Consider the following 52,665-nt stretch of genomic DNA (forward strand, 5'->3'; position numbering starts at 1 on the left):
GATCGGCAGCTGCCGCTGACCGCAGAGGGAACAGGAGGAACGGGGGTGTGTATGGCTTAGCGTTGTACTTCTGCTTTTAGCCAGGTATCTGAGCTGCTTTAGCTACTGCTCTTTATCCTGGGCAGGGGGAAAGCGGGCACGAGTGGGATCAGAAATCCAGAATCGGATGCGGTATGGCCCATGCTGGCCCGGTGCAGGAATCTGAATCAAACGTCCCACGGATCGGTAGCCAACCCTTCTGGACACCTCCAGTGAAGGGGAAAGTACCAATCGCTCCCAGGTCATTGGTTTTGCCCTTGAAGCGCTCTGAACTATGAGCAAGTATCGGGGCGAACAACCATCTAAAAATCAAGCCGACTACTTTATCGTTCTCTGCCTATGGTACAGGAATCTTCCGCAGACTGGCAGCGTTCGCATGGGAATGACCCGATAACGCACTACGGCTGGGGCCTCAAACTCGAGGCCCAGGAGCCAGATCCGGCCCAATGGGTTGCAGAAGGCCGTCACAGCCCAAAATAGAGCCCAGGAGGGCCATCGTGGCCCCGATGAGTGGCAGCGAGTTGGCCACGCCCACCCGGCCCGCCAAGGTCAAACGCAACCCTGATGCGGCCCTCAATGATATCGAGTTTGACACCCCTGCTCTTAAGGTGAAGGGTGTCCAACCTTGGCCACTTTTTCAATAGACGGTAGGTATGCAGTAAGCGTAATATATCTTCACTTCTTCAAAGTGAGAAGAAAACAGAGCTGGCTGGGGAATTTTGGGAGTTGAAGTCCACAGGTCTTAAATCAGGGATCTCCAACTTTGGCCACTTTAAGACTTGTGGACTTCAACTCCCAGAATTCCCCAGCCAGGAGGGTTTACCCAGAATTCAGCATGGCTAGGACAAGAAGAAATGTACCTTTTTCCCCTTCTTTTTAGATTGGGAAACTTTCTTAGTAGATAGTGGGAATGCGGCAGATGTAATATACCTTGATTTCAGCAAAGTGCAATATATATATATATATATATATATATATATATATATATATATATATATATATATATATATATATATATATATCCCGCAACAAAAGAGTTATATTAGAGGTGACTTAGATGACGTGACAATTACATGGGAGAGTAATCTGCTGGTTGAGGAATTCTGGGAGTTGGAAGTCCACAGGTGTTAAAAGTTGCCGGAAGTTGGACACCACCACTCCCGCCCCTGCTCTAAGGCATTCAGGGGAGCTGAGACCTAACCCTCTTGTGTTTACGTAGTCAGTCCAGGCTTCTTCCCCACCTGACTCTCATCTGGGATTCTAGCTTTCCAACAGAACATTTTTTTCTAACATCGGGGTGAGATCTGCCGTTCCCCTAATTTTAATTCACAATTCTGGGTCCTGCGCAGGGATTGAAAAATGTTAGCAACCAGTTCTCTGCCCGATGGCTGGGTGGGCATGGGCATAGTGGACGTGGCCTGGTGTGTTTGCCCTCCCCAAGCTTTGGAGGTTTTTCTTGAGCCTCCGGGAGAGCAAAAAAATGGCCTCTCCCTGGCTCCGGAAGCCGGAAATAGGCCCATTTCTGGATTTTCGGGTGGCGCATTTTCCGCCCTCCCAGAGCCTCCACGTGGGCCCTGCACTTACCTGGAATGATGAACAGGCTGCTTGGAGACTCCTGGGAGGGGTGGGCGAGGCCAGCCTGTGCTTGCAACAACCGCTTCGGCGAACCGTTGCGAACCGGCTAAATCCCACCCCTAGTCCTGCACCCCATTCAAGACCGATATCTATGCAGGAAGGTTTTTTCCCACAAGACAAGGAGCACGATGAGACCAAAGGGCGTTGCCCCGTGGTGCTTGGCAGGGGAAAGGTTAACCTTGTCGGTCTCGAGGACTTTCTCAGCCCCGCTGGGGCCTCCCTGCGGTCTCTGAAGCCTGAAGCTGTTTTCTGGTCCCACTGCTGTGCCGTAAAGCTTCGCTAACCAGAGCAGCACAATGTTCTCTTGGGTTGAATTGCCTTCATCTGCATAAACTTGGTGCAATGTGGGGCCAGAGCAGGACGAGTCGCCCGGAGAAACCCCTGGCCTGGCGCCCCTTCCGAGACTGAGCATTTCTCAAGTTAGAATTTAGCCTAGAATTAAGGAGGAGAATCCCCGTCAGCCAGAAGGATGGCAGGACGGAAACCCCCCACAGCGGCCCTCCAACATTTTCCCGTTGCTGAGCAAGATCCTTTTTGCTTGCCCCCATTTTTACGGCTCGTCGTTAAGCGAATCGCCTCGGCTGTTCATTTAGTCACGCGGGTGTTAAGTAGACTTTCCCTTCTTGATGGGGATCGATGACCCCGTCACAAGCCTGAGTCAGTTGCTGTTTTGAATATGTGACCGCGGGGAGGCTGCAATGGCCATAAGTGTGAAAAACGGTCATAAGTCACTTTTTTTCAGTGCCGTCGTAGCTTCACCAACCAGAAGGTTGTAAGTTGAGTCAATGTAATCGGTGGAACTACTTGCCCCCAGACGTTGTGGCTGCTCCCTCACCGGAGGCTTTGATGAAGAGATTGGATGTTTGTCTGGAATGCTCTAGGGTCTCCTGCTCGAGCAGGGGGTTGGACTAGATGACCTCCAGGGTCCCTTCCGAGTCTTTTACAGGTTGTCCTCGACTTACGACCACAACCGAGCCCGACCTTTCTGTTGTTAAGCGAGACATTTGTTAAGCGAGTTTTGCCCCATTATACAACCATTCTTGCCTCCGTTGTTAAGTGAATCCCTGCGGCTGATAACAGCCACTCAGTTGTTAAGTGACTCTGGCTCCCCCCCCCCCTTGACTTTGCTGGTCAGAAGGTCTCAACAGCGGATCACATGACCTTGGGTCACTGCGACCGTCATAAGCATGAACCAATGACCAGGCACCTGGATTTTGATCGCTGGACCCCTGGGGAGGCCTCAATGGTCGCAACTCTGAAATATGGCCCCAAGTCACATTTTTCAATGCGGTTGTAGCTTTGAACCGTCACTAAACGAACTGTTGTAAGCCAGGGACTACCTATATTAAGACTTAGAACTTTTAAAATAACTTTATTGTTGCTTTGAATGTCCACTAATCAACATATATTAAAATGTAATTTCCTTGCATGCAGCTGTCGAAGGGTCACTCCCTCGAATATGCACTACATAACTTATGACGGAAGGAAGGAAAGAGAGAGGAGGGAGGGAGAGAGAAAGAAGGGAGGGAGAGAGAGAGAGAGAAGAAAGAAAGGGAGGAATGAAGGAAGAAAAAGGAGGGAGGGAGGAAGAGAAAGAGAAGGAAAGAAAAGAGAAAGAGAGAGAGATAGAAGGGAGGGAGGGAGAGAAGGGAGGAAGGGCAGAAGAAAGAAAGAAAAAGAAAAGAGGGAGGGGAGAGAGGGAGGAGGAAAAAAGATGGATAGAAAAGGGAAAGAGGGAGGGAGAGAAAGAAAGGATGTGAGGTAGAAAGAGAAAGGGAGGGAGAGAGAGAAGGAAGAAAGGGAGGAAGGAAGGAAGAAAAAGAAAGGCGGGAGGGAGGAAGAGAAAGAGAAGGAAAGAAAAAAAGGGGGAGAGAGAGAAAGAAATGGAGGGAGGGAGAAAGAAGGGAGGGAGAGAAGGAAGGAAGAAAAAGAAGGAAAGAAAGAAAGAAAGAAAGAAAGAAAGAGAAAGAATACAAAGTTATGCATATGCCCACCTGTGTCATATGACCCAAAACAACCTGTAAGGGCCTCTCTTCTCTCTCTCTCCCTCTCTCTCTCTCTCCCTCCCTCCCTCCCTCTCTCCCTGCTCCCCATTCCAGGAATTCAAGCTGATGTACGGGATGCTCTTCTCCATCCGCTCCTTCGTTAGCAAAATGAGCCCTGTGGATATGTATCCTTTCCCCCCCCCCCACACTGCGCAATCTCGGGGTGGGGATGGGAGTGGGGGCAGAGAAGGACCCCACGGGGGGGGGGTCCTTCCTAGTACACCCAGAGTCCCATTTGCAAGACCTGACAGCTAGCGGGACGGCGAAGCGGGTGTGTTTCCCTTAACGTCCCCGCTCCGCAGGAAGGACGGCTTCCTCTCCTTCCAGACCAGCAAGTACAAACTGCACTACTACGAGACGCCCAGCGGACTCAAGGTGGTCATGAACACCGACCTGGGAGTGGGCAACATCCAGGACATCCTGCACCAGATCTACGGCTATGTGAGGATTGATGTGTGTTGTGTCCCCCTTTTATGGTACCAAGAGTCCTCGTCTTACGACTAGAGCCGGGGCCCGAATTGTCTACCGCTAAGCAAGCCAGCCGCTGGTTAAAATAGAGTCGCGCCCAACGTAACGGCCGCGCGATTTAAAGCTTGAAGGAATCAAAAAGAAAAGTCAGTTTGCAGTGGGAAATTTTGGCCGCTGGTTGGTTCCGGTTTTCCGACGGAAATTAGAAAAGGCCTCTTTTGTTAAAAAAAAAAAAAAAAAGAAATTGAAGTCTCAGCAAGTTTAGGAAATCTATTTTTGCACTGTCATCTAAAACGACCGGGGAATTTTAATAAGAGGAATGAAAAAGTTTCCGGCGATAGGAGAAAAATATTTGTAGCTCAGAGTTCAACGGGGCGACTTGGTGGTCTCTGAGCTTTGGTAGTTTCCTTGCAGACGTTTCATGATCCATCTAGGTAACGTCATCAGTGCTGGAAGGGAGAGGGGCTTGCAGAGAGAAGGAAAAAGAAGAGCAGGGTGAAGAAGAGGAGGAACGGAGGAGGACTGTGGGCTCCTTGATTGTCTCTGAGCTTGGTGGTTTTCTTGCAGACGTTTCGTGACCCAACTAGGGAACCTCATCAATGCTAGAAGAGAGAGGGGGGTTGTGGATGGAGGAGGAAAGGAGGAGGACAGTGGGGTCCTTGGTGCTCTCTGGGCTGGGTTGTTTTCTTGCAGACGTTTCATGACCCACCTAGGTAGCGACATCAGTGCTAGAAGGGAGAGGGGCTTGCAGAGTAGAGGAGGGAGAAGACTGTGGGCTCCTTGGTGCTTTCTGAGCTTGCTGATTTTCTTGCCGACAATTCACTACCATAGCCAGTAACAACATCAGTGCTGGAAGGAAGCGGTTATTTGCTCCCTGTACAGCAAACTGATGAGGTTATCTAGTCAGGTGATGAAATGTCCACAAGTTAAAAGGTTCCTTTTTATTCCCGCCGGGGTGGTCCTATAAAGCATCTTCATACGTACGTACGTGTGTGTATGTGTGTGTGGGTTCCAGCATAACTCTGGAGCGCCTGGAGCAATTTCGGCCAAACTTGGTACACAGATGATTTACTCTCTGGAAACAAATACTGTGGGGGTAAGACACCCCTAACAACTCCTCGGGTGTGTGTTCTGTTAAGAGACAGCCTGTTGTGATTTAAAACGGCTTCTACTGTACTGCCGTAAAATGGCTTCTACTGTACAGTGCAGAGGAGTTGCCATGGTAAGGGCTTCATGATACTCCGCAAGGGGGCTCCCTCTGGTAAGGGGGAAAATCCAACATTGGAATTATGTTTGGTCCGGATATTTCCCCTGCATAAATAAATACCCGGACAACGGTGGGATATCAGCTAGTGCACTATAAAAGACAAATTGGACCCTGTGAAGGCCATAACTCCGCTCCATTTTTCCTCTCGGGGGGCGGGGAGGGGGGCTTGGGGAGAAGGAATCCCTGCTTACCACCACACCTCTCTTTCTCCCCTCTCCCTTAGATTTACGTGGAGTATGTCGTCAAAAACCCCCTCTGCAGCTTAAACGAGAGCATCCAGAGCGAGCTTTTCCGGAACAAGCTGGACAGCTTCGTCCGGGCGTTGCCCTTCTTCTCGGCTCGTGCCGGCTAGCTCTCTCTTTTTTTCCTGACACCCCCTCAAGGACTCCTCGGAGTACGAATGGTCCAGAAACAGCAAGCCGCTTCATTTCCCATGAGGCTGGGCATTTGCATACCTTTCGCCAGGAACTGCGCCTCCGTTTCCCATCCGAAGAACTACATCGGGCTGTCGCACCGTCGCTGGGTGCCGTTCTATTTATAGTGGAATATTCTGATATTATTTTTCTTTTTTTTAATAAACCGGGTCTCAAGTTATTTTGTCCGAGTAGAAATCGCCTCGGGAAAGCTCACCCAGATAACCGATTCAGCAGGATTCGTTCACTTCTTTATGTGCACAATAACACAGGAAGTAAATTTACAATACCCACAGCAGATTCTTCCAACGGGGTAGCAAGGAGAGACTCAACAGGCTCAAACCGGTGTGGGGTTTCTACCGGTATTTTGCGCGCGCATGAGCAGTTGCCGGCAAATAAGTCTGCACATGTGCAGAACATAAAAATGTCAAAAAGAAAACATGCCGCAGCAACCAGGGAACCAGTTCAGGTGCGTGGCCAGCCTGCCGTCACTACCAGTACGGCAACCGAGTTACAATTTCCACAACCGGTTCAGTCGAACCGGTGCGAACCGGTAGCAATTCATCTCCGCTTCAAACACAGTCAGGCTATACAGCGAATGAGTTTCAGTTTCAGTTCAGAGCTAACAAAACATAGACGCTTGGCCACTGACTCGTATTTACCAGGGACACAGCGATATGTGTGTATGTGTGTCACTATCTCCTCTTTGCGACCTTCCATCCAAGGATAAGTCTCATTCGTTTAACTAACTGAATTAAGTGCAGCGAATGACTTCCCAACTGTGGCAAGGAAGGTCGTAAAACCGGGGCACAAGTCGCTTCGCCGCTGTCTCACTTCACCACAAAAAAAACACGGGTTTCCATCGTCGTTCTAAATCAAGAACTCCCCGATGATTTTGAAAAGAGCAGCCGGGAAAATCCGGCGAGATTTTCCCACCTGGGACACGGCTGCTTTCAAAAGCCGACTGTGGAAATTCGACGCACACACACACACACACACGTGCACATTTTAAGACGTGTGCGAAAGCCGGCCCGTTTCCTCACTTTCCCATTAAAAAGAAACGGGACGCTCCAATCGTGTCATCAGACCCCTTATGTGCAAAAGGACCGCGATAAAGTCCGAGATAAATTAATCATACACGCCCCCCCCCCCTAATCAAAAAGGATTAGGCACCAGCCGGCGATCAAAAGGCTGCGAGGGGAGGGAACGGCGAGGACCCAATGGAAAACACCAGCATCGAGACCACACTCAACAGCTGCTAGCCCTACAAATCCCCCACGTGTCCCCCCCACCTCACCCTGCAGGTTGGGAAGGGGGGGGGGCACAGCCCAGAAAAGTCACTCTGTGGTTGTTCGGCGCAGGGACTCCTGCCGTCTTCCGCTGTGCCAGTTTCCCCCCTTCCCCACTCTGTCTCCGGCTCATGTTTGCGAGTTCTTCCCGAGGGGGCTCGGCCCCCATGGGTCGGGGGGCCACGTCAGGCGGGGGCAAATTCAGCCTGGAGGAACTCTACGGCCTGAACAAGAAGAACAAGGTGCGAGGGGGGGACACCGCACAGCGACGGAGCCCCAAGAGACAAGGGGTCCCTCTGGGCTCGGATGGGGAGGCCCCGAATGCTCCTCAGGGAGCGGAGGCCACCAGGTGTTGCATGGAGAAGCGGCGGATGGAGAGCTACCTCATGGAGGTCGGGATGACGCTGGACGAAGCTGAGAGAAGCCAGAGCAGCATGAGATACAGGTAGGATATTGGGGGGGGGGGCATTTAGAATCGGGGGTCTAGTTGTCCAAACCCCCCCCCCAACGGATCAGGCCCACATGAGAGGGGTCAAGGAGAAAGGAAGCAAGGCTAAGGGTCTTTCTTTTGGATAAGGGTCCCAGGTAGCCTAGACCTGGCTGGCTGGGAGTGATGGGAACTGCAGTCCAGCTCACTGGCAGACGCTTAGTGAGACAGAGAGACGGACAGAGGCAGGCAGGCAGAGAGAGAGATCATAGAATCGTGTTGCTGGAGAGGACCTTGGAGGTCTTCTAGTCCAACCCTTACAAGGCCCAAAACTGGAGTCCTTACATACCATCCAGGACAAATGGTTGTCCAATCATTGAGAGAGAGAGAGAGAGACAGACAGGTAGAGAGACAGATGCAGGGGTGGGTTCCTACCGGTTCGCACCGGTTCTTGCGATCCGGTTCGTCAGTGAACCCGGAAGTAATTAACTTCCGGGTTCCTAGCTCCTAGCCCCTGTCGCTGGGTGCCTGCAGGGTTTTTCTTTTTAAAAAACGCCTCTCCGGAGAGGAAGCCCTGTCAAAGCGCACCTTTCCCGCCTCGGCGGCTGCAGGGACCACCCCACCGCTTTACCTTCCTCCTCCTCCTCCTCTCCTTCCGCCCGCAGCAGCAGCAATGGCAGCCGAGCCGGGAAAGGAGCGCTTTGGCAGGGCTGTCAAAGCGCACCTTTCCCGCGTCGGCGGCTGCAGGGACCATCCTGCCGCTTTATTTTCTTCCTCCTCCTCCTCTCCTTCCGCCCGCAGCAGCAGCAATGGCAGCCGAGCCGGGAAAGGAGCACTTTTGCAGGGCTTCCGCCGCGCCCCCAAGGACCGCTGACCTCGCGCTGCCGTTTCTTCTTCTTCCCCGGCCTTCCCAGTTAGCTTGCTTGAAGCTCCGAGGAGGCGGGAGGAGGGTCGCAGGAGTGGAAGTGGGGGGAGGTCTTCCCGGCCGGGAAGAGCTGAGAGGCTGCCGGCCCCTTTCGCAGGAAAGTTAACTTTTCTTGGCGAAATCCTGCCCCCCCCCCCCCGCGTGGGTGAGCTGTCCTCTTCCCGTAAGCCGCCCGGAGTTACCTGTGTGTGAGGTGGGCTGCCCTATGCATTTGCGTGTATGCGCTGGAAAGAGAGTGAAAAAGAGAGGGAGAAATAATTATATTAATTAGATAGATCAGTCTTTCTCCACCTTGGAGACTTGAAAGTGTGTGGACTTCAACTCCCAGAAAGGGAGTTGGGAGAAAGGGAGAAAGGAGGAGAGAATGAAAGGAAGATGGGGGAAAGAAGAAAGAGGTAAGGAGAGGAGGATGGAAAGGAGAGAAAGAGGGGGAGAGAGGGTAGAAAGGGGAAGAGGAAGAGCAGGAGTAGGAGAAAGGGAAGGGAAGAAGGAAGGGGAAGGAGAGGAAGAAGGAGGAAAGTAGAGAAGGGAGGGAGAAAAGAAAGGGAAAATAAGGTGGTGTTATAACAGGAGGAAGGGATGGTAAACAAAGCAACCCAAACTGTATATTATAACCTATTAAATGAAATAAATGTATAAGAATGATAAATGTTAAAACACTTGTAACCAAACGACATGCTATATGTGATGATGGGTTTTTTTCTTTTTGTTTTGTTTTGTTTTTATTGTTGTGGGCATGTGTCGTCTGTAACAAAAAAAATTAAAAAAAATATTTTTATAAAAAGGTGGAGAAACACTGAGATAGATGATAATGAGGGAGGGAGAGGGAGAGAGAGAGAGAGAGACCATAACTAGATAGACAGATAGGCAGGCAGATAGACGGATGGATAGAGAGAAAGAGAGAGAGATAGGTAGGCAAGCAGATAGATGGATGGAGAAAGAGAGGGGGAAAGAGGGAGAGGGATACCATAACTAGATAGGCAGGCAGTTAGACAGACGGATGGATGGATAGAGAGAGAGAGGATGTATATAATTAAGGTGACCAGACGTCCCTAGCGAGGTCGCGGGCTGGCAGTAACTGCCGCGGCCTAGCTCCCCCCCCCTCCGGTCAATGGTGTCCCTCTTTATCAATCTGAAAATCTGGTCACCTTACTTGTTTAGGTAATTCTGAGGTGGTTGATGGTTCTGTGAGTGCCTGTCCTTTATAATTTTCCACATTGCCTTGATGGTTTTTATTCCAGTGACTTTGTCTTTCCTGTTCTTAGGCTTAGGAAAAAAAAAACTGGTTTCATTGGCAGTCTTTTTTTGGGGGGGGGGGGGGATTTTTATTTTTTTGGTGTTTTCCTAGCACTGTCATAGTTTGTGGGTGTGGGTGGGTGTGTAATGTCCCACAGTTATCTATGCATTAATAATGATCTAGTAATATTAATAATATCTAGTAATTAGTAATATCTAGTAATAACATCGTCTTGGACACTCCCATCCGGTCACATGGGCGGCAAGCCACTCCCATCCGGTCACATGGGCGGCAAGCCACTCCCATCCGGTCACATGGGCGGCAAGCCACTCCCATCCGGTCACATGGGCGGCAAGCCACTCCCACAAAGGAGGCCACGCCCACAGAGGTGGTTCGAACAATTTTTGAAACCCACCCCTGGACAGATGAGAGGGGGCAGATAAGTGGATAGATATAGATTATGGGGGGAGAGAGAGAATGATAGATGAGATATCTATGTATTCGATAGATAGGTAAATAGATGATGGATGGATGGATAGAGACAGACAGACAGACGAGAGGAGAGATAAGTGGATAGATTATACAGAGAGAATGTATTAGATAGATAGATAGATAGATAGATAGATAGATAGATAGATAGATAGATAGATAGATAGATAGAGATAGAGATAGATAGATAGATTAGATAGATAGATAGATAGATAGATAGATAGATAGATAGATAGATAGATAGATAGATAGATAGATAGATAGATAGATAGACGGACAGACGGACAGATGGACGAGAGGGGGAAGATGTGGATAGATATAGATTATAGGTGGGGGAGAATGATAGATATCTATCAATGTATGTGATAGATAGATAGGGCCTTTTCAGTAGTAGCTCCGACCCTTTGGAACGAGCTCCCCGTGGAGATTCGTACTCTCACCACCGTCCAGGCCTTCCGCACAGCCCTTAAGACCTGGCTAGCCCGTCAGGCCTGGGGACAAAGATAGCCGCCCCTCCCGAATGATGAATGAATGTTGCTTATTATTTTTATTTATATGTGTCTACGTCATTGTTTGTATTCCCCTTCCTGATTTTATGTGAGCCGCCCTGAGTCCCCTCAGGGAAAAGGGCGGCCTATAAATGTTAATAAACTAACTAAACTAAAAACTAAACTAGATAGAGAGACAGACAGACGGACGAGAGGGGGAAGATGTGGATAGATATAGATTATAGGGGAGAGAATGATAGATGAGATATCTATGTATTCTATAGATGGATGGATGGATGGATGGATGGATGGATGGATGGATGGATGGATAGTAGAGATAGATGAGGCGGGGAGATAAGTGAATATAGATTATAGGGAGAGAGAATGATAGATGAGATATTTATGTATTCTATAGATGATAGATAGATAGATAGATAGATAGATAGATAGATAGATAGATAGATAGATAGATGATTGATAGATGAGAGAGAGAGAGGATGGATGGATGGATGGATGGATGGATGGATGGATGGATAGAGAAATGAGAGAAAAAGGATGGATCGATGAATAGAGAGAGACAGATTAGAGAGAGACAGATTAGAGATATGAGATATACAGTATATAGAGAGAGAAAGAGAGAGGATGAATGGATGGATAGAGAGAGATGAGAAAGAGGATGGACCGAGACAGAGACAAATAGATCAGACAGACAGATGAGGGGGGGGTAAGTGGATAGATATGGAGTATAAGGAAAGAGAGAGTTATATATACTATATACTATATATATATATATATATAGTATATATACTATATATACTATATATACACATATATATATATATACTTAAAGTCACAACCCCTGGTATGCCCAAGTATGGGAGGAAGGTCACACTTCCACTCTCTGTCATTAGGCTCGTCACAAGAGACCATCCAGACAGAAACCCAATATTTTTTACTGTTGCCTTTTTGTTACATTTGTTATATTTATGCTGATAAATAAATAAAGGGAGACTAGTATAGATCTATTTCAAGCTATTTAGCTCTCATCAGCTAGCCATACCCAAGTTTTTTTTGTGACAGAGAGTGGAAGTGTGACCTTCCTCCCATACTTGGGCATACCAGGGGTTGTGACTTTAAGTATATACCTCCCACCCTGGCTGGCTGATAAGGAGTCGTTCTCTGTAGCTCAAATGGTTAACTCCCTGCCTGGGAGGCAATGGAGCACAGGTTCGATTCCCAAAAAAAACTTGGGTATGGCTAGCTGATGAGAGCTAAATAGCTTGAAATAGATCTATACTAGTCTCCCTTTATTTATTTATCAGCATAAATATAACACACACATATATATATATATACACATATACATACATACAGTATAGAGGGAGGGGGAGGGAGAGAGAGAGAAGGAGGGAGGGAGGGTGAGAAATGAGAGCCTTTTCTCTCCAAGCAACGGGCTGAGTCAGCCAAGGCCAAAGGTTCCCTCTGTCTTTGACTGCTGGGAGTTGAAGTCCCTGTCCCTCCATCTTCAAGTTGCTAAGCGAAGGTTTCACTCCTTCCTGGGCCACCGAAGCTCCTCCTGGCATTCCTTTCCTCTCAACGTTAGGCCACTTGAATGACGATGGATGGACTTCAACTCCCAGAAGTTGAAGCATCTTTGGGAGAACCTCCATAGACCTTGCCCAATGGAAGTCTACACTTAGAGGGACTCGGATCTAAAATTGAAAATGGGGAAGGGTGGTATGCACTTACTTTCCCTACCGGTTCACAAAATGTGAGCGCTCGCTTCGTTCACACGTGCCGGGTCCGCACATGCCCTCAGTCTTCCGTGCATGCCCTTTGATCGCATATGCGGCTTGCACGCATGTCCACGGCTCGAAAATGCGCCTAAATAGGACGGCATCGATCTGGGACCAGGCATGAAATCCTCTTACCTTTGTGTTGTGGCCCAGCAGGAGCTGCCACCAGACTCCGGCAGTGAGGGGCCCTCTGAGTCGGCTCTGGAGGATGTGGAGGACCCTGGACAGGGTTCCGACTCCGAGCAGGGCGCGGAGAGGCTGGTTGGCCACCAGGAGGCGCCTTAGCCTTGGACCAGTGGGGAGGAGACAAGGGAGAGTGATCCAGACACCAGTGAGTTGTTCCTGGATGCACGCTATCGAAGAGCTACTAGGCGTCAGGAACAATTACGCAATTACAGGAGGCGAGTGCACTCAGCTGGTGGTCATTAGGCTCCTCTCCAGACTATAAAAAGTCTGCACACGCCCCTCCTTGCAGAAGTCAACACAGAATCGAATGTCGGAGAACTTTGTATGAGCTTGGCAGGCTGGATTGCTGCCAAGCCTGATCTGTGTTTATTGCTGCCCAAGCTTGTCTGTGCTGGATTGTTGCCAAGGACCTGTCTGTTCATTAAATGCCGTAATTTATCTCTGGCTCGAAGTGTGCTTTGGTGCGGAACGAGGGGGGCCAGAACACCTTTGCTACCAATTCGGAACCGGGAGCACTCACACATGGTACTTCTGCACATGTACAGAGCGTCCGTGGTGACGTCTGCGCAGGTGGGCGGAGCCTCCCAGGGCCGCCACTACCGGCTCACTCAAACCGGGGCGAACTGGCACAATAACACCTCTGGCCGGGGGGTTGGGGGGCAATTTCTACTACTGGTTCGGGTGAACCGCTCCGAACCGTCTCAATACCACTTCTGGAAGGGGGGGAATTTGAAGATGGGAAGAGAAACAAGGAGAGGAATCAACAAGTAATATACGTTGAGAAGGCAAATAAGAGAAATCTCAGCCTTCGCCTGCAAACTATTAATTTGGACGACGACATTTCCAACCGAATGAAGGGGCAGGCTTTTTTCTCCCTGAATTCTACTCCCTTCTATTCTAATTCTGTATTCTCTTCTCTTCTAATTTCTGTATGATTGAAATAAATGGAGGCCATTATTTGGGTAACCTTGGAGAGTTATAGGTCTGAAGATACAAGAGGAGAAATTGCAAGGGTTAAAAAACCGTTCAGCAGTTGTCACAAAAAAAAAGGAGCTCGCAAGAAATAAGTAACGACAATGGCGCAACGAATCAGACGACCTTGTGAATTCAGTAGCAACAGAAAGGCAGAAGAACAGCGGGAGCCTATTCCCAGGGGGCGCATGGGCAGAGCTGCCAGGAGAAGGGAACAGCTAAGAAACAAGGGTCGACTCGGGAGTAAAGCCACAGGTGGACGGTCAATGGCCCCTCCTATAGGGAATAAAGAGGAGCGACAGGGGAGTGGAGTTTGCAGGAGACCATTAGTTCAACTCGTTAGGGTGAAGATCTGTTCCTGACTTCTTGCCAAGGAATTGCTGCTACAGCGTGGAGTTTAGAGGATATCGTCCTGGCAGCTCTCCAAGCCTGCCTGTACGCCGTCGTGCCCTGGGTCATCACAGAGAGGTCCATGCTACATACGCTGGCTGGGGAATTCTGGGAATTGAAGTCCGCCCATCTCCAACTTGCCATGGTTGACAAACACAGGCCGTGTGTGTAAACAGCCTGTGTGATTCACACATGTGTCTGACAGCTGGGTCTGCTCCCAATAGAAAGGTTGGCAGCCAATGGGCTTCGCGACACCCAAACGGTCCGTCCGGCTGATAATCCGGATTTGTCCTCTGCCGTGGGACTCTGTCAACCTGTGATCCGAGGACTGAAAAAGGCAGGCAAACTCTTGTGGCGGGCCGGGGTGTGTGTGTGGAAATTGACACGTCCTTCTCCGGCTTCCGTTGCATCCCAAAAGCCAGGAAAAGAGGCTTAACTGGACAGATTAAAATCCCGGAAGGCCGGCTCCGATTCGGAAAGGCCACGTGAATTAATCTCCCACGGCTTGGCCTAAATATTCATTCATTCCCGTTCAGGAAAGGAAGCTTTGGGGAAGTGAGGAGGGGGCTTGGGGCGTGGTTTAGGGGAGGGGGACATACACTGGGGAGAGGCGGGGTCGAACGGATTCCCAAAGAGGGGAGCGTTGCGTGAAATTCGGGGTCTGCGCTGCAGGGCGCAAGCAGCCATCGGTGGCCATTTCGCTTGGCCATCTATGGGGAATCGAGTTTCCTCCTTCCCCTCCAGTCAGGGGTCACGCTGTCCAATCCAGGTGCTGACTGGTTGCTGAGTTACCGGCTCCTCCTCTGGCCAGCCACCTGTGAGAATGACCTTGGTTCCCACAGGAAAACTTTCTTGTTTTGGCTACAAAACTCCATCTAACGATTTCCCCCCTCCCACTGCTATGTGGCAACCCTGAACCCTCCCAAGAGGTCCAGGGCAGGAGGAGTCACCTGTAGGCACAGTGTGTGTGTGTGTGTGTGTGTGTGTGTGTGTGTGTGTGTGTGTTTTGGACATGTGTGGATCACAGGCTTCACCCAGCCTTTAGCTGTCGAGTCCGCCTCCACGCCAATAGAGCCAAAACGTTTTGAAATGTCTTGGACCAATTAACCAGGGGAACAGCTTGCCACCAGGAGTTGTGGGTGCTCCATCACTGGAGGCTTTGAAGAAGAGATTGGGCAGTCCTTTGTCTGGAATGGGGTAGGGTCTCCTGCCTGAGCAGTGGGTTGGACTAAATGACCTCTGAGGTCCCTTCCAATGTTGTTCTGTCAGTGAGTGGAATGATTTGCCCTCAGAGGTTGTGGGTACTCTAACACTGGGGGTTTTCAAGAAGAGAATGGACAGCCATTTGTCTGAAATGGTTTAAGGTCTCCTGCTTGAGCAGGGGGCTGGACTAGACGACCTTCAAGGTCCCTTCCAGTTCTATTCCTATTCCTTATTTTATTCTATCCTATTTTTCTATTCTGTTCTGTTCTATTCTCTATTTTTCATTCTATCCTATCCTATTCCCTCTTTTCCTCTCCTCTTCTCTTTTCTCTGTTCTTCTCTTTTTCCCCCCTCTAAAATATATATTTTTTAATTTTCATAACATATAATCACATGTATACAATTACATAGCCAATATCCTATTGTATTAAGTAGTAATTAATAATCTTGCCATCAACGCCCAGAAAGATAAAAACCCATTATCAACTCTTCTGCTCTCCATACACCTCTTTCTTCTACCTCTCTCCTACCTCCTTTCTTCCCTCCATCTTCCTTTTCTACTCTACTTCCCCTTCCTTTCTCCTTCTCCTCTCTCTTCATTCCACTCCTCCTTATCCTCCTCATCTTCCCCCTTCACCCTCCCTCCTATCCCTCTCTTCCTATCTTTCTTCTCTCCTCTGTTTCCCACTCTTCCTCTCATTCACTTGGTGTATTTCCGCTTCTGAGCAAACTCCATTCTACGTTATATTTATGCTTCCATATCAATATACTTAACATATCTTAGTTTTAAAGAAACTTGTTCTTTTCTTCTCTTCTATTCCATCCTATCCCTTCATCTCCTCTCATTTCCTCTTCTATCTTCCTTTCCCTTCTATTCTATTCTGCAGGGGGTTGGACTAGAAGACCTCCAAAGTCCCTTCCAACTGTGTGTTATTCTATCCTGTCCTGTCCTATCCTATCTTATCCTTATTTTCTATTCTATCCTGTCTGTCCTATCCTATCCATATTTTCTATCCTATTCTTTCCTATCATATCCCCTCTTCTATCTTCTCTTCAATTCTATTCTATTCTGCAGGGGGTTGGACTAGAAGACCTCCAAAGTCCCTTCCAACTCTGTTATTCTATTATATTCTATCCTATCCTTATTTTCTATTCTATCCTATCCTGTCCCCTCTTTTCCTCTCTTCTATTCAGATCCGGCCTCTGTTCTTTTCATGCCATTTGAGGGGGGGGGGTGTTGGAGGAAATGAGCGGGATGCGGGGACTTCTGGCCCCCGTTTCCCGTCCTTAAGGGCCCATTTCCCGATTTGCTTTCATTAAGAGCAGGGAAAGGATTAGGCTGATTAGGCCGCCCAGACACACACACACACACACACACACACACACACACACACACACACACGGTGGGTCTGCCGTTTTTCATTTCCGAAAGCCGAGCGGAGGGGAATTCTTCCAGACGAGTGATTAAGCGGAATCATTTATTTTCCAGAGGAGGGAAAAGTTTAATTCCTGCTTTAGCTGTCCCCGGGGAGCCGTTTGCTCCCTTCACAAAGCTTAATCAAGGCGCCTAATGGAGCTACAACTCTCTTCTCCCCCCCCCCTCCGGTTGAGTTGTGACCGGGGAACACAGCTCCCTTCGGGGGGGGGGGGGATCAAGGCAAGGGATGCCATGGAGCGAGGAAAAGGCCCCATTGGGTCTGAGTTTTAAGGTGCTCTGTCGCTGGCGGATTCGCCGATCTGGCGTTTCTTTAATTCTGGTTTTATTTCGATCCTGACTTTAGATGAGTTCTGACAGATGGTTTTCCTGACTAAGGCGGGGCTAGAACTCACTGTCGCCTGGTGATTGGCCCAGTCACCCAGCCATTTTTGTGCCTATGGTGGGACTAGAACTCACTGTCGCCTGGTGATTGGCCCAAGGTCAACCAGATAGTTTTCATGTCTAAGGTGGGACTGGAACTCATTGTCTGTGGGACTAGAGGACTAGAACTCACTGTCGCCTGGTGATTGGCCCAAAGTCACCCAGGCATTTTCTGTGCCCTTAGTGAGACTAGAACTCACTATCACTTGGTGATTGGCCCAAAGTCACCCAGATCGTTTTCATGACAAAGGCGGGGCTAGAACTCACTGTCACCTGGTGATTGGCCCATCACCCAGCTAGCTTGGGTGTCTAAGGTGGGGCTAGAACTTACGGTCGCCTGGTGATTGGCCCAAAGTCACCCAGGCATTTTCTGTGCCTATAGTGGGACTAGAACTCACTATCACTTGGTGATTGGCCCAAAGTCACCCAGATGGTTTTCCTAACTAAGGTGGGGCTAGAACTCATGGTCGCCTGGTGATTGGCCCAAAATCTCCCAGTTGGCTTGGGTGTCTAAGGCGGGGCTAGAACTCACCGTCGCCTGGTGATTGGCCCAAAGTCACCCAGATGGCTTTCATGTGTAAGGCGGGATTAGAACTCACTGTCGCCTGGTGATTGGTCCAAAATCACCTAGATGGTATTCATGTGTAAGGCGGGACTAGAACTCACCTGATGATTGGCCCAGGCGTTCAGCCATTTTTGTGCCTCTAGTGGGACTAGAACTCACTGTCTCCTGGTGACTGGCTCTCCCCCTTGACTTTGTCAGAAAGTCACAAAAAGGGGATCACCTGATGTTGGGACACAGCAACGGTTTGTTAAGTGTGAAAAACAGTCCTAAGTCGCTTTTTTCAGTGCCGTCGTAACTTTGAACGGTCACTAAATGAACTTTTGGTAAGTCAAGGATTACTTCCTTGCATTTTTCCTCCACCTGCCCATACGCAACACACAGACACACAACACACACAGACTCACACACACCCATTGAAGCGTCTGCTATTTTTGAGCAACTGAGATTCAGGCTGAAAATGAAACACGTAAAGCTTTCCCTAGAGAGGAGTAGAAGGAAAGATAGGAAGGAGAGGAGAAAGGAGAGGAATAGGAGAAAGGGAAAGGCAGAGGAAGAATGGGAGGGAATGTAAGAGTAGGAAAGAGGGGAGGAATGGGAAGAAGAGCGGAAGGGTAAAGGGGAGGAAGGGGAAGGAGAGAAGGGAAAGGAGAGGAGGAAGGAAGGAAGAAGAAAGAGAAGAAAGGGAGTAGGAAGGAGGGAGGGAAGCAAGGAGGGAAGGAAGGAGAGAGGGAGAGAAGAAAGGAGGGAAGGAGGGAGAGAAGAAAGGGAAGGAAGGAGAGAAGGAGAGAAGAAAGGAGGGAAGAAAGGAGGGAATGTAGGAGAGAAGGAAGGGGGAAGAAGGAGGAAAGAAAAGAGGGAAGGAAGGAAGGAGAGAAGGAGGGAAGGGGAAGGAGGGAGGGAAGGAAGGGGAGTAGGAGAGAAGAAACGAGGGAAGGAAAGAGGGAGGGAGGGAAGAAGTAGGACCGTTGTAAGATAAGATGGATCTATGGGATGTTAAAAAAGCAATCAAAAAAAAAAAAGCTTTCCCTAGAGCGACGCGGTGGCTCAGGGGCTAAGACGTTGAGCTTGTCGATCAGAAAGATTCGGCTGTTCGGCGGTTCGAATCCCTAGCGACGCATAATGGAGGGAGCTCCCGTGACTTGTCCCAGCTTCTGCCAACTTAGCAGTTCGAAAGCACGTGATAAATGCAAGTAGAAAAATAGGCACCACCTTTGGTGGGAAAGGAACAGCGTTCCGTGCGCCTTCGGTGTTGAGTCACGCCGGCCACATGACCACGGAGATGTCTTCGGACAGCGCTGGCTCTTCGGCTTTGAAACGGAGATGAGCACCGCCCCCTAGAGTCGGGAACGACTAGCACAGATGTGTGAGGAGAACCTTTTACCTTTAAAGCTCTCCCTTTTCACCTGTATGTGAGGCTGAAGTCTCTGGACAGCCCCTAACTTCTTCCTCCGCCCTTATCCTGCACGGGGCAGTGGGGGGGGGGGAGACCCTCAAACAGGTGGGTCTCTCTGTCCAACTGCCCACCTGGAGGGGGATCTGGACCCCCCCCCAAAAAAATACTCTGTCCTTCCCTGCCAAGGATGCCCTCTGCAGTTGAAGAGAGGGAGGGACTCAGGAGTGAAAGAGGGAGGGATATGGGGGGAATCACCCCCTTTTTCTTGAGAAGGAGAACCCCCCCCCAAGGAAGAGGGAAGGGGGGAGCAGCGACTGTGCAGCCCTTCCCACCGGCCGCCAACAGAGGGCAGTGCAGACTCGCGATTCCAATCCTGCGCTTAGAGAGCCGTCCTCCCCCCCCTTCATCCTCCCCACGCACCCCACCCACCCATTTCTATATCTTTTTTCTCCCCCTCCCCAGAAACGCCTGTTCCCCACCCCCACCCTTCTCCAGATGTGCGTATAACTCGCAATCCGATGGATTTTCCAAGAAGGGGGGGGGGTGGAATTGATGTCCGTGTGTGTGTATCCCCTTCCCCTTTTTGGAAAGGGGGGGGGGTTCCCGCAGCTGTTCTCCCCCTGCGCGCCCACCCCCAGGTCTTGGGATCGCCCCTCCCTCCCTCCCTATCCATCCATCCAAAGTCCAGATGTGGGTCGGGGGTCTTTGAGTCCTCGCAGCATCAGCGCCCTCTGGTCGTTCCACCCCCCCAGTCTTGTCTCCCCCCCCCACTGTGGGCGGAGCCGCGATGCAAATGAGGCTGGTCGGAGGCGCAGCGCGGGCGGGGGGCGCCCGGCATCCCGAAGCGCGGCAGCGGCTGCCAGGGCTCCGTCCCGTGCCGCTCCGTGGGGGCCCCTCGCCCAGCCGGCAGCCCGCCAGAGCCCAGAGCCGGGCTAGTTTTGCGGCTCCTTCTTCCCGGCTCCGGAGCCGGCCATGCAGATCTCCATCGCTTGCACCGAGCAGAACCTGCGGAGCCGCAGCAGCGATGACCGGCTGTGCGGGGGCGGCGGGCGGGCGGCCACGGCGGGCGGGGGTCCCGGCCAGGGGAACAACGGCGCTTTCCAAGCCCCGGGCAAGGGGACCCGGCTGGCGGGGGGAGTCCGGGCGTCCGGGCAAACCCTGCCCCACCAGCTCGCCTTCCTCCTGCGGGAGTCCACCGGGCGAGCCACCGGCATGAACTATCGGTAAGCGGGCTTCTGGAGGTGGGCGGAGGAAGGTTGTTGCGGAGGAATGGTGCCGGACTACAAAGCCCATCGCCCGCGCGAGACTCGACCAGCGGCAGGTGATGCTGAAGGTTGAAGTCTGTGCTTGTGGGGGGGAGGTTGATTAGAGCGGGCGGGGGAGGGTCGAGCAGTAATGCGCCTCTCCTCCCTAAGGGAACACCCCTCCCCAAGAGTGCCGGACTACAAAGCCCATTGGCCGCTCAGGACTCGACCAGCGGCCAGTGATGCTGAAGGTTGAAATCTGTGCTTGTGGAGGGAGAGGGTGTTCATTAGGGCGGGCGGGGGAGGGTCGAGCTGGGGAACACCCTTCCCCAAGGGTGCCGGACTACAAAGCCTATCAGCTGGGTAGAACTTGATCAGCAGCCGGTGATGCTGAAGGTTGAAATCTGTGCTTGCTAGAGAGAGAGGAGAGTTGATTAGGGTGGGCGGGGGAGGGTCGAGCTGGGGAACACCCTTCCCCCCCCCAAGGGATGCCAGACTACAAAGCCCATCAGCTACACAGGACTCAACCAGCAGCCAGTGATGCTGAAGGTTGAAGTCTGTTCTTGTGGGGCGGAGAGGTTTGATTAGGGTAGGCAGAGGGGCGGTCGAGCTGGAGAACACCTCTCCCCAAGGACTACAAAGCCCATTGGCCACGCAGGACTTGACCAGCGGCCGATCATGCTGAAGGTTGGAGTCTGTGTTTGTGGGAATCAGGGGGCTGATTACATCAGGCAGGTCGAGCTGTAATGAGCCCCCCCTCCCCAAGGGAACACCCCTCCCCAAGAGTGCCGGACTACAAAACCCATTGGCCATGCCCAGAGGTCATTGATGCTGAAGGTTGAAGTCTGTTCTTGGGGGCAGGGGGGAGTTTGATTAGAGCAGGCTGGGGAACATCCGTCTCCAAAGGGGCCGGACTACAAATCCCATCAGCCATGCAGGACTTGACCGGCAGCTGGTGATGCTGAAGTTTGGAGTCTGTGCCTGTGGGGGCGGGAGGGGGGTTGATTACATTGGGGTGGGGGGGGGCTCAAGCTGTAATGAGCCCCCGCACTACCCAAGGAAACACCCCTCCCCAAGGGTAGCGGACTACAAAGCCCATTGGCCGTGCAGGACTCGACCACCGGCCGGTGATGCTGAAGGTTGCACAGACTAAGATCCAGGGGAGGGAGAGAAGTGAGCGGGGAGGGATGGGACCGTGCGGACGAGTCCTCAAGGGGATGCAGGACTACATATCCCATTGGCCACTGAGTACCTGCCAAACTGAGCTTTTGCAGTCTCATTGGGGGGGGCCTTAAAGTGGGAAGAAGGGAGCCGTGTTGCTCCAGTCACGGGGGGGGGGATGCTGCCTGACTACAAACCCCATCAGCCACGCAATGAAAAGATTGCAGTGGAAGATTGTGGGGAGGGGGCGTCCCATCGTCTGCTGGGACGGAGGTTGGCGGCGATGGGTTTTCAAGGGGGGAGGGAGATGGAGACCAGTATGAGTAAAGGGGGGGGGGGCAGGCGGGTGCTGTGTTCCAGTCCGCCGAATTTCTGGGACACTTTAACAGCAGGGAAAGAGGGGGGGGTGTTGTGTGCCCCCTTGTCAGAGGGCGGGGGGGGGGAGACAGGGGGACGAGGAAGGAATGAAAGTGGTTTCTTATTTTTTGGACAATTTGGGGAGGGGGTCATGGAGTGACCGTCACAATTCTGGGGTTCGTACTTTCTAGAATAGGCATTAAAAAGGGGCCGACTCCCCCAAAATAGAAACCCACGTGAATCCTCCCAGATGCTGCCTAGCAAAGGAGCCCATACGGATATTTCAGAAGGGGAAAACATTCTCCAGGAGTCCCAAAGGGTCCTTGCAAACCCCCCCCAAAAAATAACCCCCCACATTCTTCCCAGCTTCCCCTCCAATTTTCCAAATCCCTCCCGCTTCATTTTTGCCATTTTAATTCAAGTTAGATGGAGGATGAATCTGAAAGTTAATTGACTCCTTTTAAGAAGGCATAGAGAAAAAAATCGGGGTTCTTGCAGATGGGGGGCGTGGGGGGGGGAAGAATGATGCAAGACTTTGGGGGTCCCCCTGTAAAAAGAAGGGGGCTGGAAGGGGTTGGGAAACCCCCCTTACATTTCCCCTAAGTGTTGTTTAACTTGGACAGCTGGTGGGGAAAAAAAACCACCACTTTTTCCCAATCAGGTATGAAATCCAGATGGACTAAGTTTCAGCCTGCCCTGTGAAAGAGGCAGCGAAGGGTGTGGGTGTGTTTGTGCGTCCTTGTGTGTCTGTGTGTGTTTGTGTTCGAAAAGGGTCCAAGTTTGCTTTCTGCTCCATTCCAAAGAAAAGACTTCCCTTCACAGAAATAATCTGCGTGCCCCAAAGAATATTTATAAGGAAGCTTTGCGGGCTGCAAAGCGGTGGCGAGATTGTGTCCTTGTGTGTGTGTGTGTGTGTGTGTGTGTGTGTGTGTGTGTGTATCTAAAAGAGTCCAGGTTTGCCTTCTGCTCCATTCCAAAGGAAAGATTTCCCTTCGCAGACAAAAACCTGCGTGCCCCAAAGAATATGAATATTCTTTGCGGGCTGCAAAGGTGTGGTGAGATTGTGTCCTTTTGTGTTGTGTGTGTGTGTTTGCGAGAGGTGCAAATGGGGTGAGGAAAAGGAGGATGGGCACCTCTAAAAGGATTAAGAGGCAGGTGGCATTATGCCAGGAGAACAGAGGATAACGCTTGGAGGTGGGTTCGAATCAGGCCCGGGGGGGGGGGGAATTTGGGGGCTGGCCAGCCACTGTTCCAGCTGGGAGATCCAACTCCCTCCTGCTCCCCCCTCCCCCAAATCAGATCCTTCTTGGGATCTGGCTCGCTTCCAAACCCCCTTCCCAATCCTAGCGGTACGTTGCTAATCCAGGCGGGCAGATTAAAATCCAGGGCGGACAAACTTTTGACGTAGGTCACCACGTTGGGCTCGGGGGGTGGAGTAGGGACGGGGGTGGGCAGGGCCCACGTCCAGCAGATGGGGCAGATGATGGTCGCTTCCCGGAACCTGCCAGCGAGATCCAAACCCAACCGAGAGCCTGAGACTCGCTCAACGTCCTGCAAACGTCTCGTCTCGTTTCTCTTAAAGACGGAAGAGAGCGGACGGTGGGGGGGGGAGAAATGGGATTTAATGTCGGGCCCACATTTAAATCCCCAGCCGTGATCTGTGGGCTGTTGTCCCCCCCTCCTTTTTCAGAGGATTAATATATGTTGGAAATAGCTGCCCACATGAAACTGGGGTGGTTCGTGGCCTGTTTTCCTCCCAGCAATTAGAAGCGGGGAGTGACTCGCTTCTCAAACCAGCATCTATTTTTAACTTTGTTATTGCTCAAAAGGGTAACTCCCTAATCCGATGGGTGAGAGAGGGAGAGAGAGAGAGAGAGAGAGTCACCCTGGGCACTAAGCAGGGAGGAACACGGCCCAGAAGGAGCAGCCGCGGCTTTCCAGAGGGGGGCAGAAACTTGGGAAGAGCGGATTCCGTCGTTTGTGGTCACCGCGTATTCCTGGTTTGTCCATCCCCAAACTGATGGAAACACGGCTTGTTCACCAATGGAGGGTTTTTCTGGCCTGCATTTTCTCCTCTAAATGTGTTGGACTACAACTCCCAGCATGCTGGGCAGCGCCTGAACACTGTTGCATAGTGTATGGGAGCAGGGGGGACGGCACAATGTACTTCCAAGAAAGCGGACGTGAAACATAATTGTTGCGTTGGTGGAGAACACCTCGCACCGGAAAACAGGGACCTTGTATAGGTAGTCCTCGACTTATGACCGTTCATTTAGTGACCATTGAAAGCTATAACTGAAAAAAAGGGACAGGATCATTTTCACACTTATGACGGTTGTGGCTACCCCAAGGTCATGTGATCAAAATTCAGAGGCTTGGCCATTGACTCATATTTATAGATGTTGCAGCGTCCCGCGGTCACGCGATCCCCCTTTTGCGACCTTCTGACGAGCAATAGCCATTGGGGAAGCCAGATTCACTTAACGACTGTGTCACTAACGTAGCAACTGCAGTGATTCCCTTAAGAAATAAAAAGCCAAGGAAAAAATGGGACCGCATTCACTTAACAGATGACTCTCTTAGCAACAGAAATTTGGGGCTCAATCGTGGTCGTAAATTGAGAACTACCTGCAATGGCATGTGCAAAATATCTGGGGGGGGGGACAGGAAGAGCTGAGGACGAGGCAAGAAGCAGGTAAGAGGCAGCTGCGCCCACAGAAGGAATGAGGACATGGGAAGAAGCCATCTTGGAAGACACTCTCACTAGTGTCTTAGACTGTAAAGCGCGTGGGGGGGGGGGGGGAGATGCACTTCCAGCCTTGTAAGATTCGGCTGATGTAACCTTACGATAAAGTAGAATTTGTACATCCGGGTGTTTTTCCTATCCCTCCCAAGACTGACATCACTCCTGAAAGTATGTTTCCCCCCCCCCCTCTTACTTTTACAGCTGAAGAAACTTGGGAGGGTGCCTTCCCAAGTCTCTACTCTATTGCTATTCTTTTTTGCCACGTCCACCTTCCTTCTGAGGGCTCAGCTGCCTCTTCTCTCGCTTCATCGGCAGGTCTTCTTCCTGCCTCCCAAGGCCATTTCCACAGACCCCGACAGACCACCGTTGCCACTCCCCCAGGGCCCAAAGGCTTAACTGGAAGTTGCTCCCCCCCCACCCCAATTTCACCTTCCTGTTTTCCCTCCCCTTTTCAGGAACCTTGGGAAGTCTGGTCTGCGCGTCTCCTGTCTTGGCCTCGGTGAGTTTCCCTGAGTTGGGTGGGCTTCGGTAGTAGAGAATACTCCTGAAGGGTGGTAGGTTCCCTCAAGTTTGAGAAACTTTCTTGAGTGTGTTCGTTGCTTCCTCCTTCGTTGCTTCCTCCTTCGCCAATCGGATTCCTGGCCCGCCCCGGAGTCTGTAGCCAGATGGTTCAATGTTCAGGAGACTATAAGGTATACCAGGGGGTCTCCAACCGTGGCAACTTTAAGGCTTGTGGACTTCAATTTCCAGAATTCCCCAGCCAGCTGCCGAGGTCCCTTCCAATTCTCTTCGATCTCTTATTCTATTAATTAACCAGTGGAACAAAAAGGGGTGCGAGAAGGTGCACACACACACACCGCAGCCCATTTTTGGTCCCAGGGACTTGAGGGGGGTGACACATATGTGCTGTGGGAGGGCACATGCAGGGGGTGGGGGGTCACGTATGCATGCACAGAGCATTGCATTATGGGTGTGGCCGTGGGCGCGTTTTCATGCACGGGTACGCGATTTTGGCATACGAGCAGAAAACAGTTAGCCATCACTGTTATATAGGGTCACCTGCTTGAGCAGGGGGCTGGACTTGAGGACCTCCGAGGCCCCTTCCGACTGTTGTTAATCTTAGCAGGAGGAGCGAGCGACTCAATCGATCATCCTATTTCAAAAGCCTGTATTTCCCTCCTAGGTACTTGGGTGACGTTTGGATCCCAGATCTCCGATGAGGTGAGTCTCAAACTTCGCCCGCTTAATCCAGGGGTGGGTTCCGGCTTCTTCTACTGCCGGTTCACTCAGGGACACACTTCGGGCGCTTCACGTGCATATGCAGTAGTAAAAAAAATTGCTTCCGCACATGCAGAAGCAAAAAACAAGATGCCGCCACCGATATAACCAGTTCAGGGGCGTGGCCCGGCGAGATATTACCTACTCAGCCGTACCATACCGTACCGGTTCGGAACCCACCTCTGCCGCCTATTTGTTTCGGGATTGCGGAGGAAAGATGTAACGGCCAAAAGGACAGGAAGGAGATCTGGCCACCAAGGTAGTGGACAGAGGAGAGGGTCTCCAGACCCAGCCAAGAACATAACAGGAGAAAAAAAAACATCTCAGTGAAACTCTCGTTCCGATAACCATACAGCGCATTCAGTCCTGCAAGATTCCTTAACTACGACCATTAAAAACAAACCTGGTTTCTATAAATTGGGGTTTTTACTCTGGTCTACCTTGTTGGGATCTTGCAGCAGGGAGATTCCCAGAGGAATCTATTTTGATTTGACGGAATTAAGAAAAATTAAAGTTGTGTGGGCTACACACTCCAGATCCTCTCCTCGCCCTTCGCTGAATTTCTTCTGGTTTTCCTAAAATGGGGTGTCAGAACTGGACACGATATCAGACTGGATCAGTGTTTCTCAAAAGCTGGCAATGTTTAACATGGGTGGACTTCAACTCCCAGAATTCCCCAGCCAGCCGAATAGGGTAACTTTCTTAATAGACGGTAGGTATGCAGTAAGCGTAATATATCTTCACTTCAGCAAAGTGAGAAGAAAAAAGATGGCTGGGGAATTCTGGGAGTTGACGTCCATAGGTCTTAAATCAGGGATCTCCAACTTTGGCCACTAAGACTTGTGGACTTCAACTCCCAGAATTCCTCAACCAGCCATGTAGGGTAACTTTCTTAATAGACGGTGGGTATGCAGTAAGTGTAATATATCTTCACTTCAGCAAAGTGGGGAAAAAAGAGCTGGCTGGGGAATTCTGGGAGTTGAAGTCCACAGGTCTTAAATCAGGGGTCTCCAATCTTGGTCACTTTAAGCCTGGAGGATTTCAACTCCCAGAATTCCCCAGCCAGCTTTATAGGGTAACTTTCTTAATAGACAGTGGGTATGCAGGAAGCGTAATCTATCTTAACTTCAGCAAAGTGTGGCGGGGGGAAAGAGCTGGCTGGGGAATTCTGGGGAGTTGAAGTCCACCCATCTTAAAAGTTGCGGAGGTTGCTGACCTCCGTGTTGGCTGGGGAATTCTGGGAGTCGAAGTCCAAACATGTTAAAGTTCCGAGCTTTTCTTTTTAAAAAGAGATGTAGATTGACCTCAGCTTCCCCTCCAAGTCTCAAAATTGAAAAGACCCCCCCCTTCCTAGCACACGCGTGCGCGCGGACACACACACACACAAACACAGAGTTGTATTCCCCTGAAAGCCAAGATAGATAGAAAAGTTTCTAAGGGTTTCCCCCCCTCCTCCTTCTGATTAATTAACAGGCAGGAGTTGAGCGGTTGGTGGCACAAGAGTAGCTTTGTGTGTGTGGTGTGTGTGTGTGTAGAGTGAAGCCTCTCAGATTTAAAAAGCCCCCTTCCTCTTTCTCAAAACCTCCCTCCCCCTTTTCTTTTTCTGCTTCTAGGTGGCTGAAAACGTGCTCACCATCGCTTACGAAAACGGGGTCAACCTCTTTGACACGGCCGAAGTTTACGCTTCTGGCAAGTAGGTTGGGCTGTCGCCACCCTTGGCTTTTTTGGGGAGGGGGGGAGAAAATGAGGAGGGGACAGATGGACAGGATCCAGAGTGTTTGCAGACTGAGCTGCAGCTGCGTCACCTGGGCCGGGAAGAAATTCAACAGGCGTAGATTCTCTTTTAATTGGGAGATTGGGGGCAGTAAGGCTGTGCGGTTTGCCGTCCAGCACGTTCTGCCCAGAATCGAATAGGGGGTTGGACTAGAGGACCTCTGAGGTCCCTTCCAGCCCTGGGATTCTGCGTTCTGCATTCTCTCCTGATCCAGAGAGAAAAAGGAATATTTCTCCGTTGCAAAAGGAACTGAATTGTCTAGGCCAGGGATCAGCAAAAACTGCGGCTCCGGAGCCGCATGTGGCTCTTTTGTTTCTCTGCTGCGGCTCCCTGTCACCAATCAGCTCCACCATTGATAGGGCTTTCGGTTAGGACAGGTAGAGGAAAATGGACGCCGGACTATGATGGGGGAAGCGGACTTCCCGTCGGCTGCAGAATTGAACTGGGGGGGCTTCCGGTGAGGACATTTGTGGCTCTTAGAGTGTACCGTTGCCGAGGTCCCTTAGTTCTCGTTGGCATGGCCAAGGGGCACCTCAACCGCAGCCCCCCACCTGGACGCCACCCAGCCCTGAGCCCACCCCACTCTGTGCCTGTCCTGCCAAGCATCTCAATTGAATCATCAAAGTAAAAAAAGATAAAATCTTTGAACTCCCCCTGTGGCTGTTCTGTGCATTAGGGGAGATCTATCAAACAGCCCCACACGGCGTTTCACAGGCCTGTCCAGCTGTGCAGGCACTCTGCACGGATGGGGGGGGGGAATTCTATGCTCAGAAGCCCACTTATGCACCGTGCGCGGAGGGGGGACATTGGCTTTTTCCATGCTCAAAAACCTTCTTGCCCTCTGCAGGGAGAAAAAGGCGCTTTGTCCATGCTCAGAGACCCTCTTGGCCTCTTTGCGGGGAGAAAAAAGGCATTTTTCCTACGCTCAGGGCCCCCCTGGAGCATTTTGCAGAGAGAGAAAGGCGCTTTCCCCCATGCTCAGAAAACCTCATTGGCTGCTTTGGCAGGGAGAGGTTTTTTTTCCATGCTCAGAAACGGTCTGGCGGGTTTTTTTGCAGGGGGAAAGGGATGCTTTTCTTGCATGCTCAGGAGCCCTCTTCTCTTCTAACCGCTCTGTTCTAATCCAGATGCTTATCCCTGCTGGAGCCGTCCTTCCTTTCTATGAGACGGCCCCTCGGTGGTTTTTTTTTCCCCCTTCTCCTCGCCTGTCAGCTTCGCAAGCCAAGCATTGGCTGGGAGCGTTTCCCTCTCGAATGGAGCCAGTTTCGGAGTCGGTGACACGATTCTGTCATTCTGGATTTGGGGGATCGGTCCAAACGATGTTGTGTGTGTGTGTGTGTGTGTGTGTGAGAGAGAGAGAGAGAGAGAGAGAGAGAATAAAGAGAGAAAGAAAGAGGGAGGAGACAGAGAAAGAAAAAGAAAAAGAAAGAGGAAGAGAGGAGAGAAAAAAGAGAAAGAGATAGAGAAAAGACAAAAGAAAAAGAGAGAAAGAGAAAAAGAAAGGATAGAAAAAGAGAAAAGAGAGAGAAAGAAAAGAAAAGAGAAGAAAGAGATCAAGAAAGAGAGAGAAGAGAAAGAGAAAAAGAGAAAAGAGAAGTGAAAGAAAGAAGAGAAGAGAAAGAAAGAGAAAGAGAAAAGAGAGAGAAAGAAAGAAAGAGAGAAGAGAAAGAGAAAGAGAAAGAAGGGAAGAAAGAAAAGACAGAGAAATAGAAAGAAGAGGGAGAGAAAGAGAAAGAGAGAAAGAGAAAGAGAGGAAAGAGAAGAAAAAAGAGAAAAAGAGGAAGAGAAAAAAAGGGGAGAGAAAAGAAGAAAAAGAGGAAGAAAGATCAAGAAAGAGAGAGGGAGAAAGAGAGAAAGAGAAAAAAGAAAGAAGTGAAAGAAAAGAAGAGAAAGAAGAAGAGAGAGAAGAAGAGAACAAGAAAAAAGAAAGGGAAAGAAAGAAAGAAAGAAAAAGACAGGGAAAGAGAAAGAAGTGGGAGAGAATGAGTGAAAAAGAGAAAGAAAAAAGAAGAGAAGAAAGGGAGAAAAAGAAAGAGATAGAGAAGAAAATGAGCGAGAGAGAGAGAAAAGAGAAAGAAAATGAGAGAGAAACTGTGAAAGAAAGAGAAAAAGGAAGGAAGAGATCAAGAAAGAGAGAAAGAAAAAGAAAAAGAGAGAGGGAGAAAGAGAGAAAGAAAGAGAGAGAGAAAAAGAGGAAGAAAGAGAGAAAGAAAGAGAAACATTTTTTTTCCAAGGATGATGGAAAACTTAGAAGGGGTGAATTCAGGTGGAGCTGAACTGCGCACAATCACATCAGCAACAAGCAGACAGATGGGCCTTTGCACAAATCGCAGCCCACAGGGCACACACAAACATACACACACATACACACAACACAATTGTGCACTTGCACACACACAAACACACACACCAATGCACAAACGGGCCTCGCTCAACCGGAAGGCTTATTATGGGATTGGCATTTCAGCCCGCTTCGCAATTGCTGCAAAAAACATCGTGTTGTAAGAGGAGAGTTGTGTTCCTTTGCCGTGCTAAAACAACAACAACAACCAAAACACGAAGGCTTCCATCCCGGAATCAAATCGGTTGTCGGAAAAGGAGCTTCCACCCCAGTTCCTCCTGACTAAGACAAGAGTCGGAAGGCACCTCGGAGGTCATCTAGTCCAGGCCCCCTGCTTGGGCAGAAAGACAGTGGGGGGTCAATCGTGGGGGTGGGGGAAAGAGAGAGATTATGTAGGGCTTTCTTGGTTTGTGTGTGTGTTGTTGTTGTTGTGGTTGTTGTTTCTGGAAACAACACACAATTTCCCAACACAGTGGCTGAACAAGGAAGCAAGCATCTTGGGAGGTGGAAAGGACACCAAGCAATAGTCTTACAGCCGTGAAAAAACTCAAGAGGGGAAGGTGAAAAGGGGGAGGGGGACGTCAACGGTGGGGAGGGGCGGTAAAGGAGGGTGGAATGATATTTCCATGCCGAGGACTCTGTGTGTGTGTGTGTGTGTGTGTGTGTGTGTGTGTGTGTGTGTGTGTGTGTGTTACATCTGGGCTGCTGATCAGGCCGACTTCAGTGAAGGAGAAGTTGTGTAGCTGAAGGGGGAAAGGAGAGCGAGGGTCCTCGAGGGTCTCGGAGCTGGGCGTTTTTCTTGCAGACCCTGAATAGGAAGGAAGAGCAGAGCCCACTCCTTACTAGCATGGATGATGTACCTAGTTTGGTCATGAAACGTCTGCAAGGAAGCAGTCAAGGCTCAGAGAGCACCAAGGGACACCCCCCCCCCAGTCCGTTTCCTCCTCCTTTTCCTTATTTCCTTCCTCCTTTCCCCGCTTTCCAAGTGGGAAAATGTGGATCTTATTGTAGCCCCTCCGTCCCTCGGAAAGCCGTCAGCGATAAAGAGCTGCTGAAAGTCCCTGCCTTTGAATCGGGTTGATTCTTTTTCCTTCCTTCTTTCCTTCCTTCCCTCCTTTTCCTCCCCTCCCCTTCCCTCTCACCTCCCTTCCTTCCGTTTTCCTCTTCTCTCTCTCACTCCTTCTCATCATCCCCCCGTTTTATTCCTCCCTTCCTTCCCTCGTCTCCCTCCCTCCTTTCCCTCTCTCCCTCCCTCATCATCCATTTCCTCCCTTCCTTCTTTCCCTCCCCTCTTGTCTTCTCCCCCTCCCTTCCTTTCCTCCCTTCTCCCCTCACTCCCCCTCCTTTTTCCCTCTCTCCTTCCTCATTACAGATCCCTTTTTTTCTTTCCTTCTTTCTTCCTTCTTTCTTTCCTTCTTCCTTCCTTCCTTCTTCCTTCCTCCTTCTCTCCCTCCCTCCTCATGATCATGCCCTGTTTTATTCCTTCCTTCCTTCCTCTCCCTCCCTCCCTTCTTTCCTTTGCCTCCTCTTCCTCCCTCAATCATCCCGTTTCCTCCCTCCCCTTCCTTATTTTCTTACTTCTTCCTCCTCCCTCCCTCTTCTCCCCTCCCTCCCTTCCTTTCCTCCCTTCCCCCCTCACTCTCCCCCTCCTTTTGCTCTCTCTCCCTTCCTCATTATCATCCCATTTTTTCCTTCTTCCCTCTCACGTCTTCTCATGATCCCTGTTTATTTCTTCCTATCCTCTCCCTCCCTCCTTTTCCTTTTTCCCCCCTCTCCCTGCCTCATCATTCTTTTTCTCCCTTCCACCCTCCCTCCTTTCTTTCCTCCTCCTCTTTATAATTGCTTACTTCTTTCTTTCCTCTTTTCTATATCCTTCCTTCTACCTTTTCTCTCTTCCAGAGCAGAGAAACTTTGGGGAATATCTTGAAGAGCAAAGGATGGAGGTAGGCACACACCCCCACACCGCCTCGGTCCCTGCTGGCAGATGGTACCCATGATGCCCCCCCCCAAATAACCAGATTGACAGTTGGGTCCCTTCCTGGAAGGGCAGAGGCTGAGAGTGGGTGGGGCTTTGAGGTCACTGAAGGGGCGGAGTCTCAGCATCTGGATCCGTGGCTAATTTAGGAGGATTCCTCTTCATTCTTCCTATCTTCACTGAAACCTTTTGAAAAATTGCAATACAGCTTGTCCTCAACTTGCGACCACAGTGGAGCCCGATGCTTATCTGCTAAGGGAGATTGGACGTTAAGAGGCTCCATTTCACGACCTTCCTTTTCCACCGCTCTTAAGCAAATCCCTGCTGTTGTTAAGCGTGTCACATGGTCGTTAAGTGAATCCAGATCCCCCCTGGACTTGGCTTGGTGGAAACGGATCACCTGGGGGACCTTGCCACCGTCATAATATGAGTCCGTCGCCAAGTGTCTTTGAGTTTCCACTCATGGGCATTTGACCTCGTATGCGTGTGTTGTGTGCGTGGGGGGGGGGGGAAACAGTCCTATGTCCCTTTTCTCAGGGACGTAACTTCGCAGTCGCTAAATGAAACGTCATAAGTCGAGGACTGCCTGCATTTCTGGTTGTGGGGGTTTCTGCCTGATGATTTTTCCTCTTTTGACTTATTTTTTTTGCTTTCCTTTCGCAGGCGTTCCAGCTACGTGGTCACCACCAAAATCTACTGGGGAGGCCAGTAAGTGGGCCGAGGAGGAAACTGGGAGGAAATGGGGGCTCCATTGTGCAGTGGGAAGCAGGGAGGGACCCTACACATACCCCACCCCAGTCTCCCCAAATGGCTCCTCTGCAGGAAAATCAGATTTTTCCCCCTTCTTCAGTCTCGCCTTTTCCAAAGTGGCTTCCGATGGCATTGGACTACAAGGACCATCCTCCCCGGCCAGTGTGACACTGGTGTGTTGGGGGGAGAGAAATGCCTGGCTGTGGTTTTTTTATTGTGATGCTGTGGAAAAACAGACCTGACACCCCCCTCCCACAGGACTTTTTCTGGGTGCCCCCCCCCAAAAAATCTACTGCCCTTTGGGGAATGGGGGGTGGTGGGAGGGGCAGCTGGGCCTGGAGGTGACCTTAAACCTCTTTTTTCCCCTTTTCTTTTCTTCAAAGGGCGGAGACCGAAAGGGGCTTGTCGCGGAAACACATCATTGAGGTGAGAAGGGGTGGAGGGGCAGGGGAGTGGGGAAAAGGGGGGGAGGGGGCTGGAGGTTGAGGCCTGGATGGGAGCTGAGGTCTCAAGGGAGGGGAGAGGGGGGGACAATTCATGGAAAGGGGGATCAGCTTAAGTATGAGAGGGAGGAGAGAGGTGAGGGAAATAGATAGAGGAAGAGAGAAGTGAAATAGAAGGGAGAGGAAGGAGGGAAGGAAAAAAAGATGAGAGGGAGAGAAGGAAAGGAAGGAAGGAAAAGAGAGAAGGAGGGAGGGGAAGGGAGGAGGAAGGGAGGTAAGAAGGAAGGAAAAAGATGAGCGGGAGGGAGAGGAAGGAAGGAAAAGAAGAGGGAGAGGAAGGAAGGAAAAAAGATGAGAGGGAGAGGAAGGAAAGGAAAGGAAGGAAAAAGAAGAGAATGAGGGAGAGGAAGGGAGGGAGGAAGGAAGGAAGGAAGAAAGGAAGGAAGGAAAAATATGAGCAGGCTGAGAGGAAACAAGAAAGGAAGGAAAAAGAAGAGGGAGGGGAGAGGGAGGGAAAGGAGGGAAGGAAGGGAATGGAGGAAGGGAAAAAGATGAGAGGGAGAGGAAGATAGGAAGGAAGGAAAAAGATGAGAGGGAAGGAGAGGGAGGAAGGAAGGAGAAAAATAGATATGGAGGGAGAGAAATAGAAGGACGAAAGGTGAAAAATATATAAGAGGAAGGGAGGGAGGGAGAAGAGAAATAGAAGGGAATGGAAGGAAGGAAGGAGAAAAATAGATATGGAGGGAGAGAGAATAGAAGGAAGAAAGGTGAAAAATATATGAGAGGAAGGGAGGAAGGTAGAAGAGAAATAGAAGGGAGAGGAAGGAGTGGAGGAAAGAAAGGAGAAAAATAGATAAGAGAAAGGGGAGGGAAAGAGAAATAGAAGGGAGAGGAAGGAAGGGAGGGTGAGTGGATGGATGGAAGGAGGATTAAGTACGGAGGAAGGGTGGATGGAAGGGATGGATGAGCAGATGAAATGATGGAGGGATGGAAGTGATGAAGGATGAGTGAAGGATGGATTAAGGGACAGAAGGATGGAGGGATGGGTAGGTAGAAGAGCGAATGGATAGATGGAAGGATGGACTATGAGCTCCTCAATGGTGACCCCCTCCCCAGCTCCATCATCCCCAGCCCTCCCACTTGGCAATTCTAATCCAAATGTCTCCCCCCCCATTTCCCAGGGCTCAAAGGCTCCCTGCAGAGACTCCAGCTGGGCTACGTGGACATCGTCTTCGCGAACCGCATGGATGGTAACAGCCCCATGGAAGGTGGGTTGCCTTGATTCCTCTCTTCTCATCTTCTCCCCACCGCCCTCTATCTTTAGGGGTCAGGATTAAGGGACCCCCCGTTTCCCAGCCTTCCCATTTTGAGGAAGAGCTGCCTCCCGTGTCTACCTGGAAGAAAATACCTTTTGACCACTTGCCAGAATAATCTCGCCATGATTATTAAAAAAAAAAAACATTTAACGATTGTCTCTCTACGACAGGAGTCTCCAACTTGGCAACTTTTAAGACTTTTGGACTTCAACTCCCAGAATTCCCCAGCCAGCTCTTTTTTCCCCCTCACTTTGCTGAAGTCAAGATATATTATGTTTACTGCATACCCACCGTCTATTAAGAAGTTACCCTATGCTAAGGTGACCGGACCGTCCCGCTTTTGGCGGGACAGTCACGGTTTTTCAAAATTTGTCCCGTGTCCCGCGGCATGTTCAAAAAGTCCCGATTTTCCAAAAGAAAGAAAGACACCGAATCATCAATTTTAAAAAGGACGCCGTTAAAAAAAAGTTTTTATTTCTCTGAAGTGTCGTTCTCGATGTGGCCTTTAGAGGGCATTGGTTTCCCTCCCTCCGCTCGGCTTGCTCGCAAGGCTCCCTCCCCTCCTGCGCGTGTGCGCACTGACGCGCGGCGTTTTTGCGACAGCCGTCCGGCGGCCTTGGGCAGGGGGGGCTTTCTAGCGTGGCAGCGTGGCGAGGAGGAGGCTCGGTCGTTGGAAGCTCCTCAAAAGCACGGCGGAGGAGGAGGTGGCGGCAGGGGTAACGCTTCATGGTTTAACAGCCCTCTTTTTTTTACAGCTCAGGTGCTCCAAGCCCACCCACCCCCGGTCAATGGTGTCCCACTTTACCCATCTTAAAATCTGGTCACTTTACCCTATGCGGCTGGCTGGGGAATTCTGGGAGTCAGAGGTCTCAATCGTGGCAACTTTAAGACTGGTAGACTGAAACTCCCAGAATTCCCCAGCCAGCTGCATAGGATAACTTTCTTCATAGATGGTGGGTATGCAGTAAGCATAATATATCTTGACTTCAGAAAAGTGAAAAAAAGAATAAGAGCTGGCTGGGGAATTCTGAGAGGTGAAATCCAAAAGTCTTAATCAGGGGTCTCCAAACTTGGCCACTTTAAGACTCGGTGGACTTCAACTCCCAGAATTCCCCAGCCAGCTGCATAGGATAACTTTCTTAATAGATGGTGGATATGCAGTAAGTGTAATATATCTTCACTTCAGCAAAGTGGGGAAAAAAGAGCTGGCTGGGGAATTCTGGGAGTTGAAGTCCACAGGTCTTAAATCAGGGTATCCAACTTTGGCCACTAGACTTGTGGACTTCAACTCCCAGAATTCCCCAGCTAGGGTAACTTTCTTAATAGACGGTGGGTATGCAGGAAGCGTAATATATCTTGGCAAAGTAGAAGAAAGAGCTGGCTGGGGAATTCTGGGAGTTGAAGTCCACAAATCTTCAAGTTGCCAAGTTTGAGACCTCTGCTCTAGGAAAACAACACAACCGACAACACACAGAGGCGCATACAAACACACACACACACACACACACACACACACACAACCGTGTTCCTCCGTCAATATAAACACTTTGGATCTTCGGCAGAGGCAGAGTTTTAAACAAATATTCCAGAGACAATATTTTGCAGTAGTAAAAAAAAAAACACAGTCAAGATGTGGCAACAGTGGCAGCCATCTTGACTTTTCTTGACCACATCTTGTACATCTGTCTCCTCCGATGCTGCTTTCTTTCAAGGGAATAACATGCAGAAAAAAGATAAGAAATAGGAAAGGCAAGGGCTTCGTGGCAAAGGAAGAAAGAAGAAAGGGAAAGGGGGCTAGATCTGCGACTTATGACAGGTCCTCGCACTTAACGACCATCCCCAGGGTCACGTTATCAAAATTGGGAGGCTGGTATCTAACGATAGGTCCCGGCATCCCCATTTATACCTCCTGGGCCGGAAGCCAGATGTGCTTAACAAAAAACGTACGGTTGCTTAACGACTGCCCCGACACGCTTAAACAACCGTCGGGAATGGTCGTAAAATCAGACATGACTCCCTTAATGTGCAGAGGACGTTTTTCCCTAGTGAAGGCAACGGCTTCTGTTCCCCTGCTTTTATCTAGGGTGGGGGGTGCAGGGGAAGGGGTGAGCTGCCCCAGGGGCCTGTATGACACCCCAGACCCAAATTCTGTGCCCAGCCAACCAGGCTTGGCTTTGAAAACTCCAGCCCGTCTCACTGGTTTTCCTCCTTCCTCCAGAGGGCGACCTGAATTTCCGAGTGTTCTTGCTGGAAGGTATTATAGATCCCCCTCCCTGTGAGCCCCCTCCCAATTTCCTGCTTCTCTCTTGTCTCTCGCACACCCGGACCTCTCAAGCCTTTAGAAAGGGGAGGGGCACCAACAAAAAACCACCTACAATGTTAGGTGTATAGATCAGTCTTTCTCGGCCTCTGTCCCTTTAAGACGGGTGGACTTCAGCCCCAGAATTCATAGCCAGCTGGAGAATTCTGGGAGTTTGAAGTCCACCCGTCTTAAAGGGACAGAGGCTGGCGGAATACAAGTCTGCAGGGGCTTTTAAATCTGCATTTTCCCCCAGAGCGAATGACATTTTCGGGGTGGGGGGGAATTGTGTGAGGCTAATTGTCCTCGTCACGCTTCCAGTGAGGAGACCCCAGGTTTTAGGGGGGGCTAGTTAGATGGGGGTCTTTTGGGGTTGCCTCTCAATGTGGATTTCCCACCACTTTTAGTCGAAAGGGGTTTAAATTCAATGGGTCAGATTTAATGTGTTAGATTTCCATCCCAGCCAGCTATTTTGAAAAGTGCCCGATTTCTATTTTTTTATTTACTTGTCTGCTGTCTGAATTCATGCTGAATCTAAGGTAACTGGAATAGAGCAGAGCAGAGTAGAGTAAAATAGACTAGAATAGAAAATATGGATGGAATGGAATGGAATAATAGAATAGAATAGAATAAAATAGAATAGAAAATATGGAATGGAATAATTGGAATGGAATGGAATGGAATAGAATAGAATAGAAAATATCGAATGGAATGGAATAAATAGAATAGAATAGAAAATATTGAATGGAATAGAATAAAATAGAATAGAAAATAGGAAATGGAATGGAATAGAATAGAATAGAATAGAAAATATGGAATGGAATGGAGTAGAGTACAATAGAATAGAATAGAAAATAGAATAGGATTCAGAATAAAATAGAGAATAGAATAGAGAATAGAAATTAGAATAGAATAGAATAGAGAGGAATGGAGTATAGAACAGAATAGACTATAGAATAGAATAGAATATAGAGAATAGAAATTAGAATAGAATAGAATAAAATAGGATAGAATAGAATAGAGTTGGAAGGGACCTTGGAGGTCTTCTAGTCCAACCCCGTAAACCATTTCAGACAAATGGTTGTCCAATCGCTTCTGAAAAACTTCTAGTATTGAGGAAAGACCGTCGTACTATAATTAGGGCTTTAGGGTGCATTCAAAAAAATCAAAATGGGAGACATGAGTGAGGCCAAACCTATTCCTGTTTCACCAGCTTCGCTGTTACGTAAGTCGAGGACTACCTGCGGTAGAATCTGGCTTGAGAGGTCTCTCCTGCCTTTTCCTCTTGTCTTGAACCCAGAACTCCTCTTGGCTGCCCATAATAGCCTCCTAACACTAACCAGCCCTACTCTCTAACCCAGGGGTTGGCAACCCGCGGCTCTGGAGCCGCATGTGGCTCTTTTATCCCTCTGCTGCGGCTCCCTGTCGCCGGTCGGCTCCACAATTGATAGGGCTTTCGGTTAGGACAGGTAGAGGAAAAAGGATGCCGTGCTAGGAGGAGACTCTATGGTGGGGGAACCGGACTTCCTGTCGGCTCCAGAATTGAACTTCCGGTCGGCTTCCGGTTAGGACATTTGCGGCTCTTTTGAGTGTTTAAGGTTGCTGACCCCTGCTCTAACCCCTTAATTCACTGTTTCTCAATCTTGGCCCCTTTTAGACAGGTGGACTTCAACTCCCAGAATTCCCCAGCCTGCTTACAACACTGGTTATGGGAGGGTTTGCTCCTGCCTTTTTGCTTGCCTACAATAGCCTCCTAACTCTAACCAGCCCTAGTCTCTAACCCCTTAATTCACTTAATTCACCCATCTTGTCCCCTTTAAGACGAGTGGACTTCAACTCCCAACATGGCTGGCTGGGGAATTCTGGGAGTTGAGTCCACCCGTCTTAAAGGGACCAGGGCAGAGAAAGCGTGTTTTCCCAAGGAGGAAAAACCCGACTGACTTAGTGGGGCTTACTTCCACCTTACTCCTCTAGGTTTTATTCTCGCCGTACTTTTGCGTAGGAAGCAGACGTGTGTATGGTGTAGTTGCAAGCTTTGTGTCCCTCCCCACCCCATCCGAAATTGTGTGTGGCTTGTGCTGCCAACGACAACAAGAGATACCTCCGGTTTAGCTGCTGCCTATCGTTTTCCGCCACTATTTCAATAACCTGATTGCAAAAACGTTATTTCCCCGAAAATAAGACCTCCCTGAAAATCTTATTTTCTTATGTCTTATTTCGGGGGAAACACGGTACCTTCTTGTGAAATAAATACAGTTACTCCTCCGCTTACAACAATTCTCTTAGTGACCATTCCAAGTTACGACGGCCCTGAAAAATATGTACTTACGAGCCTTTTTTTTTTCACCGTTACTTACGACCTTGCCAAGCATCTGCATAATGCAATCAAATTCTGGCCTCCAATTCATATTTATGACAGTTTGCAGTGTCCTGCGATCCTCTTTTGCGACCTTCCGATGAGCCGACGTCAATAGGGAAGCCAAATTCGCTTAACGACCGGGGGGACTCGCTTGGGATTCGCTTGACAGGAGCGGATAGCACTGTTGCCAAATTCACTTAAGAAATGCTTAGCGACAGTAATTTGGGTTTCCATGTGGTTGTAAGTGGAGGACTGCCGGTAATAAATGAAAAACCAGTAAAAAAAAATATAACCCTGTTGTATTTTAGGGTTAAAATCAAGCGGTGATTAAAGATGGAAGAGTTTAAAAGAATTGGCAGCTGGGCAAACCTTTTAATCTCAGGTTTTTTTTTAAAAAAATAATGGACTCACCCACATTTTGCCCTGTTCTTTGCGAAGATTTCTTTGAAATGTATTTCACACTTCCTTCACCACTTTCTCGATTTTCCTGAAGGAAAAAATGATTAAAAAGAGGTGGTGATGATTATTCCTTATGGAAAGTGATTGAGAAAGAACCCTCTGGCCCATTTTTCAGTGAGGGGGGTGCTAAACTGAAAATCAAAAGTGGCAATGGATGTATGCATTATTTGCATTAAACTCAGGTGTGTTCGGGTGTGTTCGGACCGGTGCACAGAACTGGTAATGGAAATTGTGGTTGGGCCCATGGGCCCACCCCACCCCGGCTGCCCCAGCTCTGTGACATCTATTGAGCACATTTTCAAGGCAAAGCGCATGCTGCGGAAGGCAACCACATGTGTGGTGCGAGGAGGCGGAGTCTTTTGTTTACACGACCTGTGGAATTCCTTTCATTCACAGTCAGCAAGGCTTAGCAAATAGTCTTTCAGAGGAATGTTTATCCACACGAACCTTATCTCGCTTGGCGAGCTGCCAGAGAGCTAGTTTCCAAATGCTGGGCAAGGCCTAATTTGGCGCAGAGTCTCGTATAGTCACAATATAACTTTCCACTCTTGAACCAACCGAAGGAACGGATTGTTTCCTGCAAAAGCCCCCCCCCCCGTTTCCTGTGGGAGGGGCCAATCACCTCCATGTGTGTTTTTACTCCCAAATCAACCCTGCTTTCTCAGTTCTTGTCTTCTGCAGCTCTTGCGCGCACTGGGAAGAGGCTCCAGCTGTTCCTCTGCCTCGCTGCTGTCTAGCTCCCTCTCTGCCTCTGACGCAGAGCCCTCGTCTCAGCTTTCCTCAGCCCCAGGACTGGCCCATGTTCCTCCTCCAACCTCCTCACTGTCCGGCTCTGCTCCTGCCGGCGGGCCACAACTTGTTTTTCTGAATACGAAAACTCCTCATCTTTGAAACGCGAGGAAGAAACAGAGGGAGAAGGTACTTCAGTGCTGATCTCTCTTATATTTTCATTTTTTCCCTCCAGAGATTGTCCGAGCCATGACGTACGTGATCAATCAAGGCATGGCCATGTACTGGGGGACTTCTCGCTGGAGCGCCATGGGATTATGGTAATTCTGACTTTTTGGGGGGGAGGGGGAACGGTAGAGAAGTTGGTTCCTCTCTTTTCCCCCCACCCCTAATCTCTTCTCCCCCCCCCTTTCTTCTCTGCAATGTAGGAAGCCTACTCGGTGGCCCGGCAATTCAACCTCATCCCTCCTGTGTGCGAACAGGCGGAATATCATATGTTCCAGAGAGAAAAGGTGGAGACCCAGCTTCCAGGAGTTGTATCACAAGATAGGTATGAAGGAAGAAGGAAAAAGGGCTTGGGGTGGAGGAGGGGGTCTCAGGAAGGGACCTATTTTCCCCTCCTGCATGATAACGTTCTTCCTTGTCCTCCTCTCCATCTATTCATTGCAACCCTGCTTTGACCTAGATTAGTGGCTTTCTAACTTGGCCACTTAAGACTTGTGGACTTCAACTCCCAGAATTCCCCAGCCAGACATGTAGGGTAACTTTCTTAATAGATGGTGGGTATGCAGTAAGCGTAATATACCTTGATTTCAGCCAGGGGGCGGGGGAAGAGCTGTCTGGGGACTTCTGGAAGTCCACAAGTCTTAAACATGAGGTCTCCAAACTTGGCCACTTTAAGACCTGTGGACTTCAACTCCCAGAATTCCCCAGCCAGTCATGTAGGGTAACTTTCTTAATAAATGGTGGGTATGCAGTAATATATCTTGACTTCATTCAGCAAAGTGAAACAAAGAGCTGGCTGGGGAATTCTGGGAGTTGAAGTACACCAGTCGTAAAACAAGGGTCTCCAACCTTGGTCACTTAGACTTGTGGACTTCAACTCCCAGAATTCCCCAGCCGTCACATAGGGTAACCTTCTTAATAGACGTGGGTATGCAGTAAATGTAATATAGCTTGACTTCATTCAGCAAAATAAAAAAAAAAGAGCTGGCTGTGGAATTCTGGGAATTTGAAGCCCACCCATCTTAAAAGTTGCTGAGGTTACTAACCTCCATGTTGATTGGGAATTCTGGGAGTTGAAGTCCGCCCACCTTACAGTTGTCAGAGTTGGGAAACGCTGACCTAGAAATGAACACATAAGGAGTTAAGTTGTGTTTTTATGGGTTTTTCCCTACCTAAAAGACAAACCATGATTCCTAAACACAGCACATTGCAGAAGTGAAGGTGGCTTATATTTGCACAAGGTTAAGGGGCTAAGCACCCAATCAGCTGATGCTTGAAGAATCTGAAGGTCCTTTGCTTTAAGGTCAAAGTAAGCTTGAGGGAAGCTGTGGTGATACCTGAAAATTCAGTGAGAGGAGAAGAGGAACTGTTGTCCGTCCTGACCCCCACCTGCTCCATTTACCTTCTTCAGGTGTAGGAGCCATACTTGGTCCTCCCGCTGGCGTGTGGACTCATCACGGGAAAATATGAAGAATGTGTGCCGGAGAAACTGCCGGGCAGCCATGAAAGGTAGGATCCCAACTGTTCTTGACCGCCGAAATGCAGCACAATCTCAAATTGAATTATTGCCGCTGTCAAAACATGCGTGACCCGACAAAAGCGCGCACGACAAAAGTACGGTGACAAAACCGTGTCGCTAAAACCGCGACGTCATCAATGCGCTGACAACAGTGCACCGACAACAGCATGTCGACAGAAGGGCGATTTAAGGGCAATTTAAGTTAAGGTAAGCGCGTCGACAGAAGGGCGATTTAAGGGTGATTTAAGTAAGGTAAGGGTTAGGTTTAGGTTTAGGGTTAGCGTTACGTTTAGGGTTAGGTTTAGGGTTAGGTTTAGCGTTACGTTTAGGGTTAGGGTTAGGTTTAGTTCACAGCGCGCTTCTGTTGCCGCGCTGTTGTCAGCGCGATTCAGCGCTCATTCGTCGGCGCGGTTTAGAACTCGCGGTTTCGTCACCGTGGTTTAGTCGGGCGCGGTTTTGTCAGTCAGCCTTTGTCAGTGAACCCAAAACGTGTAATATTAAATATACATTCCCCTTTTTTCGGGTAGGCCTAAGAAAAATAATTAATTAAGGATGATGCCTAAGAAAAATAATTCTTATAATGTTTTCATCCAGATATATTTTTGCTTTTGGACATGTCCGCCACATGTGGTTGTATGTTCCCCGAAATTGGTTACCGTATTTTTGGGAGTATAAAATGCACTTTTCCCCTCAAAAAAGAGGCTGAAAATCTGGGTGCGCCTTATACACTGAATACAGCATTTTTCGCCTGCTGAAACCCCGCCCCCTTCACTAAAATGGCCATGCATAGCCTTTAGGAGGCTTCCAGAGTTGCTTCTGGGGGCTGGGGAGGGCAAAAATGAGCAAAGAATGGGCCATTTTTTGTTCAGTTTGCTCCCCCCAGCCTCAGGAGCACTCTATAAGCCTCCTAAAGGTTGTGCATGCCCTTTTTTTTGACAAAAAAACGGGCCCGTTTTAGCGAAAAACTGGCCGTGTTTTGCAATATTTTTGCCCCCGTCCCCGCCCCAGGAGCACTCTACAAGCCTCCTAAAGGCTACGCATGCCCTTTTTTTGAAAGAAAAAAAAACAACAGGCCCGTTTCTTGGGAGGTCTGCAGAGTGCAAAAACGTTTATTTTTTAATTTGCCTCTTCAAAAGCTTGGGTGCGTCTTATACTCCGAAAAATACAGCACATTTAACGGATGTGTTTTTAAACATTTTGGCTAGCCTTGCCGGTGGTAAGTGCCGCCTTGTGAAAACCCCTCTTAAGCTCTCCTTCCCCCTACCCCAAGTTCTGTCTTCGGCCGAGCCTTCAGCATAGCTCCAGGTCTCACAACTTATTTATTAATGTCGAAGGTCCCTGAAGGGAGGCTGGGAGCGCTTTGCTCCGAACAGATGCTCGGCGGGCTAAGCGAGGTTCATGGCTTGCTGGTCCATGAGGACCTTCGGTGACGGTCTTGGCCCTCTCCTCCTCTTTCAGGGCTACCAGTGGCTGAAGGAGAAGCTGCAGAGCGAAGATGGGAAGAAGCAGCAAAGCAAGGTGAAAGCATTGCAACCCATCGCTGAACGCCTGGGCTGTACCGTGGCGCAGCTGGCTATTGGTGAGGACGCTGGAGGGTGTGTGTGTGTGTGTGTGTGTGCATGTCTTTTTGTAACGGCACCCTAAGGCAGGCATCGTCCCTCCCTATCAGGGGATTCAGGCAAGGCCTTCTGTGTGAGGCTCCCACGTAAGAGGAATGTGGCCCAGACCTAGTTTTTTCAGGGTAACCCCTCCAGCAGCCAAATCAGAGGAGGCAGCGTGGGAGTCAGGGTCAGCATCCAAAGGGGAAGAGGGAATGGAGCTGGCAGAGAGATGGAGAGACAGAGGCGGAGCCTGGGCTGTCCGTCAGTCTTCAGATGGAGAGTCAACAGCTCCTAACCCTAACCCTAACCCCTAAACCCAAACCCTAACCCTAGAGGTGGCTGATGAGGAAGAGGAGGAACAGCTGGGTCCAGTGCCTGACGCGTGGATGAGCAGAAGACAGAGGAGAGGAGAACAGTGGAAATCTATGGGCCGGTCCCTTGGGACGGAAGAGCCACTGCTGCTAGCGAAGCCCTCCCCAGCTGGGGATAAAGGCAGGGGCAGGGAGAGAAATAGATGAGGCAGACTCATCTTCCAGCCTGAGAGACTTGTTAGCCTGTGGTGAGAAAGAAACTTTTTGCCGGCATTCCTACTAAGAGAATCTTTTGAGTTCCCTTCCGAGGGTTTGTCGTATTCGGGGAGCTGGCTCAGAACACGGATTACCTTCCGCGGCCATTTTGATCATTGTGTTTCTCAACGGTTGGGCGGGGATTCTTTGCACGGAGTTTCAGTTGCTCCGACATCGGAGGTTTTTCAGAAGAGACGGGACAGCCATTTGTCTGAAATGGTAGAGGGTCTCCTGCTTGGGCAGGGGGTTGGACTAGAGGACCTCCAAGGTCCCTCCCAAGGGCTATTTGGAGAAGGAGAATCTCCTGCTTGGGCAGGGGGTTGGACTAGAGGACCTCCAAGGTCCCTCCCAAGGGCTATTTGGAGAAGGAGAATCTCCTGCTTGGGCAGGGGGTTGGACTAGAGGACCTCCAAGGTCCCTCCCAAGGGCTATTTGGAGAAGGAGAATCTCCTGCTTGAGCAGGGGGTTGGACTAGAGGACCTCCAAGGTCCCTCCCAAGGGCTATTTGGAGAAGGAGAAGGAGAGTCTCCTGCTTGGGCAGGGGGTTGGACTAGAGGACCTCCAAGGTCCCTCCCAAGGGCTATTTGGAGAAGGAGAAGGAGGGTCTCCTGCTTGGGCAAGGGGTTGGACTAGAGGACCTCCAAGGTCCCTTCCACCAAACCAGAGAAGTGGAAAACAGGTCAGAATGGTGATTCCAAAGAGCATCCGAGATGAGGTGTGAACAGATATGATTATATCAGAAACGTATATTTCCCTCCGGCTTCTGATGCTTTGGCTGTGACCCTCTTGCGTTGAGAAATCAGGGCAGCCCCTGGAGCAGATTCACAGCAAGCGGGGAGGGGGGGGACCTGCAGAAAGCTGTCCCTGAACGCACCAGAGATGAGAGGCAATGATCACACTCCCACCCACGCGCAAGCACCAATTTTAGAAAGGTGGGGAGAAGAGGCTAAACCTGTTCCTTTCTGACCTATTTCGGGGTGGGGTGGGGTGGGAATCCTATCTTCCCAACAGCCTGGTGTCTTCGCTCAGAAGGGGTCAGTTCCGTGCTCCTGGGGGTCTCTAGTGCCGAGCAGCTCATCGAGAACCTGGGATCCATTCAGGTGAGGAGGAGGAGGAGGAGGAGGAGGAGGAGGAGGAGGAGGAGGAGGAGGAGGAGGAGGAGGAGAGGTCCTTGGTGCTCTCTGAGCTTGGTAGTATTTTGCAGACGTTTTGTGACCCAGCTAGGTAACACTATCAATGCTAGGAGGGAGTGGTATGTGTGAAAAGGAGGAGGAGGAGGAGGGGGGGGGGCTGTGAGGTCCTTGGTGCTCTCAGCTGAGTTTTCTTGCAGACATTTCATGACCCAACTAAGTAACATCATCAGTGCTAGAAGGGAGCAGGGTTTGCAGACAGGAGGAGGAAGAGGAAGAAGGGGGAGGAAGAAGACGAGGAGGAAGGGGGGGGAGGAGGAGGAGTGAGGTCCTTGGTGCTCCCTGAGCTTGGTAGTTTTTTTGAGACATTTTATGACCCACCTAGGTAACACTATCAGTGCTAGAAGGGAGTGGGGTTTATGAGAAAGAGGAGGGGGAGGAGGACTGTGAGGTTCTTGGTGCTCTCTGAGCTGAGCTTTTTTGTGACCCCGCTAGGTAACACTATCAGTGGAGGGAGTGGGGTTTGTGGAGATGGGAAGGGAAAGAGGAGGAGACCAGAGATCTGGTGACCAGTCACTCAGTGGGGGAGGGGGCTGCATTTAACCCCATCAAGGGGGAGGCTCTGGGTGAGGGCAGCCCCCCCCCCCGCTATCTATGTTTTCAATTCACCTGAGGTTTTTCCCACCAAGCAAGGTGGTTTGAATGCAGACGGGTAAAAAAGCTGGGGGGGGGGGGGGGAACCAGCAGCTTCCAATCATCCATGGAGCCCCCCCCAATAGAGAAATTCAACGTAAGGGGGCTGCAACCTTGGGGGTTCCAGCAGGTGGGAGGAAGGAAGCTTACTCATTCCTCCCTTTTTTCCTCCCTCCCTCCCTATTTATTTTACTTCCTCTTGTCCTTTCTCTTCCTCCCTCTTGTCCTCCCTCTTTTCCTTCCTTCCTTCCTTCCTAATTCCTTTACTCTCTCGTCCTTTCTGTTCCTCCTCCCTCTTGTCCCTCCTTCCCTCCTCCCCCTTTTCCGTCCTCCCTCCCTCCCTTCCTTCTGCCCTCTCTCCTTTCTTCCCTCTTTATCTTTCCTTCCTTCCCTTACCCATTCCTCCCTTTTTTCCTCCCTCCCTAGTTATTTTACTTCCTCTTGTCCTTTCTCTTCCTCCCTCCCTCTTGCCCTCCCTCCCTCTTTTCCTTCTTTCCTTCCTTCCCTATTTCCTGTCTTCGGTACTCTTTGGTGCTTGGTTGTTTTCGTGCAGATGTTTCTTCACCCAAACTAGATAACATCATCCGTGACATTTTAAGACAGTGGTTCCCAAACTTGGCAACTTTAAGACTTGTGGACTTCAACTCCCAGCCAGGGAGCTCTGCTGGCTGGAGAATTCTGGGAGTTGAAGTCCACAAGTCTTAAAGTTGCCAAGTTTGGGAACCACTGTTTTAAGAGACCCTACCTCAAGTCACCCGAGAAGGCAGCCGTAACAATTACAGATATGACGCTGGGGGGTGTAGGAGGGCATGCACCACATTTTTCATGCTGACAACCCCCTCCCCTCTTCCTCCTCCGACAGGTCCTCACCCAGCTGACCCCTCAAGTCATCCAGGAAATCGACGCCATACTGGGGAACAAGCCCAACGCCAAGAAGGAGTCCCGGGCGTAGGAGGGCCGGCGTGCGGCCCCACCAGACTTGCCTCCCTCCTGCTCCTCCGTGGACCCCCCCCATCTCCCGTGCGTCTCCCCCCTGCCCGCCACCCACCAGCTGCTGCCTTCGACAAGGGCGGGGGCGGGGTGTCGAGAGGAGCCGCTTTGTGCATGAACCAAAATATCCGTATTCTTCCAAGACAGGTGAAGCGGAAAGTTTCATCCTGCCCCTCCCCCGCTCCCCGGGGCAGCTGCTTAAGTCACGAGTTCAAATCTAACAGCATGAGCAATCGCGCTTTGGCGGGCTGACCCCTGCCCCAATGCCTTGGCCTGGCTGGGCCGGTGCCCGGGGCTGCTGCGACCGCTTTCCATACGGTGGGGTGGGGGGGGAGAGGGCCTGGCTTCCTCCAGTGGGGGTTGTCGGAAGGGAGTGAGGAGGGTTGGGAATAACCTAAAGAAATAAGCACAATCTCGGTCAGAGAGAACCTGGATCCGTCTGGGGTGTAAGCTAACCTCGGTTTCACGATGACCCTCTGTCCCTGGCGTGGGGGTCCCCTGCGCCCCATTTCCCCCTCTTTTTTCCCCGTGGCTTGGTTTTCCTTCTGGGGCACCTAGCAAAACACTTTCCCCAATCAAGGTCTCCTTTCTGGATATGCCGGGGGCGGGGGAATCCCGGAGGTCGTCGTCTCCACCAGAGGTGGGTTGCTACCGGTTCATGCCGGTTCATACGAAGCGGTTGTGAAATGTTGGCCTGGGTCTCCGAACTGGTTCCTCGTTCGCCGCAGTATGTTTTTTTTTTAGGGGGGGGGGGGGACATTTTATAATGTTCTGTGCGTGCACAGACCTATTTACAAGCAATTGTGTGCATGCACTGAACCAGCCATAACACCGGCAGCAGCCCACCGACAAAAGAAACCGTCACAATTTGCAATACGGTCCGGGACGAACACCAGCGTTGTCGTAAAGAAATCACAGAGAGCCATTGCCCGCGAGTTAGATTAGCCTAGATCAGGACCCAAGGGGGGGGGGAACACACCTATGAAAGCACAAAATGGACCCCCTCCCCTTAAACTCCAATTTTAATTTTTTTCCCCCGAGGTTGTCTTTTTCTTCTCCGTTCTTTTCGGTCTTTCTCGTTCTTCCTTCCGTCGCTCGCCAATATGATTTTCTCCGGCAGAGCTTCGGGATTTCTTCTTTTCATTCTTAATTGTTTCCTGCCTCCTCCCCCCAAAAAAGGGGGGAGCAAAACTTACTGTGACCCCTGCAAGGTCAAGAAGCTGGCTGTGATCTTGTCGCCAAAGGTGTGTGATAGGATGTGTATTACCAAAAAAAAAATGGGGGGAGGACTCTTCGCTCGTAGCATGGCAGCCAGCGTCTTGCCTTTGGTTTGAGAGCCGAGGTGGCGCAGTGGTTAGGGTGCAGTACTGCAGGCCACTTCAGCTGACTGTTATCTGCAGTTCGGCGGTTCAAATCTCACCGGCTCAAGGTTGACTCAGCCTTCCATCCTTCCGAGGTGGGGGAAATGAGGACCCAGACTGTGGGGGCAATATGCTGACTCTGTAAACCGCTTAGAGAGGGCTGAAAGCCCTATGAAGCGGTATATAAATCTAACTGCTATTGCTATTGATTTCTCCCCCTCCCCACAATTTCTCAAGAAGGAACGGGGGGGGGGGGGGCCAGGTCAGCTGACCGGTCTTGATCGGGTCAATCATTGCCTGCTGGCTGCAGCCGATCTTTAGAAGCCAAAGGGATGGGAGGCCACCAGGTATCTCAAGGCAGGGGACTCGATCAGGGAGGGGAAAGCTATCCCAGGAGAAAAGGGATGAGGGGCTTTCCGTGGGGCTTGTCGGGACTCGAAGGACGTCGCCATCTTCGGGTCCTGGGAGTTGAGGTTCACCCGTCTGAAAGTGGGCAGGTTCGGAAATGACGGATGACGATTGGTGACGGATTTGGATTCCCTCAGCCGGCATCATTGCCAGGGAAGGAAAAATGGCTCTCCTGCGGCAGTGATGGGTTGAGAGGGAAGAGAGTTTCTCCCTTCCTCCTGGGATGTACATGTCCCCCCCCCCTGAAGGCTGCTGTGGGTCAGGAGGACCCCTAAGGGTGGGGAAACAGTTCTGGTGCTCAGATCGAGTCTTCCTTCTTCCCTTCTTTTCTTTCCCTCCTTCCCTTTCTCCTTCCTTCCCTTTCTCCCTTCCTTCCGCCCCACCGCTTTATCTATTCTTCCTTCCTTCCTTCCTTCTTTCCCGCCCCTCTCCCTATTTCCTGTCCTCAGTACTCTTGGTGCTTGATTGTTTTCTTGCAGACATTTCATTCCCCAAACTAGATAACATCATCAGTGTATGAGGACTAGCGCTGATGATGTTACCTAGTTTGGTCATGAAACGTCTGCAAAAAAACAACCAAGCTCAGAGAGCACCATGGATTCCTTGTTCCAACTATGAACTGCAAATATATTCCATTATTGGTATTTCCTGTCCTTTCCTTCCTCTTACCCTTTCCCCTTCCTTCCTTCCCTCCTTTCTTCCTATTTCCTTTCCTCCCTCTTGTCCTTTCTTTTTTTGTTCTTCCTCTTGTCTACTCCTTCCTTCCTTCTTTCCTTTCCTTCCTTCCTTCCTATTTCCTTTCCTCCCTCTTGTCCTTTCTGTTTTGTTCTTCCTCTTGTCTATTCCTTCCTTCCTTCTTTCCTTTCCTTCCTTCCTTCCTTCCTATTTCCATTCCTCCCTCTTGTCCTTTCTGTTTTGTTCTTCCTCTTGTCTATTCCTTCCTTCCTTCCTTCCTTCCTATTTCCATTCCTCCCTGTTGTCCTTTCTTTTTTGTTCTTCCTCTTGTCTATTCCTTCCTTCCTTTCTTCCTATTTCCTTTCCTCCCTGTTATCCTTTCTTTTTTGTTCTTCCTCATCTACATCCTTCCTTCCTTCCTTCCTTCCTTCCTTCCTATTTTCTTTCCTCCCTCTTGTCCTTTCTGTTTTGTTCTTCCTCTTGTCTATTCCTTCCTTCCTTCCTTCCTTCCTTCCTTCCTTCCTTCCTTCCTTCCTTCCTTCCTATTTCCATTCCTCCCTCTTGTCCTTTCTGTTTTGTTCTTCCTCTTGTCTATTCTTCCTCTCCTTTCCTCTCCTTTCCTTTCCTTCCTTCCTTCCTCTTGTCTCCTTCTCCTCTCTCCCTCCCTCCCTTTCCTACTCTCCCTTTTCCAACCACTCCCATCTATTCTTAAGGAACTAGCCATCTCTTTTAAAAGCAATAATAAAAGTGGCCCTCAGGGTCAAGGGCCACGTGGGGCAGAGGGGGAGAAAGGAAGGACAGCTACTGCATTCCCCACCCTTCCCCACTGCTTCACTCGGGGATGCCTGGTGTCCCCCTCTTTTTTTCCTTTGGGTCCAATGCCTTGCGCTGGCTGTGAAATTTATTCTAGAGTAGCACCTGGGCCTCTTCCCTGGGTCTCTGCGGAAGGCAGCAGTGGGGTTGGGCATCTGCTGGTCAGAACGGAGGCAAACAACGGTGGGCTATGTCACAAAAAAACCACGCCCGTCCACCCCATCCCCCTTGCATGCAGCCGACAAAACTGTCCATACCAGAGGCTCAGTTTTTTTCATCTTGGGAAATGGCAGTAAAATTCACAGCCACTTGGTTAAATCTTGTGTGGGTTCCTGCATTTGGGTAGATTTTCTGTCCGGTGCGTCACTCTGGAAGAGCCATATTGTACCAGAAATGTTTAAAAAGCAGATTTTGTTTTCTTAACCTTGGTCATTTTAAGACACGTGAACTTCGACTCCCAGAATTCCCCAGCCAGCCGCGTAGGGTAACTTCCTTAATAGACGGTGGGGATGCAGTAAACATAATATATCTTGACTTCAGCAAAGTGGAGGGGGGGGGGGAAGAGCTGGCTGGGGAATTCTGGGAGTTGAAGTCCACAAGTCTTAAAAGTTGCCGAGATTATTGACCTCCATGTTGACTGGGGAATTCTGGGAGTTGAAGTCCACCTGCCTTAAAGTGACAAAGTTGGCAGGGGGAGATGGAGTCGACTGGGTCACAAACCCTGCAGAGAAACCTTCGTTCTAGAGCCGAGGTGGCGCAGTGGTTAGGGTGCAGTACTGCAGGCCACTTCAGCTGACTGCTATCTGCAGTTCGGCGGTTCTAATCTCACCGGCTCAAGGTTGACTCAGCCTTCCATCCTTCCGAGGTGGGTGAAATGAGGACCCAGACTGTTGGGGGCGATATGCTGACTCTGTAAACCGCTTAGAGAGGGCTCAAAGCCCTATGAAGCGGTATATAAGTCTAACTGCTATTGCTATTGCTATTGTTCTTAATCTCTGAAATCTCCAGCCTAATTTGCATGCACTCCCACCCCCAAACATTTTCCAGGCGAGACCCACCGCGCCTGCTTCCCAAACCACTTCTGCTCCTCTTTCTCACCCCAAGATTGTGGTGGCTGGCCGCCCTTTGCAAGACCGCTCCCCATTTTCCTGGAGCGTTCGATTTTTTGATAGCTAGGAAGAGTTCTGGCAAGTTCAGGAGATAGCTCAGCGTACAGCTATTAAAACTGAAAAAATAAAACCAGCACCAGTAGCATTTCTACCTATGAAACAGAGAGAAATGTGGCTGGCTTTGTTTTTTGGGGGGAAAAATGTCTTTTTACAAAAAGAGTTTAAACTTTTAAAAATATGTGAAAATATCTTTTACTGTTTGAAAAGGGGGGATATATTGATTTATTTCGCGTACGGCAGGAGGAGAGGGGAGATTTGAAGGGAATAAAATGGGATGTGTTCCGTTTTCAGGGGAAATTATTCACTTGGAGCAAACAACCGAAGCCCGATTAAAAACTGAAGCACTAACAGGCTCCGGTGAGGAGGAAAATTAAGGATTCTGAGAGGTTTATTCGGCTCGGGGGAAGAAAGAGGCGTGTGTGAATATCTCTCCCAACTGTCTATGAAGATTCTCAGTCATCCAAATCGTGGTTGTCCCAAAAGTGCTTTTTCAACAGGCAACTGGCCTTTTTTTCCTTGAAGGCATTTCGCTCCTCATCCGAGAAGCTTCTTCGGTTCGGATTCAACGATGGGAGGATTTCTATTCCTTGCAGTCATCTGGTTGTTAGTACTCTCTTTGGGAATCACTGAGGCCACTTGGAGGTTTACAGTATCTCGGCCTCAGCAGTGGGATTCACTTAGGTTTACCACTGGTCTGCAACTGTGAGCCCATGCCTATGCCTTCCGTGCATGCACTTTGCTCGCGCATGCAGTGTGCACATATCTGCACAGCATCAAAAACGAGGCTACATTTTGGAGCCGGGGCAGGTGGGTGGGACTGGGCCCACTCACAGTTCGCCACCACCCATTCGGACGAACCAATGCGAACCGGCTGAATACTACTCCTTAATTCCAGGTATCTTCTCTCTTTGATTAGTTTCCAACCATTGTTTCTTGTCCTGCCTTCAGGTGCTTTGGAGAATAATTTCACCCCCTTCTTCTTTGGGGCAGCCCCTCAAATACTGGAAGACTGTTATTATGTCACCCATAGTCCTTATTTTCTCCAGATTTGGCAAAAGCCAAATCCTGCAGCCGTTCCCCACCCATTTGCACTACCAATTTTCCACTCAGGTGACCCTAAGGACACAGATGAACCTCCAAGTGGCCTCAACGACTCCCAGAGAGAGGACTAACGACCAGAGGACTGCAAGGAATCGAAA

At 50.1% G+C, this 52,665-nt stretch overlaps 2 protein-coding genes across 2 annotated transcripts; both read left to right on the forward strand.

Annotated features, from left to right (window-relative positions):
• The first annotated feature begins 3,662 nt into the window (after positions 1-3,662).
• TRAPPC1 (trafficking protein particle complex 1) lies at positions 3,663-6,048 on the forward strand. The gene is made up of 3 exons (XM_032237167.1): positions 3,663-3,844; positions 4,022-4,160; positions 5,678-6,048. The coding sequence occupies exons 1-3, from the start codon at positions 3,786-3,788 to the stop codon at positions 5,804-5,806; spliced, it is 327 nt and encodes a 108-aa protein (XP_032093058.1). The 5' UTR covers positions 3,663-3,785; the 3' UTR covers positions 5,807-6,048.
• A 14,009-nt stretch (positions 6,049-20,057) lies between these two features.
• KCNAB3 (potassium voltage-gated channel subfamily A regulatory beta subunit 3) lies at positions 20,058-47,055 on the forward strand. Its single transcript, XM_032237538.1, is given in 15 exon segments — positions 20,058-20,308; positions 25,049-25,092; positions 25,777-25,814; positions 27,485-27,564; positions 31,888-31,929; positions 32,625-32,669; positions 33,095-33,147; positions 34,336-34,422; positions 40,552-40,636; positions 40,744-40,846; positions 40,848-40,897; positions 41,976-42,043; positions 43,514-43,639; positions 45,239-45,327; positions 46,913-47,055. Coding segments are annotated over 15 exon segments (1,251 nt in total). The 3' UTR covers positions 47,003-47,055.
• Positions 47,056-52,665: the final 5,610 nt, after the last annotated feature.

Source organism: Thamnophis elegans, chromosome Z (genome assembly GCF_009769535.1).
Source record: "Thamnophis elegans isolate rThaEle1 chromosome Z, rThaEle1.pri, whole genome shotgun sequence".
In the NCBI taxonomy this organism is placed as follows: domain Eukaryota; kingdom Metazoa; phylum Chordata; class Lepidosauria; order Squamata; family Colubridae; genus Thamnophis; species Thamnophis elegans.

Excerpts from the sequence above, each read along its gene's own strand:
- TRAPPC1 (XM_032237167.1), top strand. The coding sequence starts at position 3,786 with ATGTACGGGATGCTCTTCTCCATCCGCTCCTTCGTTAGCAAAATGAGC. Across the intron at positions 3,845-4,021 it reads AAAATGAGCCCTGTGGATAT|GAAGGACGGCTTCCTCTCCT; the intron begins GTATCCTTTCCC and ends CCCGCTCCGCAG. Across the intron at positions 4,161-5,677 it reads TGCACCAGATCTACGGCTAT|ATTTACGTGGAGTATGTCGT; the intron begins GTGAGGATTGAT and ends CCTCTCCCTTAG.